We start from the raw sequence: 70,798 nt of genomic DNA on the forward strand, positions 1-70,798 counted from the left end.
AGCCAAATCAACAAAATGAAAAATCAAGTGAAGGCCTAAGATGCACTCACGATGACACTACGAGCTTCAAATGAATTTGACAACTTGGAGCAAAATCTTAAAAAGTATTATGAAACAGTTGAAAAACATTCTAATAAAATTCAAGAAGAGCTGGATGCAGGGTACGCTCCCCAAGAAGACAACGATCAAAAAGCAAATTTTATAATGCTAACAGAAGAGGAGGCCAACGCTGCAAGAACAATTTTGAAAACGAAGCAGATGGAATGGGAAATCATAAAGACGGATGAAGAACTGGATAAAGTGTCCAATAGAGAAGAGCTGAGAGAAGAAGTAAGAGACAAGAGGACCCAATAGATGCTTCCGCAAGTCATAGCCGCAATACTGTGATTAAGTTAATTAAACTAGACTTGATGTAGAGGTTACGGAATCTGTATTGGGACGTTACCGTCGGCCGTCGTAGGCTACAAGAGACTGTGAGAGACTGAATGAGACTAATTGACAAAGGGGGCTTTAGGGCCGAACTAGATTCTGTAAGGGGATGGGAGCTGTGGTGCCAGATGGCGTCATCACAAATACCCGCAGCCGCCACCCGTTTTTTTGTTGAAAATTTAGAGCTCACCGAAGCCAACTATCAAATCGCCATCGACGAGCTGAAAAGGACTTGAAAAAATGGACAGAAAAAAAGAAGTGCCAATCAACACCCATTTTAATAAATTGGATTCACTACAGCCGGTGAAAGATGCGAAGGATGTCGCAACTCTGCAAAACCTTCAACTCACAATCCAGTGATAAATCTGCACAGGAGACTCTCGGCACAGAAAATCAACCTACAGAAGTCCCCTGGGGACGAAGTTAGTGAAGCTGGTCCCAAACTTCAAGAAAAGTGGGCGGAAGTAGAAGCTAACGATCCAACGAACATTGACTGCGTGCTAAAATTCATCCGTGAGCAAACAGAAGCAGCCGAAAGATTCAGCAGATTGAAAGTGACCGAGAAACCAAAAACAACACAATCAAATCTTCAACAAAATCAAACAACGCCTCCGAAGAATTTCATTCCGGGCGGAATGGTGCGCACTGCTTGGAACGGTGTGGCCGTCTCAAAATTTGGCCTGATTATGCACTTGTTCAACTCACGAAAGTCGATCACCAGACGGATGTCGCCATTTTTCTTCAGCGGAACTAAAAAAGGATGCACCCAAGCCGTCGGCTTTATCACTTTTCGGATAATGTTAGCGGATTCAAGATTGTCCAACTCTGCTTTCACTTTTGGTAACGAAGGGACGGACACTGGGCGTGAGCCTCGCATTGCCACTGGTCGCGCGTTCTCCACCAATTCGAAATGACATGGTGGTCCCGACATCTGGTGGCATGTTCCGTCAAAGATCCGCGGGCATTCGTTCATGAGAGTTTTGAGATCGGCCTGTCGTTGAGAGTCGGTAGGTGGCGTGCTCGCCACCATTCCAACGTACGCATGCGGGTAGGCGGCTGGAAGCATTCCCATCATCTGCTGGCTCCTATTGGACAACACTGGCTGCTTTAATTCACGTAACACGTGAATGGCGGTGTTCACTGATCGGGACACTTTGTCACGTGTCGTCCACACAATAACCGCGCTGAAAACACCAATGCTGATGATCGGGCTCCCCACTACTGTAACTGGTTGTACACCTTTCTGCAGCGCCACCTTGCTAAATCTCCGCTTGTAGAGTGATTCTGGGATGGCGTCGAGGTCAGCGCCTGTATCTGGGAGAAAATCGATCACAACAGATGATGTCCATTTTTCCGGATTGACAGCCAGTTCCACTAAATCACTCGCGTTTAAAGCCCCCACTGTCGGAGGGGAGGGGTCAATGTAAATGCCCTGTTGCTTCTTGGCTGCTTTGTTTCGGCAAACTTTGAAGTAATGGTTCAGTAGGCCGCACTTTTTACACTCCTCTCCTTGGGCCGGACAGGCCGTCAAAGGCTTACAGCGTGTCTTCGATCCGCAATTCCAGCAGCCCATGAACTTCGCGCCTGCTGAATTGCTGCCACCTGCTGGCGGCTTGCCGGACTTTTCTTTGAAACGCTTGTAAGTAGAGGTTGCGCCTTGAATTGCCGCAGCGTCACCTGTCTTTAAGTTCTTCGACTGCTTGTGGGATGCCTCTGCAGTTCGAATGATTGTTAGCGCCTGATCCAGCGATAAAGTCGCACCTTGTTCGAGGAGTTTTACGCGCACTTCATCACTCTCAACGCCAAATATAAGCTGGCCTAAAATGCGAGTTTTTTCACAATTAGCACAACAATCCGTAGCGAATTCACATTTCCGGGCTAAGTCCCGCAACTCACACAACCAGTCGTCTGCAGATTGTTGCACGCCTTGTGTCTTTGCCGCAAACTGTTGGCGCAACACGTGGCGGTTGCGGCCGGCATTGCAACGAGTACGGAGGTGGTCGATGATGACCGTGTGGTTGTCAAGCTGCGCGTCGGTTAAGCCCATGGAGAGAACTGCTTGGAGTGTGTCGGTTGACAGGCACGATAGCAGCGTGTGAGCCTTGTATACGGCCCGCTGACCTGCGTCCTGTGCCGAATCAATCGTCGACAGGCTAAGAAAAATCGTCCATTTCTTGTGCCATAGTTCGAAAGAATCCTTGTATTCGTCCAGGTCGAAAGGTGGAGGTTTGCCGTACGGTTTAAACGCCGCCATGTTGATGTGCTTGTTCCAAAGCCAGCCAAAGTCAAGCCCACTTTCGTCACCCTCCAGCTTGGAGAGAGAAAACAAAATGAAAACGGGATGATTGTTGCTGACTACTGACACTGTAACGTGGAGACAAGAACTCAAAATGCACCGCTTAGTGGCCCATAAATCACGATAGCTACCATGACAAGGAACGACTAAAGCATGACGAAAAAAAATGTTCAAACGATGGCTCAATGGCTGATAAATCACGATCGCTATCATGAATAAAGCCAACATGAGCGAAAACTTCACCTCAAACCAAAAGTTAAAGTCGGATGCCTTGGATAAACGTGGATGCAAAAATGTCTTCTTCCGATCAAATCGAAACAATGGCGGGCAAGAATGTTAGGCCACACAATAGTCACTAGTCAACTGGGTAGTGCCGTGCGCAGCCATGCGGTCGTGACGAAAACTGTCGCGACAACACAAAAACTGCAGTTCACACACACTTTGGTCGGGAAATTAACGCCAATGAATTGTCACAATAATTGCACGATAAATGTACCTTTAACTGAAACGACCACCAACTGCGCCATGTGATGAAGTCAGAACAAGAGAGAGAGAGATTGCGGCTCGGATCAGTATATTGGACGACCAATGCTCTGTGAAGAGCAGACAGAGACTGAGAGGACAGGGAAGGTGTCCTCTCCTATATATGGAGCTGACGGGTGCCGTGTTGCCAGATGGTATCATCACACAGCAACAACCTCACAATTAGAAATGGGAGTCGGAATAAATTCGACTTACCCGGTAAAACAAAGTAAAAAACAACAAATAAATTTTTCTCCTTCAATGACAACAGAGAGATAATACAACAGCCATTTAATTTTTGGTAACCTATACTACCTATACCTTAATAAGTGGCATTGGCCTTCAAAATGCCCCAAAAATTTTAAAGAAAGAAAAGCAACCATAGCAGAGCTCCAGAGATGCACCAACTGTTTCGGGGCACATCATGAAAATAGCGATTGCACTTCACCACGAAACTGTAACCGATGCGGGATAGACACCACATGGCACTATGCGACAAAAAAATGACTTGCAGATTTGCAGATCCAGCAGGAGCAGGAACATCCAGCTTCACAGTAACAGGAAGCGCGAAGCGCCGTAACCGTCACCAAAGCATGTGCAAGTATGTTTGGAAACATAATGTCAAAATCAGCGACAAATTTCGTAAACGACCCGGATGGTCAAGAAACAAAAACCATCATATTCTCCGACAAAGGGACCCACAGGTCATGGGTGCTTAAATCTATTTCAAAAGAACTGGTCGAAAATCCCTTAATCAGAGTAATCCAGCAAAAATAAGAGAAGCCACCAGAAATTAAGAACTTGATTGAGTTGAGAGTGCGGGGAACCTTGGAAGCAGCCCCAATAATCAATCTTTTTGCTTTCGAATATTATTTTATCACCAATACAGCTCTGAACATCAATTCAAGATTTGCAGAACAATTCTGGCTGAAAGAATAGAGATTGGCGGACAACAGATTTGACCAGATTCAAACAGAAGAAGAAGAGCCATCCGGAATTCTGGTGGGCATTGATCAAATAAACTTGATTATTAACAGTGGAGCATCAATTCAAGCCCGCGAGGATTAAGAGCCTACACAACACCATTCGGGAAAAATGCTAGGTGGTCCATCGTCAAGAGAAATACCATTTCGAACGTATCAACAAATCATTCAACATCTTATCTCTAATACTAATATCTCATCAGCACAGGTCGTGACATCATTTACAACAACATGTGCCATTTCAACTAAAGTCTAAACAGCCCAGTCGAAAAAAATAATTTTCATTGGAGACAGGAATATCCAGTCTCTTGATCCTAAATGGAAAAAAAAAACATCACCCTCAGATATGTAGCAGATGGACTGGAAGTAAATGACGAAAAGAAAAGTATGGAAAAAGACAAACTAAATACTGTTAAATTAGATATTTCTCTCTTTTGGAAATTAGAAAATTTTGCAACTTGGATGGAAGAGACGCAGTGGAAGCAAACAATTGTTTCGACTCTTTTAAAGAAAAAATTTCAAGAGTTCCAGATGGTCGCTACTGCACCCCGTCAAATGGATTAATACAAAGAAATCTCCAGTTAGCGGCAGGTAGACTCTAAAGTACGCTGGCAAGATTGAGAAACTATCCTCAGGATCTCGTTTGGACCAGGACCTCATTGGTAACCTGTTTGTGGAGAAAGCAGACATGGAATTTGAAGATCATCACATTTATGTGCCACACCATCCAGTCTACAGAAGCGACAAGTACAAGACAAAAATTCGACCAGTTTTTGACGGGGCAGCAAAGTCCAAATATGAACCAAGCATAAATGAAGTGTTGGAGACTGGACCGAACTTTAACCCTGATATCCTTTCAACTAAGATTTGTTTTCGGGTTCATCGCTAAGCCTGGATACCAGACATCGAAAAAACGTTTTTGAACATACCCACATAGCACACTTCAGCCGACGGATATCCGAAAGAGAGCCGCATATCCGACTGACAGCCATGTCCCGTACGGGAAGTTAAATGGATGTTCAATGGCTATAAGTATTGGTTGTCCCTGGGATGAGCAAAAACAACATCCTATTGAAATCCATAATACATCCAAGTATAGATATTTAATCACGTAAAGTAATTTTCTTTGAAGACGTTGAATTTTTACGTGTTTTCACAAAAAATATCAGCCGCAAAGGCGCGAACTTAAAAATTCCTTCAGGTAGAAAAATAGTTTAAAAAATTTTTTTGCCTTTAGACATGATATTTATGAGAAGAAACTTTATTTTTTAAATAGATATGGAATAAAGAAGGAAATATAAAAAGACGTAAGAGGAAGTATACGAGACAGAAAATAAATATTTATTTCTACGGTGTGAAACTTGGATGTCCGTTCTACGTCCGTGGGCGCCGATTTGGGTAGGTCTTCTAACGTTTTTCCGACCTCCGAACGCCCTCCTTTGCGGATGTCTGGCGGTTCAGTGGATGTCCGACGGATGTTTCGAACATCCGAGTGCGACATTTGTCGAACATTCGTAGGACTGCCCTGTGTTATGTGGGTAGCTCTACCACCCTCGGATGCAGAAGCAACAAGGTTTTTATGGCTCCTGGAGCCAAGTGAAATTGGCTCCCTTATGGTGTTTAATTTTTCAATTTTTGTTTAGATTCAATGCCATCTTCTGGTGTGGGTTGATAACTGCAATTTTAAAAAGTATGCCAAAAGCTGAGGTCACTTGAACAACATTTGACCCTCCCACCCTCCAAGAAACCTTAAAAAACGAGTTTTTTTAATTAAAGATTTTGTATCAGCAATCTCAAATTTTATTTTGCTCTTACCCAATTGTATTATTCTTAACCACACTGTTCTTTATCCATCTACCAAGTGTCATTTAAAAAATTTCAAAATTAACCCTCCCACCATAAGAAAATGTGTCAATACCTAGACATTTTAAAATTGATTGTTGTATTTCATCTTTCTGTTATTCATAAGGTTAGCATCTGCATCTGTTATTTGTTCAATACTATTTTGTTTTTGGTTTGGACACGGTTTCTTCGATCACCTGGAATAAATATTGCTGTTCTTTTTCATCTTTTGACATGCCCTTCAAGTCAGTCACTAACTTGACACCTCTTTCTGCACAATCGTTGAAGACTTCCATTGAGATTATCTGTTTTTCAACGTTTTGATACCCAATCATTTTATCCCAATAAATGATTGGGGAACGCATCCAATCAATTTTTTCATCAAGAACTTAAAGCAAATCAAATAATAGCCAACTTCTTTTGCCAATACAGTGCTGGTCCACTTATCAGACCGCCTGCCCATACGGCCAATCCAGGTATACGACCACCCTTTTGCTTGCACCACTTTCTGGCGCGAGATTCCCCTAGTTCAAACTTTTCTGTCGATAAACATGCCGCGACTTGGATTATTTTAATCCATTTCGAGGTATTTTGTTATGAAATCGTCATTGACCTTCATTATTTAAAAAGGGTTGGACTTTTTCGAACAAAGATGAATTTCGTCAGTCGTAACAATTTGTTTTCTTTAAGCAAAGTGTTACTAAGATTCAGTCATCACCTTCTACTTACTACTAATTCATTTGGCCGGTTATGCGACCATCCAATTATACGACCGCTGAACCAAGTGGTCGCATAAGTGGACCGGCACTGTACATGACAGCAACTGTTCCGAGAAGTCAACTTCATTTGATGGATCTATTCGGGGGGGGAAATTGGTTTTTACGGGAGGAATCGCTGTGGTTGGGGCTTCATCGTCGGTAATATAAAAACGTTGAGACATGAGCTGAATTTTTAAAAAGTAAATAGAGTATGCCATAAACCTTGCATGGTGGTGTGCACCTCATTTATAAAGGAATATGTATTTTATAAATTTAGCCAAGTTTCTCATCATTCTGCTAGTATTTACCTGGTTTTCTGAATTAAAATGGGTAAACAGTGCGCCCAAGGAATAAAACGGTCAACTCAAGAAGCTCTCTATAGTCTTCGCGGGGAAATAATTCATTTTCTTTGTGGTTTTCACCCCATATGACAACCTCATTAGTGATTTTTTGCAGTTCAGAACAGAGTGGAGCGTTTTTATACGCCCCTTAAGTAGAAAAGGTAGTAGAGCGCCAGTGGTGTATAGAAACGACACTAATTTTCCTGCCTACGCCAGCTGATAGAGGTTGTAAACCGTAAATGAAGTCTTCTGCAGTCTCTGATTTCAGAAACTCGGGAAATGAATAAATCTGGTAAAATTCGAAAATGATTCGGATCATTATTAAAATCTCACAGTTAGTTTATGAAAGGGTAGTGTATACACGGTTTGAAAATAAAAATTCCTTCTTGAAAATTAAATGTATAAAAATCAATGTGAAAAACAAGTTTGGGCCATAAGATAACACGGTTGGCGTCGGAGTGATCCGATACTTTTGGAGCCACTTTTAGAGGCCTATCCCATGAACGAAAAAATCTGAAAAAAAATTCAGACAAAACAAAAGCGGTAAAATGACATAAATTCCAAGTTTTGTGAATTTATGTCATTTTTTCACATTTTGCCATCCGAAAAACCAACTAGAAAAATACACGCCACCTTATGGAACGGCGCGGGGTGATCCCATACTTATGGAGGTGACTGTATATTAACCAATTGTATTTTCTGTTTTACAATGTGTTAGAAATTTGATCAATATTCGGTCGAATACATTTTTAGATGCCGCTTTTAATCGCAACCTCAGCGGTTCTTCATCGAAAGACGGTATCATGTAAGACGACGCTTCACAAAGAGGCACTTCAATGGTTGAAGGCAGTTTTTCCGTGATGGTTTCGTCATATCCAGCGCACGAGGGAAATTTGAAAGACGAAGACGCTTTGCACCACGACAAACCAGGCATTTTATCATCACAACTCTGTAAGCCCCCAACCAAACTTCTTTTTGAACAAGCTGTGGCCAACCGAAGAATCTCCTATATTGACCGAGCTGTTGGCCAGCGAAGAAACGCCTCTCTTGCATCTCGAAGAATCTAATATCTTGCCTTCGGAAGAATCTTCTGTTTTGCCCGCCGATCAAGCTTTTTCACTGCTGCGTTTCATTCTGCCTAAACTAGAAGTGGTACTTCAGGACGCTAAAGACAAGAAACGATAATTATCGAAGGTGGTTTGCCAGGTGAACTATATCGGCAGCCATTTGTATGAAATATGTCCCAATCCATCCCCTGAGAAGTTCAACGAATTCTGCCACATGATTGTTGAGGATCATCAAGAGGTTGCTGATCGCAGCTATGACGTCAAGATTCCTTCAACGAAATGGGTAAGCTACAATGCAGAAAAAGAGAGGATCTTTTTGAAAAAATAAGTTTTATGTGTTTTTTATATTATAGCATCAATCAGAAGATTCTGAAAAATCTTCAAAACAAGCGTGACTACAAAAAAAACTAAACTGATGGTATCTAGGCCAAAATCTCCCTCATTTGTCTCTAGTTGCATTTGTGTTTCCCTACTACACCACCATCTTCTATGGTTGTATATGTGTCCTTACTTAACCACCATCTAGCGACGCATCAATGGTTTTCGTATTTTGGTAAAGGATACCGTACATCTTCTGCTTTACGGCGGAATCACTTCATTCGCCGTTCCAGTTTCCTTTAAGATGTGACGCACTACATAAATGGCAACGAACGGGGAAAAGCTGGCTCTGAAGGGAAGTCGGTCCATCCGGTAGATAATCGGTTTGTTGTCGTCTTTATCCTGCCATAAGAATTAAAATAATCATTGCTTCGATGGAAAGACGGAACCAGCTGAACATTTTCTCGATATCGGAGGCCCAAACGATGTCTTCTTCTCGAAAGCGGGTAATGTCTGCTGCCGAAGGTGGTTGAAGAACTGGCCCGCGGATGATCGAATCGTTGAGAAATTTTCCTTTACTGGTGGCGGTGGCGTCATAGACTACACACAGCTTTCTTCCTTTATAAACTCCATGGTGAGCTAAAAGTATCTTGCGGCTGGATCGGGAAAAAGGGAAGCGTGGCCTTGGTCAAGATACTTCTGAACGGCTGTTCGATAATACTTTTCAAATTCCTGTGGTCGTTAAAATCGATTAAGCTAGGGAAGGACATCCGGAGATCTTGCAGGTACGGACGGGTGGAATTTACTCGAACATTGACGACTCTTCGCACGACCTATCCAAAAGCGGTTTTGGACGAGATAGGTTCTTTTTCTTCGCCAACTCTCAAATCTCAGACGGCTTACAAGTGGGCATTATCCAGCCCTATCCTGACGTCGACCTTTCCTCCCGTTTCACTTAGCTTCTTGTTCCAGTCAGTCAGTTCAGTTAGTTAGTGTAGGACTGCTTACTGTCTTCATGGTGGATCCTTCTAGAGAGAAGTTATTCTCATCCGCCGCTTCGGCCCGAAACTGGACCTTGACTGATGAATAGTGATTGATTATTCCGCTGGCTCCGTCCACAGCTAGAATCTGACAGGAGCCTAGAAGTTTCACTGCAGTGGCGAACGCACTGCGCATTAAAGTTAAATCACTACCTTCGTCGACGAAAATATTTTCGAACACCCAACTTCCGTCGTCGGCCATTACTGGAAGATCCAACATTCCCAAGGATACCTTTCGAGGTACTCCGGCTCTCCCGGTGGTTGGTCGAGCTCTTCTTTTTCTCAATGTCGACGGCCCTGCGTCTTCGTCTGTCAAATTCGCGGACTGAAGGTTTGGTCGAGAAGAAACTAAACTTAAGACGACATCGCATTCAGAAAATAAGACGCTCCCTGATTGTGTAAGGATCGGGTTAGCTCACCGCTCTGGCAGAGAGTAGTACCCGAACCCAGCCACGGGAGGGCACCCGTAACCAGCAAACAAGCGGCACATCTAAAGCACCAAAAGCCATAAGCGCGCAATTCAAAAAGGCGTATGCGCAAACGAGTCCGTTGAGCAAATAGGATCCGCTCAAGGACACCGTGATGTCGACACACGGGAAGTATCCAGTCCCGACACCGTGATGCTGACTCACGGGATGGATCCATTATCAACACCCTGATGTCGACACACGGATGTATCCAGTCCCAACACCGTGATGTCGACATCAGCCAGAGTATCAATCCCAACACGGCAATAACAGCAATAATGAGATCAATCTCCAACGCTGACTTCCGCCTTGACCAGTATAAAAGCCCCCTTGTTTCCCTTGTATAACCAGTCTTCCCCGAGCAGGCCTTCACGCTGGTAAACTCTCTTTCTCTCTTATTATTCTAACATTGAATAGTCGCATTCGTGTATCTTATGTTCAATCTTGTGTATTTCAATACAAAACGTCATCCTCTTACAAATTGTCACGTTACTAATTTGTACAAGTAAAGTAAGGCTGGGACGAGCCTTACAATTGAGAGCAATTTGAAATCGTCACAATCCGGCAATCTGTGCTCTTTCTCACACTTAAAAAATGGTTTCTGGTGAATCAAAAGAGACGTGTTATGTTCACCTGCGAAGTAGCTTAGAGTGAAAATTGTTTATTTTTCTACTTTTGTGTAAGACATGCAAATAAATTTAGTATTTTAGAGAATATGATAACGAGTACAAAGTAAGTTTTTTCGTCTCTAGACTTTTTTTTTTATAATTGTTTGTTTTATGTAATAAATAAAAAAAATTGTAAATATCAAAATTTGGGTGTATTTATTGAAAAATTCATTGTATAATACAAAGAAATATTCGTTTGACGTCCCGTCCAGTTTTTTTTTGTTTTTGATTTTATAAATCCCGTAACAAAAACGTGAAATTTTTTTGAAATCGGAGGTAACTGTGACAAAAAAAGGATTTATGACAAAAGTACTTGTTGTGAATTGGGAGATTTCTGTGACCTGAAAAAAAAGGTATTGACGAAAGTACTTATAAAAATGTACTTAAGGTAAAGGTACTTATTATAACTGTGGTAATTATGACATATATTACAAAACAAAGGTACATATATGACGAAGGTTCTTAAAAAATAAGGTACTAATGACAATACCCCAAATTTTTAAATGAAATACAGATCTAAATAACTAGAAAAGAGGGACTTGTCCCTGGGCCTTCTAACCCCACTCTCCCCTATAGGCTAAATACAGACTTAAGACTTAAATGAGACAACTATTATTTCAATAGAACATAAGTCATGTAACTGACATTTTTAATACGTATTAAATCTCAATAATACAAAAATCTGCATTTTTCTAATTTGTAACGCTGACAACATTTTCTAATTTCTATTTTAATCTATTTTACTCAAGAAAATGAGTTAAATATTGCTTCCTTCAAAGATTATCAGCTCTGAAAACATTTCTGCTTGAATCATATTTTTTTGGTATTGCAAATGGAGCTCGAACACTACTGTAACGAAAAAGCGCCATACAAATTGTATAAAAAATGCCATAATCTTTACCAAACGTTTTGTGTTATTTCAGAGAAGTGGGTTAAAAAAACCTTGTGAGGAATATTCCCAGCTTTACTTTCATCCCACCCTAGTCTCTTATTTAATCCCCTGTTGTGTGTCAGAAGTTAGATGGGCACAAGGGAATAATGAATGAATTGAGTATTATACCAAAGATGATGAGCGTTCTAATTCGTCTTTCCGACCTATTAGACTATAATTCGTTAGTGGTACCAGCAGAAAATTTAGAAAATAGAATACACTTTTGTCGAGGTTTACACCATCATCTTCTGGTGTCGCACTATCAGCCTCTGGAGTCGCACTACAGCTTGCTAACCACTTTGCTAATTGAACCTCATGTATTTTCATTAGCAAATCGTACGTCGTATTTACTGTTATAATCATGCATAATCATCATAATCATGCATCATGCATATGACCCTCCAACACAGCACCGTTCTCTAGATATCTAAGGGAAATCCATCTGGACCTTGGCGATATAATGTGTGACGTTGCTTGGACGTCCACACTACAACCAATTGACTACCCTTTTTACATCCCAACAACATATCCATAAGACATCTATAATTATTTTCGTTTGATATCTTATGAAAAACATGATTGTACATGGCGCTGAATTTGTCTAATGAGACAAAATAAAAAATTACCGAAAGATTTTTGGGGTAGGCCCCAAAAATTTTAAGCCCTTACTACCAGCCAAAGAGCCGCCAAAATTGGAGAAGTTTTTTTGTTAAAAATTCTGTTTATGCTGTATTTTTTTTAAACTATAGCGATCATTAGTTATTTCTCTTCACACGTTAGCTTATTTGTAATACTAGCTATATGTGTGCAAAATTTGTATTATTCACCAAGGCAGGTATGGTTAAATGTCTCTATTTTGAAATAATTAACCAATATTGATGACTCGATTATATCATTTGAAAACTAACTTACTAATATCACTCATTTTCACCTCCTTGTTCCCTTTCTTTGGATATGGCTAACAATTCTTACAATAGCATTTTGTCAAATAGCTTTTTGGAAAATATCCACCATATTCACCATTCTGCCACCGTAGCAAAACGCTATTAACTTGACGATATGGATGATTACTAAGACTAGCATAAACTAGTTCTCATTAATGAACCAATGCCTTTTGGTTCACATTCCAAGAGATAACAAGGAACGAAAAAATAAAAATTCCAAAAGCTACTTGACAAAAGGATATTTTTCAGTTTTCTTAGCCACATCCAAACAAAGGAACCAAGGATCGTGTTTTATAAGTAGTAAACTAAACGAGTAACAGGTTAAGGTTTGCTTTAGTTTCAGAGGAATTTTTTTTTTATTTTTTGCGTCATATTTAGTGTAGTTAATTATAAATTGAAAACAGATTTATTTTTTCCCGTTGTAGTCCGTTTCTTCGCCCGCACAACTTTGTGTGGGTTGAGATTTTATGTTTCTACTATTCATGTTAGTTCGTAAGATTAGCATTCGGCCAACCTACCCTTACATAGAGAGAAACATGCCCTACTAGTGGGCATCTTTTCTTTTGTATGTATGTATGTATGTATGTCTCAATTTATATAGCGCACTATCGCATGGAACTGAATCCCGATCTAATGACGCTGTTTCGTTTCCAATTTGGAAGATGTGATTGAACACATCACCGTATGTTTAACGTCATATCCTTGAAAGCAATCAAGGATCCGTGTGTTATGCGTGCTGCCTTCCGTCGGCGCGACTGCTACAGGTTTTTGACGGGTTCAGCTGGGTTTCGAAACCAGAGCCTCATTGCCTTTTTTCCAAAGCGTTGACGCTCTAATCCACTACACCACCACATCCCCAAATTTAATTATTAGGTTTTCAAATTGAGTTTAAGGGTAAGTAAAAAGGATTTTTTCCTTGAAATTAAAAATACAGTTTGTGAAGCAAATTTTTGCTTCTTAATTTGTTTTAGGCCAGATATTCAAAAGATTTGATTTGATTTGATTTGATTTGATTTATTTATAACGCGCATTATCCAAATAAAGTTCTAATGACGCGGAAAGTACCGACAGGCTAAGAGTCACAGAAAAAGCATAAGACACATCAATCGAAAAGGTGCTTGAATAAAAGAGAACGAAACTTGGGGAGTGTGGTGGCATTACGAACAGCAAGGGGGAGTCGGTTCCAGATGGAAGGAGCGACCTTTGCAAAAGATCGATCACCAAGATTAACATGGCGAGTGCGAGGAACGCGAAGTAGAGCAGATGAAGATGAGCGTAGGCTGCGTGAGTTTTCAAGAGGAATGATTAGACGAGTCAGGTAAGTAGGTGCGGAGCCATTTAAACAGCGATAGGTCAGGGTGGCAATACGAAAAGTGATTCTGTCGTTGACACAGAGCCAATTAAGGGAGCGCAGATTGGAACGAATGCTGTCTCTCTTCCTCACACGAAGAATGAGACCGAAAAGAAACTCGATGATCTAAATGCTGTGTTCATGGAAAAAATAAATCAGATTTTCTTCGAGAAGTAGCAAATTCATCTCAATTTTATTGCAAAAAACCTTCCTATTTGCGATAAACAACAAATATTTTATTTAAATGTACACATCTCTCCTCACTGGAATCAGCCTATGCAAACACGTAACTACACTCTCAATTGCACAGCATTACAATTCAATTTTTATAGATGTGTTATCTTGTTTATATAATAAATCTGATTTAGAAAAATTGGAACGAAGAAGGACAGAGGCTACATGTTAGTAATTGGTTAAACCAAAGATGTTGATTGTCAAGAAGTACGGTCCTAAACAAGATCCTCCATCTGTGTAATTTCTTCATCCAGGTATTTGAATGATCTACTTAGACGTGATACCTCTTACATTTACTGCATTTGTTTAATAGATTATGACGACGCTTCATGTGGTCAAAATGTAGCCAGAATGGTAGACATTCGCAACAAACGAGCTGCGCCCTACGGTAATGCAGTGGACCCTTTAGTAAAATTTACCTTCTCTAGAAGGAGATTTCTTGTGAGATAATGGTTTCCGGAATCTGGAATAATTACATGTAGCCAGAAATTCATAGATCTAGACTGTCCATTTTATGAATTACCAGACTTTCGTATGTTTTCCAATGGATGAAATGTATTGTTTCTAGTTGTAATCTTAAGCTTCTCAAGTTCTTTTTATTTTCATTTGCTTTTCTTGGAGTTTGAACTTATCACGAAGACATTATGTGAGATTTTCCTATATGTCTTAACTACATCGGCCAAATAATTTATTGGGTAGCCAAAACAAGTGGAAAGAAGAAAGCTAACTCTACCCCTAAAGGATGGATTTTCAGACCTGACCCCAATTCACATACTTTTCATTGGCGGTCAGCTTTTGCACTGTGGCATTAATAGGGTGTTGCTTTGCAAATATTTGATAAATGAAAAGCAAACTGTTAAAAGCCCTAAACTCAGTAAAAAGGAGGGTTATGCTACATGTAAAAAACCTTGCAGCAACGGTTGTAGGGAAGAGTTGGGCTATCATGCCTCCTCTTTTTTTTGTAATACAGTATATATATGCTTTGCAATATTTTAAAATGTCGCTAGGTAAAAAAAAATGCAAAAAATTTTCTTTTTCTATGCGTATTTTTAAATTCTAAAAATGTAAAATTATTCAGCCGATATTTTTATAGAATAAATATCCTTCTACTATAGCCGTAAGTTGGTCCAATGTATTCCTTATGGAAAAACCTATCTATTTCTAGTCATCAAACATTCGAAATAGAAACAAAGAAACTCATTATAAAATAATCAATATGATATAAAGTGTAAAACAAACATGCAAATTAATAAAAAACTAACTAACTAATGAACTATAATTAATAAAAAACTGTCAAGGAGGGAATACACAGTTCTCAATTGTTACAAGAAATGTGACGGCAGATTTTGCAAATAGTTCTATTTTATTACCTATAATAACAAAAATCGAGGTTAAATTAATAGAAAATTGAATAAGGTGAAAATTAACCAAAATTATTTCAAACTTGTAATTCAATTACGAAGGGCAATTTTGAATAGCTCCTTTCAACAGAAGACACATAAATCAAGCAAATAAATTAATAAAAAATTAAAAAAATGAAGACAAAAAACATTAAAAATTGTCACATCAGGGGTTACGGTCCAAGCAAAATTATCTTTCTCGGTGTGTTCCTTGATGAAACGGCTTTGAAGGAGTCTTTTGCATAATTTCTTCGTATTAAACACAGGAATTTTTGAAAATATATTCACGAAAGATTTTGTTTTTAACGGTTTTTAATACGACGGAGAATGTTCGTAGAACCAAATTACCACGTGTTGCCAATTCAACTGCCCCTAAATAGGGAGAGTCTAAAAAATTTAACTTTTTTATTAATTGTAATTGTACAATGATCCAAATTAATTAAACCATAAGAAATAGGAAATTATCATGATTGATTAACTATAGGGGAGAGTTGTACTAGTTGTCGCTTTTTTGTTTTTGAGCTCCCACTTCTTTATTTCTCAATATTTTTTATCCCCGCTAGGCTAAAAAAAAGAGGAACCAATTTGCTATAAAAAGCGTATTTTTAGTTTCTGACAATTTTCTTTGTTTGAAACCAAAAGAGCTTTGAAAATGAAGGAGGGTGGGTCGAGTTGGGGGGCAACATGCTCATGTACACGGGGTTGGATGGCCCATGTTATTCTTACGGGCTAAAAGAACACCTGGCGATGGCGTCATCTACTAAATTTTCCGAAAAATTTTCCCTCCCATCTCTAACCCAGCCACACAAGTTGCCCCAAGAAAAGGTTTCTTTGTTATTATTGCGTTTTCAAGCAATAATATTTTTAATAAAAATAAATATAAATTGGTTTCTGAAAGAAAAAAAGAATTTCCTTTCAGAAACTTATTTTATATAAATTTAAGGTTAACTAGAGAAGTCCACAAAAGAAAAATGAAAACGAAACGGACGACACGATTTAAGGGCCAAAAAATTATTTTAGTTGTTGTTTCCATACTACATGGACTATTTCCATAATTTTTTTAAAGATGCGCATTATCAAAAACTATAACTGGTAATTTTTAAAATCCAATCCCTCGGTCGCAAGAGGACGAAAAACGCTGGGTGCCAAGTTACCCACTACCTTAATTGTCCCGTTCTCCCCTAATCAAATTTTTTCATAATTTTAAATCTATTTGTTAGTCATTAGTTTAATAATGAGAGCAGAGTACAGGCAACACGATTTTAAGGCATGATTGTATTTTTTTTATTCATATTCTATTTAGAGTGTAGGGCTGATTTTTTTGGATATGGGGGTGATAAAAAGGGAGAAGAATTCACTTTGTTCCTAATATCCTGCCCCGCGGCATCCCCTATATGCCGCGGATAGGGACACCCCATGTGAGACCTTTTTTTGCGAAAAAATTATAACAAATTTTCGGTTTCCCTACAGCATACTTACATTTTATAAAATTAAAAATCATAAAGATAAAGAACAGTTATTTATCTCTCTGAGGAAAAATTTTATTTGTAGGGGGAATGTTTGTGTACTAAAAAATTCGCAAAATTAATGGAAAGTCACCGTTTTTCTCAGTTAAAACACAAAAATTTGATGGGGTGATCCAATACTTGTGGTAGTTGATTTATAATTCATATTTTCATTATACGAGATGGGAATAAGTTATCACTAAAAAATAATTGAGATCTATTTTCGTTTGCATTCTTTAGCTTTATGATCTCATTGTTTGCCGTGCAAGTAATGAGATACTAAAAATATAAATAAAAACCACATCATTAGGCGAAATATTCTTTATCATCACTTATACTTCCCACGGTTTCTCTGAATTGTTTGCCAAACAAACGTAGAAAATAGTTCATAAGAAAGCATTTGAATATAATTTTTTCCGCGTGATAGCCGATGCATTCATGTAGATTGTAGAAAAGTTTCCTAAAAATAAAAGTTCCCTTAAGAAAGAGGGAGACACGACTTTAATTCCAAGAGCTAGAAGACAAATTTAAAAATTTTGAGATCATGATTATTATATTTTTTCGGACTCATTTTAGCATTACGCAAGTATATCATTAAGACATAAAATATTTTTTATTAACTACTTGTATATATCATATTTTATACAACTATTGATGCTGCTCTCTCCTACTTAAAATTAAGTACACAGTCGTCAGGTGTAATAGCACAAGGAAAAGCTGGCGAAGTAAAAACCTCTTCTTTTAATCCCCATCACCCTCAAGCAATATGAAGAAAAAAACATTGAATATCAATTGTGACTCTATTCGTGATTATTTTGGTGTTTCGGGGTAGGTATATAAGTTAGAAAACTTTGTGGTAGCATTACAACATTCTCCCACATCCTCAGAAAAAATGCACTTCAAATTCGTTTACGTACTTTTCTTGAGTTTTATCTCCATTCACGCTCAAGTTGAAAATGCAGACGGGAAGCCAGAAGACAATGCTCGGATTTTCTTGAGTACTTTTACTGTGATCCTCTCTACAGCAACTTCGACTATAACAACTACGTCTGTTACCACTTGCACCACTTCTGCTGGCACATTGACAACCTGTTCAGCTGGACGTCGTCGTCGTGGTCTTCTGTATGACGAGGCAGAAAACCACGGCCATGCACGCCGTGGACTTTTCTACGACGATGACAATGATAATCTGAAAGATAGCAGTATATTACACTTTGACAACCCAATTAAAAGGTTTTTTTTTCAAATTTACATTTGCTATTACATAATATTCCAGAACATGACATGACACTATGTTTTCAGATCTGCTGAACCTTCAGAAACATCAATTCCTTCCTCCGAGACATTATCCGACAAAAACAATCTTATCCCCTTGACTGTTCAGTCTGGTTTCAGTCTCCCAGAAGGATTCCCTGCCAGTGCCCCTCGCTTTAAATTGGCATTCGGAACAACTACATTGACAACGACGACAACTTCTCTCTCAACACGTAAGTTGACCGCAACATGTGCCAGCACGACTAACTACTCTACTTGCTCTTAGGGCGAAGAATTGAAATGATCATCAAATTCCTTATTTTATTTTCCAAGAAATCATCGTTTTTTGGATGGTAATTGCAATAAAAAATTCCACTGGTTAAGATATAATTCGCCACTTATAATTTTTATGCATTCAATAAATTCTTTTTCCAAAGTTATTGAAGATTTTTCCAATATTGATTTTCCTTGATTGGTGGGCCGGGAGGGTAATGCATTTTAAAAAAAAATTATGTAAAAAATATGATCACGCTAGAACGCCGAGCCTAGTTCTCTGTCTTAAAGGTCATTTTAGACCTTGTAACAGGCTATAAACAGTTAGCGTTAAGGACGAGTGACTCTACATGACTAGTACCACATTAGTTATTTTTGAAACGTTTTGAGGGGTAAAAAATATATAGATTTAGGCGGGTTGCAAATTTGCCCTGAATGATCAGTATTAAATTTAACAATGGTAAATAATTATTCAGAGTAGGGAAATTTACGCTTGTCTTTTTTTAAACATCCGATCCGGGACTCAAAGCGTCCTTAATACCCGCTTTTTTCCGGAGGAATTTTTCGAGTCGTAATGCAGAAAGGGACTTTGAAAATCAGAAATAGGTTTGTCCTATTCTGAATCGCAAGTCGATTCTAACTGAATAAAGTCCAGATTTTTATTTATTTTTGCTATCCTAAGATACAGTACCTGCAAAACGCTGTTTTTGCAGTCCTCTCAGTACTACAGTTTTTAACCAAATGCTTTCAAATTTTGTGTGTACAGCCAGAGCTAGGGAAACGCGACTTAAAAAAAAATAGACCTGCGTTAGCTTTATTTCAGGTCTGATTTTGATCAGGTCGATTTTTTGAAAAAAGTCGCGTTTCCCTAGCCCTAACCGTTCAACTGGAAAAAAAGGCCAAAGTGGCCTTATTTGCATAAGGTCCTCTCGGCTTTCCAAACACTTTTACATCCGGTCAAAAGTACTTCAGGAAATGTAAAAAAAAATCGATAAAAAATCAGAGGTGTTCCCACTACCTTTAGCTATCTCCACACCAAATTTCAAAGAATTTGGTTAAAAACTGTACTAATTAGAGGACTGCAAAAACAGAGGTTTTGCATAAGGTCCTCTCGGGCTTCCAAAGACTTCGGGTAGCTACTGTATATTTAATTATTGTTTGATTGGCAGGTAATTTTAAGGACTCAAATTTCGGCAACAACAGGTTACAGGTCTTCACGGAGAAGCTTCAAATACTTCAACGGACAGAAACGAAACATTCAAAATTTATCATGTACATTCGTTACGTGTGCTTTATAGTTAATAGGGGAGACCGGGCTAAGTGGGACATTTTCTTTTACGCTGCCATTTTAATAAAAATAAGAATTATGAAAAAATAAAAAGATAGGGGTGATTCCCTGGCATTTATTTACATTTGGTAATTTTTTCATTTTTTCGTTGATTCATTTAATAGTTATGTGATGAAATGCCAACATGAAAAAATGACGAAAAACAAAATATGAAGGGTGAAACGGAACAGAGCCAGGGGTAAAATGGAACATCGTTTTTCTCTGCAACGGCTTAATTATATTTATTAAATAATGCACTGGTGAAAAGGAAATTCATTTCCCTTTCAGAAGTACTGTATTTTTATTTATTTTATAAAGTAGAAGTGTAGATACTATCAAAAAAGTTTTTTCGATCATTTTTCCTTTGTTTTTGTTGCCAGGGGGCGTTTTTCTGGAAATAACGTTGATCTGGAAATACCTGTTTTACCCCGTTTTCCATGTCCCGTTTAACCCGAACCCAAACAACATTAAATAAACTAAATTATTAAATACTTAGGAATCCATTACAAAAACAAAATTTACCACCTTAAACTAGAATAAAATTGCTATCAAATAGCTATCTTGGTTTTACAAAAATATTGATTTTTGTACCAATAAAATAAAAAACTAAACGCCTTAAATATTTTTTCTGATTCCCATTTTTAAAATTTCCCATAGAAAAGAAAAATAAATCACAATTTCAAGAAATAAAGTTTGTATGATAGATAAAACGTAATTTAACATACTCTGTATTTAAACGAATTTTACATGTTTTAATTGCCTTGTACATCATAGCCCCGTGTCCCACATAGCCCCGGTCTCCCCTACTTTTAAACCTTGTCGTATTTTTGCAAAATTGTTCTCAAGATGTTCATAAACCCATGACAATAATTGAATGTGCGATCAAATAAACATATTCAGTCACATTCCCAATGCAAGTCAACCAGTTTCCTATGCACTTTACTTACTTAAGGATTCAGGGAGGTATGCACAATTTTCTTTAGTAATACACTGTCACGTAGTGGTTGGCCAACTTCTCTAAATTTGCTAGCGGTGAAGATAAACTTGTTGATGTTGCCTCTGATCCCTTTGTTTTGTGTAGTATGGAATGGGCAAATTATGAGATACGGTTTTCCACTGAATTGTATCCAAATCTGTACCTGCGTTGTATTTAATGTCGTACATCTTTTGGTAGTAAACGTGCCCCAAATCTCCAGCCCTCGCTGCATATTGGTTGGCCATTTTAACCACATTTCCCTGAGAGTTGGGATGCCATATAAGTTCTGTTTGAGAATCGGATCAGTGCTTGCCATGATGTAATTGCGCACTGTAATGCCCTTCATCTTAAAGGCGATGTCTGCTTGGTCATTCCTTCTTCGTTCTAAGGAAATATAGGCCAGTTTGTATTTAGCGACTGTGGAAAATATTAGATACAGATGAAGTCGATCAAATGAATGCAAATGTGACAATGGCACGCAATAAAAAATTTAATTATAGGAATGAATTTTCAGGGCGAATGTGCATTGAAACAGAAAAAATTAATTTTGTGCATGATTGAAGTTACATGATTACTGAAATCATTGAGCTCGTCTTATGGAATAAAATGATAGTCATTTTGCGACTGAAAATATGTAAAAAAAAGATGAGTACTAAAAATAATCTTCAATTTGCTTAGCACGACTGTCGCTAGGCTTAAAAAAGAGGAAAAATTTCTATCAAAGCGTGTTTTTAGTTATGACAAATCTCTTTGTTTAAAACGAAAAGCGCTTTGAAAATGAAGTGGGGGACGCTTTGAGTCGAGTCGCGGGATAAATTGCTCGTGTAAGTGGGGTAGAATGGCCCAGGTTTTTTTTATGGGCTAAAATAACACCTGGCGATGGCGTCATGAAGTAAATTTTACGAAACTTTTTTCCTCCTATTTCTAACCCAGTAAGACAATTTGTCCCGAAAAAAGAGGAAAGAATTTTTTTTGAAACTTATTTTTTCTAGATTTTAAGTTAATTAGGGAAGTCTACAAAAGAAAATGAAAACGAAATGGACGACAAGATTCAAGGGCAAAAAATTATTTTTTATTTTTTGTTCCCATAAGACATTTCAGTAATTTTTTAACATATGCGCATAAGTAAACAACATAGCAGGTAATTTTTAAAATGCAATCCCTCAGTCGCAAGAGGACTAAAAATGGTGGGTGCCAACTTACACACTACACTACTTTCTCCACCCTCCCCTATATGGATACTGAAATCATTTCGATTGTTGCATGAAATGAGAAGATAAAATCTGAGCATGAAAGGTGGTTCGTGAATACTGACATTTAAATCTCAAGGTGGCTATGTCCGACTAAATTTACATGGATACTCAAATCGTTGCAACTTTGGCTTGGATTTTCAATAATAAAGTCTGATTACGACCGAGGGTATGTGAATACTTAAAAATCTTAAAGTGATTGTGCAGGTGTTACCACAGCACGCAAGTTACGGAACGGAAAACACAAAAAACGGCGAGTTTGTCGATCCAATGTATTCCGAGACGTGCTGCCGGTTGCCAGACAACAGCGATGAACACGATGACAAAACACGGGACAAATCGGTCTTTGGGGGGGGGGGGGACAAATTCGTCACCGGACCACGCGACTGACGAAAAGAGTTGGAAAGTATCCAGTAAGGAGATCCCGCGACGGGCTCTAAAAATTACGGGACGCACACACGAGATACACGCGCACACACACACACACACACACACAGAATTTGAATAAAGACAAAGGTACATATACGTATACAAATGTTTTAATTAAAAAACACGATTTTTTAAAGGTTTTTTGGAGGGTGGGAGGGTCAAATGTTGTTCTAGTGACCTCAGCTTTTGGCATACTTTTTTAAATTGCATTTATCAACCCACTCCAGAAGGGGGCATTGAATATTTTAAAAAATGAAAAATGAATTACCTTAGGCGAGCAGAAATGGAGGAGACTTGAGCGGAGATGTGTGTGGCGTGACGAAAAATTCTCCAATTCCCTTACCCCTTGCATGGCGTTGCCAGATCTAAATTAAATCGGACACTCTTGGCAGGCTCGGGAAATCCAAAAGCAAGAATGTACATGGATACTGAAATCATTGTGATTGTTGTATGAAATGAGAAGATAAATTCTAAGTATGACTGGTGGTACAGTATCTTACACAGTATCTTACACAGTATCTTAAAAATCCGACCACCCTATGTTAAGCGCTGGATTGCTTAAGCTAACACTAGAGGTGGAGTCGGAGTGGTCTCAAACCTGTTTGTTTGTAAAAATTATACGAAGACTCTGAAGTAATTCATACATTCTACGGAAGAATTTTGACGACAGGAAGTAAGTGCCTTCATCGTTTACCATATTGTTATGTTTATTGCTTCGTCGATACATGTTTAAAGGTGACAAGGATCTATTGAGATCCTTCACTGAATCACAATGCTGCCGTCTAAGAGAATTGGCCGTTTAAAAAAAAGAATTGCCAATTCAAGACGAATTCGAGTTACACGTCAGTATATTTTTGCAAAATATACAAAAATATTAGTAAACCAATGCCCTGACCCAGACTGCATTTTTGATCTCATCCATTGCGGTAAACATGTCAGAAATACAATACTGGTTGACACATGGGACAACTCATTCGGCCTTCAATGTTGATTATTCCAGCCAATATTCCACCGAGATCAACGCAAATCAGGCACAAGATGAAGCTAAAGATCGTGTAGTGTCAGGGGTTTTATGTTGGAACTATAGTGAGAATTTGATCCATATCGTATTCTATGACTCTGCATCACAAATTCCTTTATTACTCAAAAATCGGTAGTACAGCGATTATAAGGAGCAAAACTTCTTTATACGTTTTCAATAGCGCCATTCAAACCAAATTCATCGTTCTAAACCGTTTTTAGAATATTTGTCTTCTGAGCCTAGATATAAACCACTGAAATATCTAAAAATGTTGCCCGGGAAAACTCAAATTCCTCAAATTCCAACTGAAAACTGTGATAATCAAATACAAATTACAATTCTTATTTGGAAATCATACTTTTAACAATACTGAAATAACTAATTGGGCATGCATTACTTGTCAGATGAATGATTGATCTCAGATAACAAGAAAGATAATCAGGTGAAAAGATTTCCTAAGCTTACAGAAATTCAGTATTAATAATAATAATAATAATGTATTGCATTTGATATTTGGTAGCGCCTTTTCCAAATGAGTGATCAAGGGCGCTACTAGCTCTGACAAAATAAAAACATGGAGATATCAGTTAACATAGGCCGCATTGAATAAAAAGGTTTTCAGTTTGGATCTGAACTATGAAAGGGAAAATTGAGAAGTGTGGGGATAAAAAGCTAGCAGGCGCAGCTCAACAGGGAGGAAATTCCATATCCGAGGAGCAGCAACAGAAAAGACACAGTCGCCAAAACTCTTCGAACGGCTACGGGGGGAGAAAAGAATAAGCTGGGATGAGGAGAGAGTGTCACGACCAGATTCACGTAGTTTGATTAGGTCAATAAAATACAGGGGAGCCATTCCGATCAAGCAGCGGAACACAAGCGATGCTATCTTGAACACTATTCGCTGGATAACAGAAAGCCAGTGGAGGGAACGAAGAACCGGGGTGATGGATTAACAACGATGAACGCTACAAATTAGTTGAGCTGCAGAATTTTGTACTCGCTGAAGTTTGGTGCGGGTAGACCGACGAGTAAAGCATTGCCATAGTCTAGTTGCGACAGAAAAAAGGCCCAGACCAGCTGAACGACAGTATTCGCAAGAATGTTGGTTAACTAATGTGAAGATTTATATGTTGTGGGTCAATTTCTGAACTTGGCCCTGTGCTGTTTCCGTATTTTCCTTTAATATAATGAATTACATGAGCGAAATTCAATGTTGGCTGAATGTTGGAAATGATGGTAGACTTGTATTTGCATACGTTGATATCTGCTGTTGGCACAAGTCTGCACATAGCTCGTTATTTCATTGATGTATTCATAGTTATAATTCAGTATTCACAGAATGTTGGTTAACCAATGTTAATAATTATAAGTTGTGGGCCAATTTATGAACTTGGCCCTCTGCTAAACTTATCTTGTAATTTAACTATAACACAATTCCCAGTAATATAGTGTTGGTAGAATGTTGACTTTGACTAGTATTTATCTTTTGAATTGACAAGCTTGGCTATATGTTGTACCAACCTCTTCATTTCAGCTTTGTTTAAAGTTCAGAATCTTAGTGTTTGTATAACGTTGGTTTCCCTGTAGAGGAGTTGTGTCATGAACTGCTCGCATATAATCGGAACTCGAGAGCGGGCTAAACACAGTTTACTTTCTGAGCAAAACGTTAGGACAACATACAGAGCTGGACTGCAGATTGCCGTCCGCGTCAAACTCGAATGATTATTTATCCGCCATCCTCGGGATCTTCCACCGCTCTCCACCTTTTCTTATTTCTCCTTTGTTGGTGCCGGGGTTGCCAAATGAACACTTGCGGACGCGAATCTGGTCCTCAACAAGTTGCAATACTTGTGATGAATTTTAAAGCTGATTCCTATTCTAAACCGACATTGGAATTCGTCTGTTAAAAAATGAAGTGTTTGTTGTACGTTGGTTAAACGCGATACATCAACACATCAAATACTCGATATTGCAAAGACATTGGGTTGGTATCGAAGTATTGTTGTGTCTAAATGTGTGTGTAGTACCCAGAAGAGGCTTCCGTACGTATGTGTAGCAGTGTCTCCTATCTTTCGTAAAAGATAAGTTAAGATAAGTTAAGATAAGATATTTTGGGTATCTTTTTGGTATCTTGTATCTTGTGTAAAATTCAGTTACTTTTGAGTATTTTTAACTTTAGGGTATGAAAATTAATGGTAACTTTTGCCCTAAAAGATAAGATAGTTAAGATCCCATCTAGCGGTAGAAAAATGATTTACTTTGAGGGATGAAATTAGAAATTTTTAAGGCCAAGGCCTGATAGCTGAGACTCATCAGGACGTAGCAGACTACTTTCAGTTTCAGCCATGCTTTCAGCGAATTAGTCGTACTTTTTTCTTCTGACTCTGAGTCTCTCTGTACTCTCTAAGATTTAAATTTTCTGATAGCGTAAATATACTTAAATTTCCGTGTGATCTGTGATCTAATTCATCCCAAGAAATCCAATAAGTATTACCAACTTTTTTGTTGTGCCTTTCCCCTGAATTAATCATTTCTTTCGCTTACAGGTAATTTTGAAATTATTGCTATTCGTTGCATGCTGTATAATCTATACAGCAACATTTGTTATCTCCCTGTTGCTGAATTGCTGTTGATATAGCGAATAATCAGTCTTCATCAGGCTAGTCAGGTATGAGAATTGAGAAGTGTAATGTTTAACCAATGCCAAATGTGGTCTGAGATTGTTTGCGATTCATAGAGAGTTGGAGACCATAACTACTATACTATAACTCGTAGCTATGGAAGTTCTAGTGAATCCAATGGATCCTGACAGTGACCTTTGCGTCACTAAGCCCCTCGAGTATTGGAAATCCAATCAGTGCCGTTTTCCAATACTAAGCGAAATCGGCAGAGATGTTGTTAGCGTTGCAGCATCATCAGGATCTGTTGAACGGGCTTTTAGTGTGGCTTCGGATATTTTAACAGCAAAACGCTCCCCCATGAAACCAGATCTCTTCGTTAACTTGATGCTTATCAAGTGCAACGCAGCGCTTAAAGTTGGTTTACGTGATCCTGATTCCTGTGTAAACTAAAAGTAAGGCTTGTCGTGCAATACAATGCAGAAATTCGACAGTGTAAACTAAAAGTAAGGCTTGTCGTGCAATTGCAATACAATGCAGAAATTCAACAATTTATCGACTCAAATTTTTCCTTTTTTTGGGCTAAAAAATAACTTATATCTTATCTTAACTTATCTTATCTTGAGCCCAACCAAAAATTCGGAAATATCTAATTTTTATCTTATCTTGAATGTTTTTTCTAGATACTATCTTGTATCGGAGCATTTTTTTCCGGTATTTCGGATGCTGTTAACTTAACTTTTTTTTTTTAGGTAGTTACTTTGAGTATCGTAACTTTTGGGTAAAAAAAAAAGATAGGAGACACTGGTGTGTAGTATCCAGAAGAGGCTTCGCCCTCGTCCCATGTTCCCCTGAGAAAGGCTGAGCCTCTCAACTCAGTCTCGTTTACGCTTCTCTGTAGTTTGGACTTCGGTCCCATCGAGTCTCAATACACGCTAGTAATAGCATGCATAACAAGTATTACATTGGTTAAGCTTAAACTTTCCAAACGTCGTCTAGATTGTATACTAACCAGGTATTTGTAAGAAAAAATTCCATTTGTTTTTCTAGTCATGGTTCAATTTTAATTTATTTACATAGATTAACCAATGCAAATCGACCCAAAACGAATATAGGCTTCTTATTGGCCTATATTTTTTGTTGCCCGGGCATGATTAAGAGTAAGCTACCTTTTTAAAAGGACCCATTTTCCGAAATCGTGATAGCCTTATGCTAATAGTACTATTGTCACGAATAGGGGAGACTTGGCATAGTTGACAAAATTTTTTTTAGGGGGGTGGGCTGCGGAATCCCTATTTTCCAATATTAATTACCAGCCGATGGTCTTCAAATTAAGAAAAAAAGATTAGCTTTCTAACTTTTAATTTTAATGTAAAGAAAAAATCCTGTATCAAACCTTAAATTCAATTTGAAAACCTAAAAATTAAAAGACGAGATGCCCCAATGGTGGGTCATATTGCTCCCTGTGTGAGGGTATGTTTGACAATGCTCATCTTATGGCTCAACAAGACCAGTGAAAATATTACATTTAACAAAAGAATTAAATAAAAATACAAATAATATACTATAAATTACTACTTTTTCTTTCTTCTCACCTTTCGGTTTCTTCCTCGCCCCACAAATTTTGCCTTATAGCCAAAAACAGTTCCCTGCAATATGGATAGAGGGCTTTTTGAAAAAAAATTGTGTTCGGATTTTTTTTTTTGATACTGTACATTCGCCCCTGCTTGTTTCCAAGAAAGGTAGTACAGACCGTATGAGCTCAATGTAACAGTATGTCAACTGATCTTAACGTGACAGATCTCCCCTCGTGATGGCGGTCGCCCCGACCGCCTGATAGAAGAAGTCAGACCCGATTAACAGTAAATCAAAAGCAAAGAAGCAAAAAAGCAAAACCCAAACACTCTAAAATAGAATAATAAAAACCCTGACAACACGAATTTCCCCCAAACATATTTTTTATGGGCCCTCATATACGGCCTCTCAGTCAAACAGTTTGTTAACTAAGATAAGTCATTGCGATCAACAGTACTAATATTATAATGAGAAGTTCAAAAGGATATCTTGACTCCGTTAGCTAAAATTCTTCGGTCATCTTCTTGATTAAATCTGGAATCTGGAATCCTGTCAAAGACACATGAGCTCACTCGTTTCGGCGCAGTAGGTCGCTGATGAAGTTAATGGATGTGGAATTCACCTTCGGGAGCTCAATGACGGCGACAGATTTGGACGTTGTCACATTAAATCCCACTGCGGCCATTAATGGTGCCACCAGAGGATCCAACGAGGCCTCCAATCGCCCGCCAAGACTTGCGGGGAAGAACCAGTCTTCCGTTCTAGCTTTACATCAAGGAGGGACATACAAAAATCAAACGGAAGCAGCAAAAGTGATTGTGGTGGCCCTTGGCTGCTACCGATCAGGCAGGAGAACACCACCACATGAGCTGTAATAGCTGAGAATGCCCAGCGATTTTGTCCAAGATAATTCACTTTGGATCCTTTCCACTCCTTAAATTAATGCCTGCATTGCGTTAGCTTTCGGTTGGCGTCATTGGTAAATAACGAAATAACACAGAATTTTCGTGATCCCCGTTTTCCAAAACCTGTATGAAAATTACAAATTAGTCGTTCCAGTTTCTTACAACCCCGAATGTCGTCTGTTGAAAAATCAATAAAAGTATCCAATTCTGTGGAACCAACCAGAAAATTGAGTAGGTGCCCGATCACAACTGTGCCATTGTCTGTTGCTCGTAGTAAACTGAAAATTGAAAAAAGGTTATACTGTTGTGCGTGATCGTAGATCGGACATTCATAAAGAGACGTAAACGTCCCTCCACCGCCGCCACCGTCATAATGGCTTCACAGTAGGTTACCCATAATTTTTCACTCCATACTTCCCAACCCAAGGGTAGTTGTCGATTATCTGCTTTCAACACCAAAGCCATTTGAGCAGAAGGAAATATCTGAGGCTTTATATCCGGCCGTTTGCCGAGTGGGCCAAACTTTTTGTCATTAGCATTTACCAAGTCTCGAAGCCACTGCAGGCTAGGTTCCACCGACTCAAACGCCATGTCTAGATTGATGAAAAAAACGAAATACTCGATTATGTAAGCTTGACGCTCTGCCATTCGTCCAAGCAAATTGTTGTAATTCTTTGTGAGTTCCGTCGTCTGCCCTTCCAATTCCTGGATAAACTTGGTATTTGCCCGGATCTCCCAAAGTGATCCGTTCACTACAGTCACCTACTGATCCATCAAATGGACTATTTCATTTTCCCAGCGGATAAGGCCGGTGATCTTCTTATTCAATCCAGTTAGATCAGCCTGAGTGGCTACTCCGAACAGCCACTTTAACGCTGATCCTTCGCCTTCGATCACGGCTCGAAATTGTTTGGATGTGAACCCGATGGCATCCCGAAAAGAAGCTAGTCGGTGTTCGGATTGATTTAATTCTCGTTCAAACCAACGACACTTAACCTCCATTTTTTTGGCATCCGATGCATTATCTTGATTTTCTTGTTTTACGGCATTTAACGGCCATCTTGGAGTACTCTTTCAGCCTCACTTTCAATGTCTGGACCACTGCCTCTGCCGGTCGTATATCGAGATCTGTTATCCCTTTATCGACCGCCACAAAACTGATGGTCGGATTCGATTGAATGCTCGATAGAAATATCATTGAGTGGTCCTAAGACCACTCATTAAAAAAAATTCGGAATATCCGATTTTTTCCGGCCTAACCGCGTTTTGGCCACCGTTGTCCCGACAGGAATGTCCCTTCAGGCGGACATCGTCTCTAAAAAGAGACACTTTTTTCGACTCGAGCCTTCTAGCGGGACAAAAAATTTGTCCCGATAGTTGCATGCAACTACCACTTGTTCAAATTTGTGTCCCGACAGACGGCTCGAGTTTTTTTCGTCATATTTGTCCCGAGAGACTTTTGCCGTTTATTGTGCCTCTTGTGTCCCGTCAGGCGGGCTTAACTCTCATTCACCTGGCAGAATAAAAGGCGCCCCGCCTGACGTTGAGGTCTTTACCATCGACCAGGGGTCTTTCCAGTCGACGGCTCCTTATGAAAAGGAATAGGATCTCTAATTAGAAAAGTCAGTCAGATCCTTCGTCGGTCACCACTCTGGCAAGTAGCCGCACTTTCGAGTAAAAATGCACAAGGACGTACGAACAAAACACAAATTTATTCTTGGAATTCATTATATTCATCAATTACAAAGCCATCACGGTGATCTATATCCTCTAGCTCGTCGGAATCAGCGGATGAAGAAGAACACTCCTCCTTGGTCAGCTCATGGTCAGAAGCTTGGCCGTCTGATTCCTCCGAAGCAGAATAGACAGCTTCCACCTCGTCCAGCGGAGCCTCCTCAAATAAGTCATTCTCATCGTGATATTCGACGAAGCAATTTCTCTTCTTCCCGAGACACAAAAACGCATTACATTGTTTGCACTTTGAAAATGGTCTTGATTCCAATTTTTTGGGTGTCGTTGCCTGGCACCACTCGCACCTGAATCTCGCATCCCCAAAGATGGGTAGATGGAGGCCCACACCAGTGAACCGAATGTCGTCCCTTACACTCAGTCGACTTTTCCGCCGCTTCGCTCCTGGTTCAGCGGAAGGGTGAATGGTTGGCATCATTCGCCCGGCTCGACCAGCTTGGTTTTTATTTTCATTCAGGGCGTGGGACAAAAGACCCATCGTGACGTTCCGTTTGAACTCGAGAAACGGCATCTGAACTTCGAAATTCTCCAGATATTTTGCCTCGACCTAAGTCAAGAAAAAAAAACGGAAATTATTGTGTGTTTAAAGTTTTAATTTCCGCCATCTGCGATCTCACCATATCATTGAAGCATATCCAGCTGTTCACCAGACATGTCTCCAAGAGAGAGTATAAGAGACGGTGCCACCATTTTTTGGCTTTACGGTATCTCTCGTAGTAAGAACGCAGCTGGTTCGCCGTGTCTACACCGCCCATGTTATTGACATAATCGTCAATAGTTTTTGGACAAGACTTTGATCGGAACGAACCATCACGCTGCTTTCTCCTGACCTTGACAATATCTGAGCCGTGATAGTTGGAAGCGACCCGAAACGCCTTAGTGTCTCTACATACGAAGATTCCCTTTCGGCATGTTCCGGGCTTACCACCGAACTTGGCTGCAAATTCGTCCAGCCGCAGGTTCGACTCATTCTTCGTCATGATGGGCTGGTTGACCCGAATTGGAAGAATCGTTCCAACGGCGATGACACCGTCCTCGCGGAGCTTGTCCAGGAGGGCAATGCTCGTAAAGAACCAGTCAAAGGCCACTACGAAACCTTGATTTGTCAGGGGTTGACAAAGATCAACGACAACTCTCTCCACCGCCTCGTTATTACGAGATCTTCTTTGCTTTTCCCCAAAGCGAGCTCCTTGATAGATCTCAAACTTATAGGTATACCCACGATGGCAACAGCGGCTCCAAAATTTGAAACCAGACTTGATCGGTTTGTTCTTCATCGTCTGCCTCAGCATTGAGCGGCCTTTGTATTTGACCATAGACTCGTCGATGCTCTGACCCCTAGGAGGCTTTCTACACACATGATAGCGTTCATTGAGTCTTTTGACCAGAGGACGGATCTTACGGATAGGATCCGGTCGCTCTGGCTCCTGATCCGGGTCGTCAGAATTAGGGTCAACATCACCCCATGGGCTTGCGCAAGCTATGTGTTTAGAAATGAATTTGAATCGCTCGTGAGTCATGGCCTGTTGAATTATTCCGAGCCCGAGACCAGCGTCTGGTTGCTGCTCCCAGAACATCGACAGCTCGGGCAGACGGTGATATCCAATCAAGAACTGTATGCCAAGGAAGGCTACAAGTTCGTGGTCTGTGACAAAACCCCCAGCAGACAACCGCGGGCCGATTAACCTGCCTTCAGGCTTGCCACCCACTTTTCGAGACGGTGGCGTCTTCCTTGAATTCCAGAATTCAGCGATGTAGTCATTTGTTGCCTCCCGAAGAAGGTACAAAGTGTCCTCACCACCAAGCATCGACTTGAAAACTCCGAGGGGATTCGAAAATGGATTGAATTGACTCAACACGGGGCCTGGTTCTTCTAGGGGTGCAAACTGAATTGCCCTTTCCTGGAACTGAGGCTTCGGTGAACCATCATCACCCCGTGATCGTCTCCCAACGTCGTCCCAGACTTTCCATTCTTTCCAATTCCGGTTGACGTCTTTATGGTGGGCGACTTTTTTGGCATCGGCCTTCTTTTGCATGTTCAGCTTGGCCGAATCTGAGTTCGTTTTTTTGGCCAGCCGGAACGGATGAGCTGTAAGCACGCGAGGCCCACGACACCTCAAAGTCGCGTTCGTGAGAACGACCTTTTTCCCTGTGTAGTACCGTGTCACTTCACCATCGGGATCAGCCGTTTCAGAAGAAGACCCTGCTCTAGTTGGTCTTCGGGTCTGACTTCTGGTTCGTTTCGGTGGGGAGGAGCCACTCTCTGAACTGTCTTCACGTTCCTTTCTTTTTTTCGCTTTTTGAACTCTTTTGAGTCTTTGAAGCGTCGCCGGTGATGAACCAATCGTTCAAGTTGAAATCTAAGGTCTTTCGGGGTTAATGGCTCTACCACCGGCTCCTCTTCTTCTGTCCCAGCTTTTTGTTCTTCATCCTTTGAGGCAGATGGTTCGTCCTCTATTTCCGGATCCTGATCAAGCTCCGGCCGCTGGGAAGCAACCAAATCCTGACCAGGCTCCTCAACCGGCTCCTCAACCGGCTCCTCGACCGGCTCCTCGACGGCAACCGCCTCCTCCTCCTGATCTTGAGCCTCCGGTACAGTATCAAAATCGATTACCGGCTCTTAATCTCCAGCTAAACGTTCTTTTTTCTTCTTTCTGTTGCCTCCTCTTTAATGCAGAGGCTTCAGCGGCTTTTTTGGCAGAATCTTTAAGCGCTTTGGACCTCCTAGTTCTTGGGTCTTTCTTCTTTCTATCGTTTCTGGCCATTTTTAATCAATCTGAAAATACAGAATCGAAAAAAAAAGCAAGATTAGTCTTTGTTAATTCGCCAAAAGGATAACGAATTGCCTTACGTCCTAAGTCTTATTCGACGGTCTTATTCTATCATGCAAGGGGAAAGCATGCACATGCAGGAGTTACCGGGGCTGATTCTTATCTAGCGCCTTTCACCGCCTTTCGGAGTTTCCTCACGAGACAGCAGTAATCAACGCACGGATAAGAAAGTACAAAAGGCTTTGTGTAAAATTTAATTACACGGGCACTAAAAGCGCCCCGAAGACTTCAAAATCAATTCAAAAGAACCGTTGGACGGAAAGAAGCTTTGCTACGGAGGAAATGAAACTACAACTAACGCCGAACCGGACAACTTCCAATTCTGCGTCTTTGTTCCATTCCCCAAAGCTCCCCGTCGATACCAAAGTTTTTGCGTCGAAGCTACTAAAGAAATTTTGCGCTTTCTCTTCGCCTCTTTCGCCTTCCCTTCGATATCTATCCAACCACCAGCTTCAAATTCACTTGAACCTTTTTTTTATTTGTGTTTGAGGCATCGCGGACACTTAAGTCGCGCGGCACCCAGATCCCTAATTCCCTGGGGAATTCATTACAATTACGCCTTCGATTTTCTTTCATCCGTGTGGCCCAATATATTTCTGACATCTCTGATCTTTGTTTTTTTTAAATGAGGAACACGAATAAAACCTCACGATTTCTGACAACTCTAACCAGGCTGGGCTTTTGATAAATTGCAGCCGCCTGGAGGGACATATCTGGCGGAGACTTATATGTCCCGACGGTCCGGATCGAAGGTTCTCGTGTAGACTTCGATCAGAGCCGCCTGACGTGCCAGAAATGTCCCGTAACCGAAAACTCGGTAAAACACAAGAAATACTCGTTTTTATTTCTCCTCCTTTTTATCATCGAAAGACGGTAGGTCAATTAATTTTTCGTTGTAAGGCTATTTTAATTCTGTAGGATGGATTTCGAGATATCAGCTTTGATAGGAATGAATTTAGCCGATTTGAAATCTCTCGTGTCTGTGGGCGAGGTCCCACCAGACCCTACTGAAAGCCGTTGAAAAAAAAAGTCCCGTCAGTCGAAAAAGGGTTATGACTGTCCAGAACGAATCTCTAAAAGCGACACCCGGCTTTTCATTGAAGATCACAGTGTCTCGGACAAGCAAAGCATCTACCTTGACTGACCTGAGGAAGGCCAATACACAAATTGTGTAAGGCAGTAACAAAGCGAGGTAACGATTCGGTCGACCAGCTTGACGAGCCGGCTTTATCCTTGTAGGGAGGTGGGCCGTCCTGCTTGCTGTCTTTGGCTGACGAACTCCCCCAGGGGAAGGTACTGGACGGACGCTGCTGTTTGGTATACTGCAGTCTCCTCGCCGTGGTTTCCACTATCCGTACCCGTCTCCCGATGAATCTCCATAGGTGGTGGAGAGACGTTGGGTAGAGGTGTATCACGTACCACGTCCGTGGATTCCGTGATCAAATTCGGACCTCGTTTGACCAGGTCGTGGAAAAGCTTCATCTTTATGACGTGCACAATTTCTGATTTTCTTGATCCGGAACTCAACTTCACCTCGTAGTTCACAGGAGTTGTCTGTCGTATCACTTTGAACGGTCCTTAACGGCGATAAAGCAGTTTTTCTGCTCTTTTCACTTTTTGAAAGGGTTTGTACACCGGGACTTCGCTCTCTGTGGCGCCTGTCGTACTCGCGTTTCTGGTTGTCCTGGGCGACTTCTTATCGCGTGTCCACCAATGTTCGAGCATTTGCCAATTCGGTCACAACCTGGGTTTAATAATCTGGAGCCGTTCCCGACGTAACCAGCCGAAGGTTGGCATCAGCACCTAATTCCAAATCATTAGGAAACATTGGTTCACGCCCGTAAAGCAAAAAAAAAATGGCGAATATCCCTTAGATTCCTGCCGCGCCTTTTGTATCCGAAACACACGTAAGGTAATGCCTCGTCCCAATCTTTATGGTCCGCTCGGACATACATTGACAGCATGGGCGCCAAGGTATGATTCATCCGCTCTTTATTCTTCATTTTTTATTTTTATTCTTTATTCTTATTCTTTATTCGACCCAATTTTCATTTTATTCCTATTCATATTCAAATAAATTTTTACCTTATTTGGCAGAACACTGCAATCCGTTTGCCTGCAGATGGTAACTTGGCGTTGTCTTGTGGTTGGTTCCGAGATTCTTCATGACTTCTTGGGTAATCGCAGCTATAAAACATGTCCCTTGATCTGAAATGATGAACTCCGGCGCTCCGTGACGCAGCACAATTTGCTCGACAAAAAATGTTGCCACTATATCCGCCTTTCCGTTGGGGTTCGTTAAGTAGTCTACAGCAACGATTATCATCTTATTTCTTGTGTTGAACATGGGAAAAGTACCTAAGAGCTAAGAGGTCGATTCCCACCTTTTGAAATGGGCGTGCCACCTGAAAACACTGCAGGAAATCGGATGGCCGTTTGTTCACGCCTTTTTTACCCTGGCAACTTGGACATGATTGCACATAATCGTAACATAAATCGCCAAACGCTCCCAAAAGAATTGATTATAAATTTTTGTTAGGGTACGTTGAACTCCAATATGCCCTGACATCAAATCATCATGATATGCCTTACAACGCGTTCCCCAAAGGAACGCCGGACGCACAGGTGACGATACTTTTTACCGTTTTTAATGGTCTGTAAGCATAGTCGCCCATTGAATAGACAAAAGTTTTTTAGCGTTGGGCGACCTACTTCCAACTGGTCCATAAACCGACGCCACCGCCACCGCGGGACCCGACGGTCCTCCGCAAGGAATTGTTCTTCCGGTACCGGGCGCATAGTTGGAGGCAAAGGGTGTAAACGTCTGCTCGGATCCTTTGGACAACTAGACCAACGTTGATTCGATGACTTTCTCATTTACCTCCGGCAAAAAAATCATTAATTACTTGCTGCATTAAAATACCTCAAAATCTTGTCGCCATAATAAACGGTTAACCTGAGAGAAAGCTAATCCAGAAATTCTCGCGGATGCGAGATAGAATGAATTCTATCCCGGTGTGACGATAACCGTGATGGAATGCGTCGACGATCTTGTCGGTGAGTGGATGATTTCCCGGTAAGATGATTTGATGCAGATTTTCATATGGTAACGGTGCTCTCCCGATTCGGCCACCCAGTCGCAATAATCCGTTTTTTCCGATAAACGGTGTGAGGGAAAGAAGGCTTGACGATGAATGGAGCTCTTTTGATTTCTTCACTCTTTGTAGCCTTTCAAACGATTCTTCTTGGCACCGATGTTATATCTCGATGTGTTGTGGTTTCCCTTTGATAACATTTTGTAAGTCGTTTGGACCGAACTGTAGAGATAACCAGTCCATTTGCGGGCGGACTTCAACTTCGGCAAGGAAGGTCCGGGCTGATTTTATTTCTTCCACGACGGACATCCAGGGCAAATCGATGGGCACTCCTCTTAGAGTTGATACAGGAACTCTGGACCGTTAAACCAAAGGTCAGGAATGGTTTCAATTGATGAACGGGTGGCTAGATCGCTACAATTTATTATACGGCCGGGTACGAATCTCCACTCAGAAGACTCTGTCAGTACATGTATCTGCCCCAGTCGATGAGAGACGAATGATTTGTGGTACGCTGCTGTCGACCTAATCAAATTTCTTACACAGAAACTGTCTGTCCCGGTCTGGTCAGAGAGTTGGTTACATAGTCAGCTAATCTTGCACCCATTAAAGCGACTTGTAACTCCAGCTTCGGGATGGACAGAACCTTCTTTGGAGCCCATTTGGTTTTGGCTATCACTAAATGAATGATGACTTGGCCGGATAAGTAGGTATGTCTCAGGTACACTGCTGACGCGAACGCTTCCTCTGATGCGTCGTTGAAGACGTGTAGCTCGGAACTCGTAATCAATTCTTCATCCGGGAATAAACACCGTGGGATCACCGTTTCCCTTTATCATGTTGAGCGACGTAATCCATTCTCTCCATCAGGCCTGGTCATCATCCACGTTGATTTCTTCCCAGGTGACACCTCTAGTACTGAGCTCCCTGGACTTGATCTTTGCCTTGACGATCCATGGTGAGGCGAATCCAAGAGGATCGAATATGCTGGAGAAAAAACTTGAAATGCCGAATCGATTAAAAATAACATGGTCTGCTCCACCTATAGCAAGAGAGAGATGATCAAGCTTGGTGTTCCATCTTATTCTGAGAACCTTTATTTCTTGGTAGCCTTTCGTAATCGTTGATTCGGAATTGAGTATTGCTCAAAATGCCGCAACATTTGAAATCCATTCTTGGAAATGAAAGTCTCCCTTGGCTAGGATCTGCTTCACATCTCTTGCGGGTTTAACGGCTTCGTCTAAGTCTCTCGCACTGTCCAGATAGTCGTCCCTTTATATATTTTCCTTGATCGCCTTTACTGCTTTCGGTTTCTCTGCGCCATGATCATCTGCTACTCTTCGGATGGTGGCGATCGCGACGAATGGTGAACATTTGTCGCCAAATGACAATAGATTCATCTGATAGGTGGTAAGTTCTTCTGATCCTTCTTACTTGCAGAGGAAGCGGTGATAGGCTGCATCTTCTGGGCGGAGACGAATCCTGCTAAATATAGCTTCAATGTCGGCTGCAAAGGCTATTCTTCCTTCTCTGAGACGGATTAAAACTGGTAGAAGCTGAACTTGCCAGGCCGGACCGCTAAGAAGCGCATCATTAAGGCAACGGTTTTGATAAACAGCTGCGGAATCAAACCCCATTCTCAGCTTTCTTAAACCTATCTTCCATGATGTGAGAGGAAATACTGTTTAGGGGTGTTGAGTTCTAGCACTGGAACCTAAGCGGCAGATCCCATTTCAAAATACTTCTTCAAAGCCTTAGCATGATCTTCTTTGTAGACGGGATCCTTCTCGAACTTCTAGAATAAGCTATTGGCTCTAAATACGGTCAGTTGGCGGTTGACGGGTAGGCCAGTTTAGGCGAATTTTCATGGCAACGCCACTTCGTAACCTACTTCCAGTTGTCGCGTTCCTCAGGTGAAAATGTCGATGGCTGCTAGATCTTCTGGGGTCATCCGATCCTTCTTGTATTCTGTCCCAAACGATTCCGTGTCAGCAAATTTACGAATGGCCGTATCTAAATCAGATATGTTACGGGATGAAATCACGTTGATCCGGGCGGATTGCTTCGGATCGGCTTCTCCCAGTACTCCTCTTACAATCCATCCTAATTTGGATTTAAACGCGTAGGGTTCATTGTCTGCTCCACTGCGAACGTCCAAAGGAATGACTAGATGCCTGTGGTCAAGTCCCAGTAGAATGTCAATACGATCTCCACTCTCTTCCAAGGGTAGATCTTCTAAATGAGCCAAGTTGTGCTTCTTGTCAGCCCAGTTGGTCAATGGTTTCAGATCGCAGACGATGGGAAGGGATGCGACGTTCACACAAGCAGTTCCTCCATATGAAAGTTCAATATATAGAGGAATTTGTTCTGACTTACAATGACTTATCTCCGCACGGACCCCGGAAATCTCGAATAGGATTGGTTTGCCTTTGAATCCTAGTCGGCGTAAGAACCCTTCTCTCACCAGTGACGTGTCGCTGCCTTCATCATAAAATAAATTGGCTGTTTTCAATCTGCCCGATTGATCCCGATCGTTGACTCGAAGAACTCCAAAGACGACTCGATGATTTGAAGCAATTTGGGTGCAGGCAGTATTGCCCGTATACGTCTCCACAGAAGTCGGGTTGATCGGCTCTTCTTGATGAATGAGAGAATGATGTCTACGTTTACAGTTGTTAACACCACTTATCTTGGAACTGCGACAAACTTTCGCTGAATGGAAGGGACCAAGGCATCCGTAACATAGGTGGTGCAGTTTGACGAAATTAATTCTTTCTTTAATGGAGAGGGATTTGAAGGACTCACATACATCGATGCGATGACCTTGCTGACATTTGTAGCACTTGTAAGGAGGTCGGTTGGTGGCGACATGGTTCGTTTGAGCCATCTGCCTACCGGACTCTCGCTGTAGTTGTTGTTGTTGATCTGAAGCGACGTCGTATGGAGTCCTGTAGGCAGTTGCTCTGAAACAGAGCCATTCACCAAACTGCTCCAAGGTTCTAGTTTCTTCTCTGGATCGCTTCGAATCGTTCCATGCGAGTCGGTCATGTACGGAGAGTTTGCTGCAAATCTTCTCTATGATATCCATTGAGTTGCTGCCACCAATTCTTCTTAAGTCGAACAGATGCGTTCTGATTCTCTCAGCATACCTTTTGGGTAGAGCTCCTCTTCCGGCTTCCAATTTCTCTACTGCTTGCATATGGGCAGCTCTCATGACGTCTCGTCTGCCACAATCTTGTTTGAGGTGATGTAAGACTTCCTTATAAGCGGGCTCTCCTCCTCCTAATCCGTAAACGAAATCTTGACAGTCCCCCTGAAGATTTCTTCTTAAAATGGCCAGCTTCTCTCCCGATGAGCAGTTCGAATCGTGCAAAAGTGATTTGAACAGGTGGATCCAGGCGAACCATTCAAGTGCTGAACCTTAGTATGGACCGAGATCAGTTTTGACAGTTGTTTTCCTTCCCGCATCTCTCGTGATTGCTCGCCCGCACGTCGGCCTGCCTTGTAGTCATCTATCCAGTCATCAGGGGCTGGTTCTACACATTGAACTTCAGAAAACTGACTTCCTTCTTCTTCAAACACCGACAGCTGGTAATCTGGGAATCTGGCATTATGAGAATGTTCACTGCTTACGTGAGTTGAAGGTGCTCGAGATGGAGTGACGACTTGCTGATGGATCTGGTTACTGATGACTGATGGAGCTTCTTCCATTCTTTCTCTGAGATACTCATCCACTATCTCTTTTGTGTCGGCGAGACTCTTGACGTAGTTGAGCTGCCTCTGGAACTGTTTCTCGTAGTCGTCGTTTAGGGCGTTGGAGGCCTTCATAACCGACGATGCTTGATCTAAAAGTGTTGTGACATCTGTTCTCGACCCTCGTTGCTGGACGGTCTCATTGATGACTTTGAAGAAGGTATTTAGCTGCGTTCTCATTTTTGTCATTGATTTCTACTTCTGCTTTAGTTCGATTACAGTTGCGTCAGGTTCAGTAGGGTTGGACTGGTGATGAAGTAGGTGGTGAAGGTGAAACTTTCTTTTCGGACGGCCTCTCCCCATCCAATCTTACTTGAGAGAAACGTGTTTCCCAGATTGAAACGACGTGCGTGAAGTACAACCAAATGATAAGCTCCGGTTCGAAGGACCAATGTTTCGTAGCTCTAATAATTATGACTCTTCACGCGCATATCTTAATGGATATCTATTTGGCTGATACAAAGCACAAAGACAACTTCAGTATACATATAATAATGCAATCAAATGAAAGCAGGACATACCCCATACAAAGCACAAAGACAACAAGTTTGATCACTGACGTTCAGCCATAAGTAAAATCAGCTGATACGTCTGTCTTTGTGTCTGAATCAGGTGGTATAGGAATTTTGGGTTAAGCAATCATTGAGGGTTAAGCAACAACAAAAAATGTCTGTGCCGTCACTCCAGCCTCCTATTCATATATCGGGAAACTGTGTTTGGCTTTTGTCTGAAATTTAGAGGGCTAGGAACAAAGCGAAATGTGGGAAGAAAGTAATTACTGGAAAAGCCTTAGACTCATTGTCAATTTTTGGACAAGTGACGAGGAAACCTAAAAGCTAACCATATAAAGCGGGAAAAATTCTAAGGAACCGCCTTAAGTCACTTGTCAAAAAGTCGGCAATGAGCTTAAGGCGGTTATTCATTTTTTCGCGCCATGAAAATTCCAGACAGCCTGTCTGGTTTTGTTCATATTTTTTGAGGGGATGATGGGGAAACATGACCACGAGCTTATTGGGCCTATTCCTATTTTTTCTTTCTTCCCAGTTCCCACCATTCGCTTTGTTCATTGCCTCCCGAATTTGTGTCTAAAGCCAAACAGTTTACCGATCTATGGATAGGTAGCCCAAAACAAAAAAATCGCTGTTCGGTTTTTTTTTGCAGGATACTTTACTTGTACAGTCGAGTCCATTGACATGCGCGGGGGGTCCCTTACCCTACGCGGGAAAAAATTTAGGGTTGCATTGAGTGTACGTGGCGCGAAAGGTATTTTCCTACCGTTCTTGGGTTGGGTAAGAAAATAGAAACCAAAGAACGGTAGGAAAATACAAAATACCTTTATATAAGATATGAGGGGACTTTTTTAAAAATATATATTTCTTTTAGCGAATTACTGTCAATCACATTAACAGTTGTAGCACATTTTTTATTTACGAACAAAGTAGCGTGTTTCCTAATAATATATAAACTCAAAAATCAAATGAATGAAAAGACGTCCTTTCAAATACTTCCAGTAGATATCTATAAGACAACAGTACATAGACTTCTTATAAGCGCAGTGCAAAATAATATAAAACCGAAAATATTTTATGCCGTGTGTACATGTTTATAAACATAACTTATTTCTATGTGTAAGATATCTCGAAATAGGGTAGAGTTGGGCTACTGGCTCAATTTTTTTTTCTTAGCTCCCTTTTCCTTTTTTCCAACATATTTAGATCCACAAAATCATAAAAAGGAGGATAACTCCTGCTTTAAATTTAAATTTTTTCAATCTGATCTAACTAAATTAAGACTAGGTTATTGCCGTTTATAAAAAAAAGGGAGCAAACCAACCCCCCCCCCCCCAGATACGGGGTCTGTTGCTCAAACCAACGGAGTTTCTTTTCCCTTGTATCCCCTATGAGAAAACCATTTTACATTTTAACAGGCTAAGACAGCTAAGATAATCGATGAAAAAATGTAATGGATTTAAACTTTCTCAACATTGTAGTTGTTGAAGAATTTATTAACATTGTGCGTATTGAAACTATAGTGGTCCTGCTCAATGAAGTTGCTTGAAGTTGACGGCTGGAAAGTCGTCCATGTCTTTTCATGAAAACATGATGCCAATCCAAACTGATCATTTTCTTGATTTTCCAAGATTCTGTATTTAGATGATCAGCGCCCATGTTTACCTATTTCTAAACAGCGCTTCTCTGAGAGTGGGGTTTAGTGTGGGTAACATTTTTTGCTGTGTAATGAGAGTTAAAAGAAGAAGAAAGCCAGGCTCTCCACTCTCCCCTATACTTACCATGAATTAAGCATTATTAAAGATAAATAAGTAAAGTTTATTTAAATACGTAAATTCCAATAAGCCCCCCCCCAAAAAAAACATAATGATTAACTAGGTTACCACCACTGTGTAGACACAGTGTCTACAAAATTTTCTAGATAGCTGTAGTCTATATATTTTTCTAGACATTATTTAGGGTACAGTACAATTTGAAGGAGCTAGAAATTTGAATTCACATAGTGCTTGTAATGCTCAACAACCTGCTTATCGTGTAAAGTAATCTTTAAGTACTTAACAGGGGCAAATTAAGTATTCTATTGCTGCTGTGCATGGTTGGGCAGTGGGAACTATTGACGGGTATGGGAAAAACGTCTGTGGGTCGTGTCTGGATTCGTATAGTCATACCATAATTGTTTAACGAGAGAATAAATTGCAATTAAAATCTTTTTCATTTATAAGCAAATAGTTTTATTCTTAAAATCATTACCGAATCATAAAAATTAGTAGGTTAATGAAAAAATGAACAAACATGTAAACGAAATTTAAAAAAAAAATTTTAATACAACATCGTTGGTGCACAACATCAATTGCTTATTAATGTCATGAAGTCATGAATTTCTCACACTAGCAATTAGTTATTTTTTTAAAGAAAACAGTGCTTATCTGAAGTTTTTGTGTATGAAGGTTTAGAAATACTGTGTTGAATCTGATTCACACTTCCCTGCTTCTGCCATCCACCATTTTTTTATATCGGGGTAAACTTGTCTTGGAAGACTGCTGTCATGAATCATGCGACATAATTCGCACCATCCAAACATGTCCGGAACTGAAACATAGTAATCTTTTTTCCATGAAAAGTAACTGGCATAAAGTGAATCCGATTTATCTAGTAGCATAAGATATTCAGCTAATTGTTTTGGAGAGGCAAAGTCCCGAGCGTTTATGTAAGAGTTAGGTGGGGCATATTTACTGTAATCTGCACCTCCAAGAAAAATAGGTATGGCTTCATACAAATAAGGCCGGATGAACTTTTCTGTTACGTAGTCAGGACACCAAGAGTTTTCAAATGCCAAGTAGAATTTGTATTGAGTACGCAACATCTCATCACAGTGAGACGGACATTTTTCTGTGCAGTTGCCATAAACGTCTATAGGAACATATTGACTAAGTTTATGAACATATTCCTCTCGTCGAATTGGCGTGGAACAGTGACCCACAAACCATGTTATCATTTTTGTTTTACCTCTGATAACTTTTTCAAAATCTTCTTCAACATAAACTTCTTCAAAGCCTTAGCATGATCTTCTTTGTAGACGGGATCCTTCTCGAACTTCTAGAATAAGCTATTGGCTCTAAATACGGTCAGTTGGCGGTTGACGGGTAGGCCAGTTGAGGCGAATTTTCATGGCAACGCCACTTCGTAACCTACTTCCAGTTGTCGCGTTCCTCAGGTGAAAATGTCGATGGCTGCTAGATCTTCTGGGGTCATCCGATCCTTCTTGTATTCTGTCCCAAACGATTCCGTGTCAGCAAATTTACGAATGGCCGTATCTAAATCAGTTATGTTACGGGATGAAATCACGTTGATCCGGGCGGATTGCTTCGGATCGGCTTCTCCCAGTACTCCTCTTACAATCCATCCTAATTTGGATTTAAACGCGTAGGGTTCATTGTCTGCTCCACTGCGAACGTCCAAAGGAATGACTAGATGCCTGTGGTCAAGTCCCAGTAGAATGTCAATACGACCTCCACTCTCTTCCAAGGGTAGATCTTCTAAATGAGCCAAGTTGTGCTTCTTGTCAGCCCAGTTGGTCAATGGTTTCAGATCGCAGACGATGGGAAGGGATGCGACGTTCACACAAGCAGTTCCTCCATATGAAAGTTCAATATATAGAGGAATTTGTTCTGACTTACAATGACTTATCTCCGCACGGACCCCGGAAATCTCGAATAGGATTGGTTTGCCTTTGAATCCTAGTCGGCGTAAGAACCCTTCTCTCACCAGTGACGTGTCGCTGCCTTCATCATAAAATAAATTGGCTGTTTTCAATCTGCCCGATTGATCCCGATCGTTGACTCGAAGAACTCCAAAGACGACTCGATGATTTGAAGCAATTTGGGTGCAGGCAGTATTGCCCGTATACGTCTCCACAGAAGTCGGGTTGATCGGCTCTTCTTGATGAATGAGAGAATGATGTCTACGTTTACAGTTGTTAACACCACTTATCTTGGAACTGCGACAAACTTTCGCTGAATGGAAGGGACCAAGGCATCCGTAACATAGGTGGTGCAGTTTGACGAAATTAATTCTTTCTTTAATGGAGAGGGATTTGAAGGACTCACATACATCGATGCGATGACCTTGCTGACATTTGTAGCACTTGTAAGGAGGTCGGTTGGTGGCGACATGGTTCGTTTGAGCCATCTGCCTACCGGACTCTCGCTGTAGTTGTTGTTGTTGATCTGAAGCGACGTCGTATGGAGTCCTGTAGGCAGTTGCTATGAAACAGAGCCATTCACCAAACTGCTCCAAGGTTCTAGTTTCTTCTCTGGATCGCTTCGAATCGTTCCATGCGAGTCGGTCATGTACGGAGAGTTTGCTGCAAATCTTCTCTATGATATCCATTGAGTTGCTGCCACCAATTCTTCTTAAGTCGAACAGATGCGTTCTGATTCTCTCAGCATACCTTTTGGGTAGAGCTCCTCTTCCGGCTTCCAATTTCTCTACTGCTTGCATATGGGCAGCTCTCATGACGTCTCGTCTGCCACAATCTTGTTTGAGGTGATGTAAGACTTCCTTATAAGCGGGCTCTCCTCCTCCTAATCCGTAAACGAAATCTTGACAGTCCCCCTGAAGATTTCTTCTTAAAATGGCCAGCTTCTCTCCCGATGAGCAGTTCGAATCGTGCAAAAGTGATTTGAACAGGTGGATCCAGGCGATCCATTCAAGTGCTGAACCTTAGTATGGACCGAGATCAGTTTTGACAGTTGTTTTCCTTCCCGCATCTCTCGTGATTGCTCGCCCGCACGTCGGCCTGCCTTGTAGTCATCTATCCAGTCATCAGGGGCTGGTTCTACACATTGAACTTCAGAAAACTGACTTCCTTCTTCTTCAAACACCGACAGCTGGTAATCTGGGAATCTGGCATTATGAGAATGTTCACTGCTTACGTGAGTTGAAGGTGCTCGAGATGGAGTGACGACTTGCTGATGGATCTGGTTACTGATGACTGATGGAGCTTCTTACATTCTTTCTCTGAGATACTCATCCACTATCTCTTTTGTGTCGGCGAGACTCTTGACGTAGTTGAGCTGCCTCTGGAACTGTTTCTCGTAGTCGTCGTTTAGGGCGTTGGAGGCCTTCATAACCGACGATGCTTGATCTAAAAGTGTTGTGACATCTGTTCTCGACCCTCGTTGCTGGACGGTCTCATTGATGACTTTGAAGAAGGTATTTAGCTGCGTTCTCATTTTTGTCATTGATTTCTACTTCTGCTTTAGTTCGATTACAGTTGCGTCAGGTTCAGTAGGGTTGGACTGGTGATGAAGTAGGTGGTGAAGGTGAAACTTTCTTTTCGGACGGCCTCTCCCCATCCAATCTTACTTGAGAGAAACGTGTTTCCCAGATTGAAACGACGTGCGTGAAGTACAACCAAATGATAAGCTCCGGTTCGAAGGACCAATGTTTCGTAGCTCTAATAATTATGACTCTTCACGCGCATATCTTAATGGATATCTATTTGGCTGATACAAAGCACAAAGACAACTTCAGTATACATATAATAATGCAATCAAATGAAAGCAGGACATACCCCATACAAAGCACAAAGACAACAAGTTTGATCACTGACGTTCAGCCATAAGTAAAATCAGCTGATACGTCTGTCTTTGTGTCTGAATCAGGTGGTATAGGAATTTTGGGTTAAGCAATCATTGAGGGTTAAGCAACAACAAAAAATGTCTGTGCCGTCACTCCAGCCTCCTATTCATATATCGGGAAACTGTGTTTGGCTTTTGTCTGAAATTTAGAGGGCTAGGAACAAAGCGAAATGTGGGAAGAAAGTAATTACTGGAAAAGCCTTAGACTCATTGTCAATTTTTGGACAAGTGACGAGGAAACCTAAAAGCTAACCATATAAAGCGGGAAAAATTCTAAGGAACCGCCTTAAGTCACTTGTCAAAAAGTCGGCAATGAGCTTAAGGCGGTTATTCATTTTTTCGCGCCATGAAAATTCCAGACAGCCTGTCTGGTTTTGTTCATATTTTTTGAGGGGATGATGGGGAAACATGACCACGAGCTTATTGGGCCTATTCCTATTTTTTCTTTCTTCCCAGTTCCCACCATTCGCTTTGTTCATTGCCTCCCGAATTTGTGTCTAAAGCCAAACAGTTTACCGATCTATGGATAGGTAGCCCAAAACAAAAAAATCGCTGTTCGGTTTTTTTTTGCAGGATACTTTACTTGTACAGTCGAGTCCATTGACATGCGCGGGGGGTCCCTTACCCTACGCGGGAAAAAATTTAGGGTTGCATTGAGTGTACGTGGCGCGAAAGGTATTTTCCTACCGTTCTTGGGTTGGGTAAGAAAATAGAAACCAAAGAACGGTAGGAAAATACAAAATACCTTTATATAAGATATGAGGGGACTTTTTTAAAAATATATATTTCTTTTAGCGAATTACTGTCAATCACATTAACAGTTGTAGCACATTTTTTATTTACGAACAAAGTAGCGTGTTTCCTAATAATATATAAACTCAAAAATCAAATGAATGAAAAGACGTCCTTTCAAATACTTCCAGTAGATATCTATAAGACAACAGTACATAGACTTCTTATAAGCGCAGTGCAAAATAATATAAAACCGAAAATATTTTATGCCGTGTGTACATGTTTATAAACATAACTTATTTCTATGTGTAAGATATCTCGAAATAGGGTAGAGTTGGGCTACTGGCTCAATTTTTTTTTCTTAGCTCCCTTTTCCTTTTTTCCAACATATTTAGATCCACAAAATCATAAAAAGGAGGATAACTCCTGCTTTAAATTTAAATTTTTTCAATCTGATCTAACTAAATTAAGACTAGGTTATTGCCGTTTATAAAAAAAAGGGAGCAAACCAACCCCCCCCCCCAGATACGGGGTCTGTTGCTCAAACCAACGGAGTTTCTTTTCCCTTGTATCCCCTATGAGAAAACCATTTTACATTTTAACAGGCTAAGACAGCTAAGATAATCGATGAAAAAATCTAATGGATTTAAACTTTCTCAACATTGTAGTTGTTGAAGAATTTATTAACATTGTGCGTATTGAAACTATAGTGGTCCTGCTCAATGAAGTTGCTTGAAGTTGACGGCTGGAAAGTCGTCCATGTCTTTTCATGAAAACATGATGCCAATCCAAACTGATCATTTTCTTGATTTTCCAAGATTCTGTATTTAGATGATCAGCGCCCATGTTTACCTATTTCTAAACAGCGCTTCTCTGAGAGTGGGGTTTAGTGTGGGTAACATTTTTTGCTGTGTAATGAGAGTTAAAAGAAGAAGAAAGCCAGGCTCTCCACTCTCCCCTATACTTACCATGAATTAAGCATTATTAAAGATAAATAAGTAAAGTTTATTTAAATACGTAAATTCCAATAAGCCCCCCCCCCAAAAAAACATAATGATTAACTAGGTTACCACCACTGTGTAGACACAGTGTCTACAAAATTTTCTAGATAGCTGTAGTCTATAGATTTTTCTAGACATTATTTAGGGTACAGTACAATTTGAAGGAGCTAGAAATTTGAATTCACATAGTGCTTGTAATGCTCAACAACCTGCTTATCGTGTAAAGTAATCTTTAAGTACTTAACAGGGGCAAATTAAGTATTCTATTGCTGCTGTGCATGGTTGGGCAGTGGGAACTATTGACGGGTATGGGAAAAACGTCTGTGGGTCGTGTCTGGATTCGTATAGTCATACCATAATTGTTTAACGAGAGAATAAATTGCAATTAAAATCTTTTTCATTTATAAGCAAATAGTTTTATTCTTAAAATCATTACCGAATCATAAAAATTAGTAGGTTAATGAAAAAATGAACAAACATGTAAACGAAATTAAAAAAAAAAATTTTAATACAACATCGTTGGTGCACAACATCAATTGCTTATTAATGTCATGAAGTCATGAATTTCTCACACTAGCAATTAGTTATTTTTTTAAAGAAAACAGTGCTTATCTGAAGTTTTTGTGTATGAAGGTTTAGAAATACTGTGTTGAATCTGATTCACACTTCCCTGCTTCTGCCATCCACCATTTTTTTATATCGGGGTAAACTTGTCTTGGAAGACTGCTGTCATGAATCATGCGACATAATTCGCACCATCCAAACATGTCCGGAACTGAAACATAGTAATCTTTTTTCCATGAAAAGTAACTGGCATAAAGTGAATCCGATTTATCTAGTAGCATAAGATATTCAGCTAATTGTTTTGGAGAGGCAAAGTCCCGAGCGTTTATGTAAGAGTTAGGTGGGGCATATTTACTGTAATCTGCACCTCCAAGAAAAATAGGTATGGCTTCATACAAATAAGGCCGGATGAACTTTTCTGTTACGTAGTCAGGACACCAAGAGTTTTCAAATGCCAAGTAGAATTTGTATTGAGTACGCAACATCTCATCACAGTGAGACGGACATTTTTCTGTGCAGTTGCCATAAACGTCTATAGGAACATATTGACTAAGTTTATGAACATATTCCTCTCGTCGAATTGGCGTGGAACAGTGACCCCCAAACCATGTTATCATTTTTGTTTTACCTCTGATAACTTTTTCAAAATCAAGCGGTATAGTTATTTCTGTTCCTGACACATGAGCTTTAATATCTATTTGATTAACATATGACTTGTCATTGATATGTTTAACATAGTTATACCTTGCACCACGGGTATTGTTGTCAATAGAAGTTTTTGCAACGAGTGAACCATAATAGTCGCGAAGAAATATATCCGAGTCCCTCCGATAGGTCATTGTCCAATTGAAGTAACCATAACGGAATCGTGGATCATTCATTATGTGAGATGCCGTATTATCGGGTGACTCAAAATGATAGAATACATAACGCTGGTGCGATTGGCGATTTAATGGGAAATCTTCTAGGGTATCAAAGTGAAGCACAATTGCATCACTTTGATTGATCAGTGACATATCAGTTGTGAATACGCAGTTTCGGATTGGACATTGCGCCTTGACTAATGGTTCATCAGCCATTCTCAAGTTCCAAGCATTCCACATAAGAATAATCTTAAGTGAAGTATTTGAGAGAGTTGGTTCGTCTGCCGGTATCGTATATTGTTTCTCGAAATTTGATTTTAACGTGTTGTTATAAGTGTAAAAAGATGAAAATAAAATCTGGTTGTTATATCCATTGTAATGTTGTGGATCCTGTCAAAAATAAAAATAGTCTCAGAAAAGCGAGTTGTTATAAAGAATACACTTTAAAAAATGGTAACAAATTTCAGGAGGTTTGCCATGCAAAAGAAGAGTGAATCATCCCATTTATTAGAGTATATAAAAAGTGGGAATGTATAAATCGTATGTGGTACTATATAGGGGAAACTGGGGCAAGTAGAGGTTTGGGTCAGTTGGCATCCCCCGTTTTACATTATCTTGCGATAGAGAAATTACATTTTAAAAATTACCAGTTATGGTATGTGCATCCAACAAAAATATTAGATTACAAATCATTGTCGGAGATGTAAGGGGATAGATTTGTAAGAAATGAGAAAATCTAGCACCTAAGGTATCTCAACCTCTACCATAGGTTAATACCATCGGTATAGCATAGGTACAGCGGTCATAGCGGGTATTTGAGCTACAGGTATAGAAACTTGCATTTTATGACTGTACAAGGAGATGCGTATGAAAAATGGAAGAGACATGCCAATGACATTCTATCGCAAATGTAGGGCACCACGTTCGTACCACAGAAGAGGAGTATGGGGCATGAGTAAGTTGGAATCCACCTTTTTTCGACCTCTTGCGACTAAGAGATTGCATTTCAAAAATTACCTTTTATAGTCCTTACTAATGCGCATCTACTGAAATAGTCCAAGTAGTATGGAAACAACAAATAAAATAGTTTTTTACCATTAAATCGTGTCGTCAACTTTGTTTTCTTTTTTCTTTTGTGGAATTCCCTAGTTAACTTAAAATTTGTTAAAAATAAGTTTCTAAGGTTAGAGATAGGAGGGAAAATTTAGTTGATGACGCCTTCACCAGGTGTTTTTTTAGCCCATAAGAATAACATGGGTCGTTCTAACCTGTTTACATGAGCATGTTGCCCCCGCGACTCGACCAACCCCCTTCATTTCAAAGCTTTTTGGTTTAAAAAAAAATTGTCACAAACTAAAAATTCGCTTTTGATAGCTAGTTTTTTCCTCTTTTTTTAAGCCTAGCGGGGATAAAAAATATTGAGAAATAAAAAAGTGGGGGCTAAAAAACTAAAAAAGTGTCAACTAGTACAACTCTCCCCTATGCGAAACAACTATGGTTGACTAAACTCTAAATTTCTCGACCCATACTACGTATTATAGTTGGCGCTTACGAAGGCGCTTATTACCACCTTCGTATGGGAGTAAAACCAAATTTCGTATCCCTACATACAAAGCTACGCGTATGGGAGACCGGGGCTAATTAGCCTAGGGGTAGGTTGCTTTATTCTGATTTATTTTAATAAAATTAAAATTGAGCTAATTTCAGGATAGCCATATTGTGTAATTTTTTTAATAAGCTTGTTTTAACCTACGTACTGATTGTCTGCTGTAAAAACAATGATTCAAATGGGGGATAACTGATTTTTGAATAAATTAACTTTTTTCAACGCTTATAACTTTTCTCATTTTTTATGATCTTTTTCAGACAGAAAGCTTATTATCTTGGCTAAACTTTGTGTATTTTGTTTTTTTATTTAAAGGCTTATAACAATTTTTTTAAGAAAAACGAAGCCGAATACCTAACATGGGTTCGTTCGGCCAATAGAGAAGTTGGACTGCGTTGCGCATTCTCCGCAAATGCGAAAATCTCTTTTGTGTCCAATCTGGTGTAATTTGCCTAAAGCGTCTTATGGGAAAACAAACCTTTTCACTTATAAAGATTGTTTTCTTCTCTATGACTCTGATTCCTCCCCCCTTTTCTTCCTAACAGTGAATACTTTATTCATTTCTTTATTACCTAATTGTTATTTATATCCCCGATTCAATCTGGTTAATTTTTAATTATTTTTTGTTTGTGACTGTTTTTTTTGTTGTCTCCTGTAGCAGAAGAATTTCGTTCATAGCATGGGTGATTCTGTCTAGAAATGTCTGGTACCGTCTAGAAACGGCTGCTGTTTACTAGAAGATTATTTTAATCTATCGTTATTTATAAATTAAATTTATTTATATGTGAAATTTGATGTAGTGGTTTATCGGCTGTCTAATCTTTCTAAAGTATTGACGTTCGAGTCTCGACTCATACAATCTTTAGTACCCTCTTAGTGTCATTCACCAAAACACTACTAGAAAAGGGATCTTGGTAGCACCTTAGTATGCCTCACAAAAATTGAGTGTAATACTTTTACTTGAAATAACATCTATAGATGTTATTCAAATGCTTTTCATTTGTCTTGACTCACAGCGTATGCAAAAATGACCGCACGTCAAATATCAAGCCTAACAAAATTTTTGTTCTGCTATTGACCGCAGTGGTGCACATTGGCGAAAACTGTGAACCACTTTTAGTTTATCTGCTACTTTTTGGTTGGAATAACATCTATACTAATCAACATTAAATCATGGCCTAGTTTATAAAACTGGTCATTTACTATGAAAAAAATTGTTTTAGAATTAATCTCCCATCTTTAGCTTAAAAATTTCCAGCGAAATTTAAGTCATATTTTTTTATTTATCCCAGAATTTAGATATATCAAAGCCAAACGTTGGCATTTTTGGAAGTGTTTTAAAGCATTTAATTTAAATTCCATAAATACCTTACGTGGATAGGCCGACCCACGAAAAAACCTATTTATTGGAATAAATTGTTGTTGCCCAATGTTATGGCAACAATAATGGAAGAAAAAAATCCAGGAAACCAAAAGCACAAAAAAACCAATGCACAATGTCACTCGTGTCTTCATTGCCTTCGCGATTGTTCACAGTTTATGAAAACTACTTGAGTGAATTACGTCGTTTTTTATTAACACCTCAGTACGTATTCCCTGTAATATCTTATCCATACGCCGATCCTAATAGGTATTTCAACGTACTGGATACATGTCGTTACTTTTATGAAGACGGGTGTCCCTTATAGGCACAGTGGCAACAAGGTAGTTCCATGTTCAATAGTTTAGGGTATTGTGGGAGTACTTAATTTCAGTAGTTGAGATTTTATCACTGAAAACGGGCCGATTCTGAGTAGGGAAGAATGAGGCAGCTGGATTTTTTTTAATTTCAATTCTCATACTCTCATTTTTAACGCGTTAAGTTCTTCTGATAAATATGGCTACCCATTTGACTACACTAGCCGAGGGTGTACCCGGTGAAGTGTAGTTTCGTCGGGAATTGGACATGGTGTGCCTACACATCACTTATAAGTGTGTGTGGCATACTCGTCAAGTCTTTATGAAAATTTCCGTGCTTGTCCGCAGGCACTTTTTTATTATATAGAAAGTTAGTGGGCTTTGGCTTTTTGTAAATTAGTGGGCAACCCCCACTGATGACTAAACCAAAAAAGTCATGGACAGACAGAAGCAGACCAATCTTGGGTGAAAACTCCCAAGGGATTATGCGACGAGAGGATAAAACGCACCGGAAACAGAATTTTGCAATTTACAAAAAATGTTTGTCAAGTCTCAACTGAAAATGAAAAAAGCGCTTATGAGTAAAATATTTATGCTTTCCAGTCTTGTATATCAGTTTTAACCAATAACTAGTACAGGTGCATCCACTCATCGAACCGTCCGATTATTGAACCAACCCGGTCGGCATACTGAATCAACAAATTTAAATTTTTGCGGTGGGAATTCAGATCTTAACCACAAATAAGACAGAAAGGTTCGTCAGTTGGGACTCTCGGTTAAAGTCTTAGACGCAGGGTGGTTAATAGAGAAATGTTGGGACTCATTAAAAGAATACGAGTTAATGGCCTGTTTAATTCACACTCGTTGCTCAAGAGGGGCACTGGTGCGACGGACTATCTTTAAGTACTTAACAGGGGCAAATTAAGTATTCTATTGCTGCTGTGCATGGTTGGGCAGTGGGAACTATTGACGGGTATGGGAAAAACGTCTGTGGGTCGTGTCTGGATTCGTATAGTCATACCATAATTGTTTAACGAGAGAATAAATTGCAATTAAAATCTTTTTCATTTATAAGCAAATAGTTTTATTCTTAAAATCATTACCGAATCATAAAAATTAGTAGGTTAATGAAAAAATGAACAAACATGTAAACGAAATTTTAAAAAAAAATTTTAATACAACATCGTTGGTGCACAACATCAATTGCTTATTAATGTCATGAAGTCATGAATTTCTCACACTAGCAATTAGTTATTTTTTTAAAGAAAACAGTGCTTATCTGAAGTTTTTGTGTATGAAGGTTTAGAAATACTGTGTTGAATCTGATTCACACTTCCCTGCTTCTGACATCCACCATTTTTTTATATCGGGGTAAACTTGTCTTGGAAGACTGCTGTCATGAATCATGCGACATAATTCGCACCATCCAAACATGTCCGGAACTGAAACATAGTAATCTTTTTTCCATGAAAAGTAACTGGCATAAAGTGAATCCGATTTATCTAGTAGCATAAGATATTCAGCTAATTGTTTTGGAGAGGCAAAGTCCCGAGCGTTTATGTAAGAGTTAGGTGGGGCATATTTACTGTAATCTGCACCTCCAAGAAAAATAGGTATGGCTTCATACAAATAAGGCCGGATGAACTTTTCTGTTACGTAGTCAGGACACCAAGAGTTTTCAAATGCCAAGTAGAATTTGTATTGAGTACGCAACATCTCATCACAGTGAGACGGACATTTTTCTGTGCAGTTGCCATAAACGTCTATAGGAACATATTGACTAAGTTTATGAACATATTCCTCTCGTCGAATTGGCGTGGAACAGTGACCCACAAACCATGTTATCATTTTTGTTTTACCTCTGATAACTTTTTCAAAATCAAGCGGTATAGTTATTTCTGTTCCTGACACATGAGCTTTAATATCTATTTGATTAACATATGACTTGTCATTGATATGTTTAACATAGTTATACCTTGCACCACGGGTATTGTTGTCAATAGAAGTTTTTGCAACGAGTGAACCATAATAGTCGCGAAGAAATATATCCGAGTCCCTCCGATAGGTCATTGTCCAATTGAAGTAACCATAACGGAATCGTGGATCATTCATTATGTGAGATGCCGTATTATCGGGTGACTCAAAATGATAGAATACATAACGCTGGTGCGATTGGCGATTTAATGGGAAATCTTCTAGGGTATCAAAGTGAAGCACAATTGCATCACTTTGATTGATCAGTGACATATCAGTTGTGAATACGCAGTTTCGGATTGGACATTGCGCCTTGACTAATGGTTCATCAGCCATTCTCAAGTTCCAAGCATTCCACATAAGAATAATCTTAAGTGAAGTATTTGAGAGAGTTGGTTCGTCTGCCGGTATCGTATATTGTTTCTCGAAATTTGATTTTAACGTGTTGTTATAAGTGTAAAAAGATGAAAATAAAATCTGGTTGTTATATCCATTGTAATGTTGTGGATCCTGTCAAAAATAAAAATAGTCTCAGAAAAGCGAGTTGTTATAAAGAATACACTTTAAAAAATGGTAACAAATTTCAGGAGGTTTGCCATGCAAAAGAAGAGTGAATCATCCCATTTATTAGAGTATATAAAAAGTGGGAATGTATAAATCGTATGTGGTACTATATAGGGGAAACTGGGGCAAGTAGAGGTTTGGGTCAGTTGGCATCCCCCGTTTTACATTATCTTGCGATAGAGAAATTACATTTTAAAAATTACCAGTTATGGTATGTGCATCCAACAAAAATATTAGATTACAAATCATTGTCGGAGATGTAAGGGGATAGATTTGTAAGAAATGAGAAAATCTAGCACCTAAGGTATCTCAACCTCTACCATAGGTTAATACCATCGGTATAGCATAGGTACAGCGGTCATAGCGGGTATTTGAGCTACAGGTATAGAAACTTGCATTTTATGACTGTACAAGGAGATGCGTATGAAAAATGGAAGAGACATGCCAATGACATTCTATCGCAAATGTAGGGCACCACGTTCGTACCACAGAAGAGGAGTATGGGGCATGAGTAAGTTGGAATCCACCTTTTTTCGACCTCTTGCGACTAAGAGATTGCATTTCAAAAATTACCTTTTATAGTCCTTACTAATGCGCATCTACTGAAATAGTCCAAGTAGTATGGAAACAACAAATAAAATAGTTTTTTACCATTAAATCGTGTCGTCAACTTTGTTTTCTTTTTTCTTTTGTGGAATTCCCTAGTTAACTTAAAATTTGTTAAAAATAAGTTTCTAAGGTTAGAGATAGGAGGGAAAATTTAGTTGATGACGCCTTCACCAGGTGTTTTTTTAGCCCATAAGAATAACATGGGTCGTTCTAACCTGTTTACATGAGCATGTTGCCCCCGCGACTCGACCAACCCCCTTCATTTCAAAGCTTTTTGGTTTAAAAAAAAATTGTCACAAACTAAAAATTCGCTTTTGATAGCTAGTTTTTTCCTCTTTTTTTAAGCCTAGCGGGGATAAAAAATATTGAGAAATAAAAAAGTGGGGGCTAAAAAACTAAAAAAGTGTCAACTAGTACAACTCTCCCCTATGCGAAACAACTATGGTTGACTAAACTCTAAATTTCTCGACCCATACTACGTATTATAGTTGGCGCTTACGAAGGCGCTTATTACCACCTTCGTATGGGAGTAAAACCAAATTTCGTATCCCTACATACAAAGCTACGCGTATGGGAGACCGGGGCTAATTAGCCTAGGGGTAGGTTGCTTTATTCTGATTTATTTTAATAAAATTAAAATTGAGCTAATTTCAGGATAGCCATATTGTGTAATTTTTTTAATAAGCTTGTTTTAACCTACGTACTGATTGTCTGCTGTAAAAACAATGATTCAAATGGGGGATAACTGATTTTTGAATAAATTAACTTTTTTCAACGCTTATAACTTTTCTCATTTTTTATGATCTTTTTCAGACAGAAAGCTTATTATCTTGGCTAAACTTTGTGTATTTTGTTTTTTTATTTAAAGGCTTATAACAATTTTTTTAAGAAAAACGAAGCCGAATACCTAACATGGGTTCGTTCGGCCAATAGAGAAGTTGGACTGCGTTGCGCATTCTCCGCAAATGCGAAAATCTCTTTTGTGTCCAATCTGGTGTAATTTGCCTAAAGCGTCTTATGGGAAAACAAACCTTTTCACTTATAAAGATTGTTTTCTTCTCTATGACTCTGATTCCTCCCCCCTTTTCTTCCTAACAGTGAATACTTTATTCATTTCTTTATTACCTAATTGTTATTTATATCCCCGATTCAATCTGGTTAATTTTTAATTATTTTTTGTTGTCTCCTGTAGCAGAAGAATTTCGTTCATAGCATGGGTGATTCTGTCTAGAAATGTCTGGTACCGTCTAGAAACGGCTGCTGTTTACTAGAAGATTATTTTAATCTATCGTTATTTATAAATTAAATTTATTTATATGTGAAATTTGATGTAGTGGTTTATCGGCTGTCTAATCTTTCTAAAGTATTGACGTTCGAGTCTCGACTCATACAATCTTTAGTACCCTCTTAGTGTCATTCACCAAAACACTACTAGAAAAGGGATCTTGGTAGCACCTTAGTATGCCTCACAAAAATTGAGTGTAATACTTTTACTTGAAATAACATCTATAGATGTTATTCAAATGCTTTTCATTTGTCTTGACTCACAGCGTATGCAAAAATGACCGCACGTCAAATATCAAGCCTAACAAAATTTTTGTTCTGCTATTGACCGCAGTGGTGCACATTGGCGAAAACTGTGAACCACTTTTAGTTTATCTGCTACTTTTTGGTTGGAATAACATCTATACTAATCAACATTAAATCATGGCCTAGTTTATAAAACTGGTCATTTACTATGAAAAAAATTGTTTTAGAATTAATCTCCCATCTTTAGCTTAAAAATTTCCAGCGAAATTTAAGTCATATTTTTTTATTTATCCCAGAATTTAGATATATCAAAGCCAAACGTTGGCATTTTTGGAAGTGTTTTAAAGCATTTAATTTAAATTCCATAAATACCTTACGTGGATAGGCCGACCCACGAAAAAACCTATTTATTGGAATAAATTGTTGTTGCCCAATGTTATGGCAACAATAATGGAAGAAAAAAATCCAGGAAACCAAAAGCACAAAAAAACCAATGCACAATGTCACTCGTGTCTTCATTGCCTTCGCGATTGTTCACAGTTTATGAAAACTACTTGAGTGAATTACGTCGTTTTTTATTAACACCTCAGTACGTATTCCCTGTAATATCTTATCCATACGCCGATCCTAATAGGTATTTCAACGTACTGGATACATGTTGTTACTTTTATGAAGACGGGTGTCCCTTATAGGCACAGTGGCAACAAGGTAGTTCCATGTTCAATAGTTTAGGGTATTGTGGGAGTACTTAATTTCAGTAGTTGAGATTTTATCACTGAAAACGGGCCGATTCTGAGTAGGGAAGAATGAGGCAGCTGGATTTTTTTTAATTTCAATTCTCATACTCTCATTTTTAACGCGTTAAGTTCTTCTGATAAATATGGCTACCCATTTGACTACACTAGCCGAGGGTGTACCCGGTGAAGTGTAGTTTCGTCGGGAATTGGACATGGTGTGCCTACACATCACTTATAAGTGTGTGTGGCATACTCGTCAAGTCTTTATGAAAATTTCCGTGCTTGTCCGCAGGCACTTTTTTATTATATAGAAAGTTAGTGGGCTTTGGCTTTTTGTAAATTAGTGGGCAACCCCCACTGATGACTAAACCAAAAAAGTCATGGACAGACAGAAGCAGACCAATCTTGGGTGAAAACTCCCAAGGGATTATGCGACGAGAGGATAAAACGCACCGGAAACAGAATTTTGCAATTTACAAAAAATGTTTGTCAAGTCTCAACTGAAAATGAAAAAAGCGCTTATGAGTAAAATATTTATGCTTTCCAGTCTTGTATATCAGTTTTAACCAATAACTAGTACAGGTGCATCCACTCATCGAACCGTCCGATTATTGAACCAACCCGGTCGGCATACTGAATCAACAAATTTAAATTTTTGCGGTGGGAATTCAGATCTTAACCACAAATAAGACAGAAAGGTTCGTCAGTTGGGACTCTCGGTTAAAGTCTTAGACGCAGGGTGGTTAATAGAGAAATGTTGGGACTCATTAAAAGAATACGAGTTAATGGCCTGTTTAATTCACACTCGTTGCTCAAGAGGGGCACTGGTGCGCTCGGTATCTGATAACAAAAACGCGAAGAACTTAAATGCGGGATTTCAATATAAATAAATTGTCGCAGTCCTGCAATTGATTTCTTTTAAATGCTGTTATCTGATACCGAGCGCACCAGTGCCCCTAGTGGCACAAGGAGAAGTTACGATTTTCGCCCCTTATTTTTGGAGAGAGTAAACACTAGGGCGTTTCATTCCCGACGAATTTTTTTTTGTTCACAACGGCGTTTGTGGATCAGGGTTCTTTGAAATGTGAAAACTCCATGTATTTTTTATTTCGAGGGGGAAAAAAATTTTAGGGGTCGCGCCGCGGGAAAAAGCGTGAAAACCCATACTTTTTATTGGTTTTAAGCCCGTAGCACGTCAAACGTATGCATGAAAATTACGGCGTTTTGGGAGATGAAAGATGATGTTATAAGCTAGCTTTCCTTCAAATATCACCCATTTAAAATAAAATTTAGGGGTCGCGCGTTAATCAAATATATGCTAATTTTCAGAAAAATCGGAAAAATATTCATAAACGGCTTATTTATAGCCGAACCATGAGTTCTACTGCATTGATTTTTTAACTGCAAGTAAATATTTATATCAGTAACATTCACCCCAAAAATTGAAGAAATAAAATCAAAATTAGTTGTCCCGCGGTCAGAATTTATAAATCATAATACTTAAAAATGCACAGTCATTAACAACTTGCAAGTAAACGCAGAAACTTCTTGCAAAACGGTAATCAAACATTAGATCCCAATATTTTGGTGGAAATTTCCAAAAAGTTTTAGGGTTCTATAGGTAATTTCATCGTTTTGAAATATTGGTTCACCCAAAAATTTATCGCATGGCCTGTCCCTACCCGCGGCATGGCCTTAGGAAATGGTGGGATAGGAAAGTGTTTTCAAATTTTTTTCATAAATGAATTAATGATTCCATAAAAAAAATGACGGCAAATCTTTTGGCATAAAGAAAAGTATTTTAGCGTCATTCTAAGTATTTTTTTTTTATTTTAGAAAAAGCCGGTTTTAACACGGCGCTTACGGGGGTAAAAGAAGTAAACGAGGGTGTAGAGACGTGGGGGTACATCCTACGAAAATATCAAGTGTGTATGATTTGTTGATCGTCTTTTCTTCTGCTCGGGAAAAAAGAAAAAAATTCTATCTCTTGCCGTTCAACAGTTATTTGAGTTGAAATGAGACACGTAGCGCCATAAGAAAGCACACAAAACGAGTGGAGGTGTTCTTAATAGCTTGGTGGGTACTGTACTCCTGGGCCAACTAGCCCCGGTCTCCCTTACTTAATATACCACCTTTTAAGTACTTTGAGATTACTTAACACGCTAAGCAGATTGGTCATCAAATTACTAAACATACTGAAAAAAAAATTTCATGATTCTTCGATGTGTTACGTACTTAAAATAAATTAAGTATTTATAAACAAGTACTTTTAACATACTTATCATATATTTAACGTTCATTCCCATTCTTATGGTGGTAGAGGACACCGGGGCTAGTAGGCCCTTTTTTTACAAACCCGCTTCTGTGAATCATAATTTTCATCGAAATGATGAAGAATTTTTAGCTTTGATGAAACCATATTATCTTATATAAAAAGCAGCGTCAAAAAAGATTAAATAACGGTAAAATTCTTCCCTAAAAAACTGTTATATTGGGACTACTTATTCGGGCAACTTTTCCGTGGGCGGGGCAAGTTGGCCAAAGAGTTGGGGCAAGTTGGTTTTAATTTTTACACAGCACTTAGGAAACCTACTATTACACACACATATCAATGTTTCTCTTCTCACCAATCGAATCACAAACTCATACCCCTATTTTAAATGTATATACCAAATTAAATCTTCTCGAATTTTCTTTTGTGAAACAACACAGAACTCCACATCCTGAGTAAAATCTCTCGAGTCAATCAGTTAGCTAAAGATATCTCAATCAAGGTCGGAGATAATTTGGGATTCAATTTGGTAGCAAGTTGAAAGGCTAGCTGGCTTACTTGACACATACTAACATATGTCATCTTCTTCTCAATGGAGTCATTGAACTATCTTGGCCTTTCCCTCATCTGGAAAACTTGCTCGACAAAATGTTAACACTGATTAGCTCAATTAAGTAGGCCATCAAACTGCAATTAATTTCATTGTTATCTGGCATAAATCAATTCTCTTGTGTTATTTAAATAAGACACTCAAACTTCTGGGTAAAATCTTTTTCGTCAACTGGCAGTTTGGCCTAGCTAAAGATTTGTCGTTATTGGTTGATGGCAATAAGGGATTCATTTTGGGCGTATACTGAAAGCTTTCTTACGTCCACTGGAGACAGGTTAACATAAATATCTGCTGATTGATGGAGATAAGGAACTAGCAGAGCCCTTTCTTCTAATATGACAACCTGCCAGACAAAATTATCGCACTTCTTAGCCAATTTGTATATTCTAAAGACTGCATTTAATTTATTTGTTACCTGAGATATAACCTTGAGCAACGACATTTAAGTTTGCAGGCACTTTTGCTAGACATCTGTTCCCATAATTGAAAAAATTTCCTTCTTCCTCTGTCAATGTAGCTTTAATGACTTACTCTTGGAATTTCAAATTGAATTCACACATTGATAACTCTTCTACCTTCTTTAAAAACCGTTTCAATTGCTCTTTCAATTGTATCATTTAAAGTCTTTTCTCTTTCAGCTTTTCTAACAGGGTTTTCCTTAATAAAAAAAAAGTAAGGAGGTTTTAACAGAGGTTCAGGACTAAAAAAAACACGCAAACTTGCCTCCGAAAAACGGCCAACCTACCCTATGGGTGGGATTCAGTGTTTCAATTAAAATAACTTACTTCAAATCAAATTAAATAAACATAAATAAATGATTGGCAGCTAGCTAAAAGAATAACCTATCTAACGAATAAAATATCACAAATATACACTCAATAACTAATTGACAAAAAGGAAATCAGTCCGAGAAAAAAAAGACGAAAGTTTTTGGGCTTTAAAACGTCGGGATTTTAGTGCAAACGAATAAAAATTTGGAATACACCACCTATCGATAAAACTACACTCTTTGGCTATTCTTAAAAATTTGTCGAAACTTCTAATGCCTATGGGGGCGACAGTGCAAGTGTGTAGTAAAAAGTACAAATTTTGAGGTGGAAAACTTTGAGGTATAGGGAAGGGTTCTCTGAGTTGATTTTATTGTAAATCATTCTTTATATTCGTATAGAGTGAAGAATTGTGCTTCTTTTGGCACAAAGAAAAAAATTTTAGCTTTACTTTTAGTATTTTTTGTAAATTTTTGAAAACGCCGTATTTAACACGGCGCATATGGGGGAAAACGGGTGTACCTAATAAACTGAACGATACCGTAGCGCCGTGGGGGTTAATCCTACGACAACTTCATGTGTAGAAAAAATGTAGATTATCATTAGATCTACTCAGGGCCAAAAGGAAAAAAATCTAGCCCAAGCGGTTCAAGAGTTATTGCATTTTTTCTAGGACACGTAGTGCCATAAGAATGCACTGAAAATAGGGGGGTGTACCTAATAGTTTGGTGGGTACTGTATTAAGATAAAAAACTGTTTCTTTGAGGTTTTAAGCATATATTTTCCTGCTATGACTATTGAAATTTTTTGACCGATATTTCACTTTTTCAGAATTCAGTATTACTGAGGTTTTATGCCTAAAAACATGTCAATAACATGACTGATGTTGCATATTAGGTTTAAACTTATTACTTTTAAATTTAAAGGGCAGATAAAACCTGAAATGACTATTTAAGATTTTTTTTTATTGCTGTCACTTTTTTCATATCTCTGGGAAATCATTGTTTCAAGAAACATTCAAAAGTAGAAGGTTTAATAACAAGAGAGAACGGAATCATCTTGAACAAAAAATTTTTTTTCGATTATTTCTCTTTGTATTAACTTTTCATTAAATATGTTTTACATGTATTGTAAAACATCCTCTTGTCTACCTTCCATATTTTTTATTTATTTTTCCGTTTGAAAATAAAGGAGTTGTAACGTTTTTTGCGTGAAGTGATTCATGGCAACACTACGATGCCTTTGAATTTTTCCCCCTTCTTGGTGCAGGATTTGGACAGCTTTTTCGTTTTATTTTTACTTGTCAAAGGATTGACAACTCAAAAAAATACCAGTGGCTAAATGAGCCTATTACTCCTTTTTCTTTCTTCCCACCTTTTGCTTTGTTCCTAGCCCCCTAAAAAAGGGCTAAAAGTTAAACATAGTTTCCCGCATTGCGGGTAGGTGGCTTTCAAAAATAAAATCGCTGTTCGGATGTTTTTGGACCATACTGCAGTACATTCTCGATCAAAAGTGGGCTACCTAGCGCTACTTGTAAGATGCGAAACGGAAAGCGAAACTTATAAGTTGAGGAAAGCTTCTTACATAGTAACCTTCACAACCACCAATCACTGGACTGGTAGATGGGAAACTAAATATATTTTATTCAATAATGAAAATTATCTTTGGCTGGAGTAGAACCTTATCTATTGAGATCTGAAGCTCTGTACGCTATCCCGCACAAAACTCATTACATATTCAATCAGCTACGCTCTCCCTTGTATCTCTCTTCGGATCCCAATCCTTCTTACTTCTCGATCTGATAGCTCCATGCAGCTCCCGCCCGCGGTAAAGTTCTCTCCTTCCTCGACCATCACCTTCCCCGCCGTGCCCCACACTGCCTTCTTTCTCTACTTTTCTCTTATCATGGGTTTGATCGTTCCATAAACTTCAGATGCACCTTATGCCGTCTTTGTAAAATATTTACAGCATCGAATTTAAAGCCTTATTTATGAATTTTGATGAAAATTATACCTTGTTGTATTTTACAGAATTCTAACTTCAAATGCTTTCTGTGTTGTCTTTCCAGACACAACTATTTTATTGTGATTCTTCGACCTTTTCTCAGTTTACACATTCGTTTGGGTCGTTTCATCATACATGAAAAACTAGCATGCACAATATTTTCGAAACACAAATCCACGTTAGAATAATTGTGTCTAGTGTAATAGATCGAGGCATGCATGTCCGATATATAGGCTAATTTGATGAAAGCGCACGCTATTATGATTGTGGTAATTTCACTATAATGGTATAGTAGTGAAATGCTACTTTCAGCAAAAAATAGTTCAATACGAGCAGTGTACTACTATAAAGGTGATCCTCTACCTAATACGTAGAGGACACTACTCTTTAGGTTGCGAAAAAAATGCTACTTAGTGCTATTCAACTGAGTGCTAACAGAAAAGTAAGCCCCATTGGAACGAGAGTGTGGCTCTACCACCTGGTAGATACATTTTAACTATTTATTATTTATATATTAAGTATTTCCTACCGATTTCCTACCTTTTTCCTACTTTTTTGTGCGACAATTTGAAGAAGACAAAGAGAAGGAAATGAATGGCAAACCAGCTTCGAAACCACTGAGCTAATTGAATCTCGTGGAAGTATTTATTACGTATTAAGGGAAATTAAGCACAAGCATGTTCCCAAAATACTTATTAAGCATTACAAATAATTATTGAGCATTAAAATACATTTCTCATAATTTGCGTACGTTTAATGCGTTTTATTTATGATAAGTATGTGGCTAAAGGTACTTGTTTTGTAAACGTACCTAATTTCATTTTATCAGCATAAATATTATATTATATTTCCATTACGTTTGTCGTAAGCAATAGTTGAAACATTGGGAAAAAGGCAAGATAGTCTACTTTTAACTGAATATACAAAAGTAGAATGAAGAAAAAATTTCCTACTTTGTAAAAGTAGAAGGAATTTCCCCACCTTTTCCTAACTTAAAAGTGTAAAGTCCTTTCTTCCTCATTAACTACCTTTAGGACATAAAAGTGAATGTTGCTTACTAGTAAATTTAAGCTTGACTGTACCAAATGCATGTGCAATCTCAACACTCAATATATATTTTTTTTAAGTATACTTAAAGTCAAACGGAAAAGTAGGATAAGATAGACAAATATGAGATACTCTACTTTTCTACGCGACTTTTTCTAAATTTAGATGTTACGTCCATCAGGTTGTTACGTCCACACTGTTAAAATTCCTTCGGAATTTCGGTGATTTATCTCCCCTAAAAACGGCAATTTCACCTAAAAACGGTGATTTTCGCTTGCTTCACGGAATGAGGTGATTTTTCACCCTTAAAAAATATCTAGGGGTTAACTACCGGAAAAAAGGGATTTCACACCAGAAAACGGTGTAGCCGCAACTGAAATTGGCACTTAATTCACCAAAAACTATTGACAACGGCCACAAAATGGTTTTGAACGCAAGTCATCGTATGAGCTAATAAACTTAGAATTAAAACAATATAATATAATTTGGTTATCTAAGTACAGTTTTAGTCATGTAATTGCCATGTTTATTTGGCATAAAAATTCATTCATTTACTGTAATGACCTTTATCATTATGTAGGAAAGCTTTCAATTTTGTACGTTTTTCTATGTCACATACTTTAATCAATATGAAGTTTTTAAAAATTGATTGTCTACACTATTCTACCATTCAATCCAGCAACAGGAGTAAAGCATTAAAAAAATTAAGATTATAGTAGACTTTCTACAGCATCATTTAAATTGAATAAAATGCTACGTGCAATGAGAATAAACACAATTTTCTTAGTCCAAAAACACTTCCGCTGAATACTGGATACCTAATTTTACCAAGTAAAGAATAGCCGAGTAAGTAAAGACTAGCCGAGTGGATAGTGTGATTGATGGAAACAACAAAAGTCTGTGGTTCAAACTCCGGAATCTTCTTTTATTTTTGCCTGAAATTGAAGGTTAAATTCTTCACCGATTTTAGGGGCCCTTCACCTAAAATTTTTTTTCGGTAAAAATAACACCTACGTGGCAGAGTCCCTCTTAGGTGCAAATTTCATAAATTGGTTCTTTTTTTAACAGTGAATGACTACTAAAAGGTACTATGTTTATTTGGCTACCGAAAAAGTAGAGCAAAAGTAGGGACAAAAGACTGAGTGTAATCTCAAAAAATCTTTTAATTCACATTTAAAACATTCGGGGAATAGCTTAAACTAAATGTCCAAACTATCGATGAAAAGCCAGTTGATTATTGGGTTTTATCTGTACCTAGAAAGCAGATGAATATAATGACTGATGCTTTATAGGTGAGATCTTTGTTTGTTATGGTTTTCTATTTGCCAACACCAATATTTGGATGATGTTCAAAAATTCTTAGCTTCAGGGTTTAGATCAACATTAGTTAACCCCCTGAATGAAACTAAACACAAATACATCATAAGTTAACCAAATCACTACATCTGAAAATTAATCGCCACATATTAACAAAGTTCAATTTGAGGTACTTAAAAGTGAGGGGAGGGGTATTCTTTCCTGATGAGTCCAGTTAAGTCGAAGTATCTTTCATTTGTCAGGATGATACCTGAAAGTTGCCTTAGAATATTTATGTATGGTAGCTCAATTCGTCTCCGCGTTCATCTCAAGATGTATGGTACATTGTCCAATCAACCAGAAAATAAAAAATATATTTAGTGATCGCATTATGTCTTGATTGTGTCTCAGCCTTACAATCAGCATTCCCAAAATACAAAGTTCTGAGACTAACATCTGTGGTTTTAAGGAACCCATCATAAAGATGCTGGTGTAGAATAATTGCCCTATACCCCGAAATCTGATCGTCGAATACCTGGGGTATTCCAATTTAATCACGGTACCCGAGTTCGAGTAGGCTTGTTCTAAGGGTATTCGTTTAATTCCGAATAGGGTTTGCCTATTCCAGACCTATTCTAAGCAATGGTATTTCAACTTACAATATTCGTCGAAGAGGGTTAGAATATACCCTGAAAACTAAGTGAACTAAAATTTTTATAAATGTTTCTTATGTTTGATAAGTAGGTATTTGCAATGCTTAATAAATTTATTCTTTTTAATTTTATATTTGAGGTCAGATTAGCAAAGCGGTTTGCAAGCTGGAGTGAGACTCCAAAGGACAATTATTTAAACCTCAACAAACCAAACTTATTTTCTTAAATTTACTTAATGATGACAAAGTACTTTTAGCATAGATTAAGAATTATAGAAAGTTAATTAAGTAAACAAGTTTCTTTAAGTACGTAAATTCAGAGTACGTTACCACCACTGCGTACGTTTTTCACATTCGAATAATGATGAATACAATTCTATTAATAAAAGATATCTAGCTACGGTATTTAGGTCAATTTCCCTTCCCCCGCCCACAATTGTATATCTGTTTTTTAGGATACACTGGACAATTTTCTTAATTTTTAATAAAAAAATATAAAACTCTTGATAATTTTTCTCGACTTCGTGAAAACACCTCTCTAAAAATTCCGTATATCAAATGGAGCCAGACATCTTTCTGTTTACACATTTCTACAGTTAAGGTAGATAAATTGTAGAAATGTGGAAACATAAAGTAAACTTATGTCCCTCTGGCATGATTTCTATTCGCACACATACGGGTAGCCAGCTTCTAGGCCGTAGGCAATGCTGCCGAGTCTTCAAAATTTCAAGTTCAATACAGTAAAGTTAAACATTTTTCTTTCGCTAGATGGGATCAAAAGTATCTTAACTTTTTGGAAAAAGTAACCAGTAATTTTCATACCCTAAAGAAAGCGATACTAAATTTTAACTGAATTTGACACAAGATACAAGATAGAGAAAAGATACCAAAAGTATCTTATCTTATATTATCTTAACTGATCTTTTACGAAAGATAGGATTCACTGATCCCAACGCACAAATTTGTTTCAGGGTAATTGTTACCAGAGGTTAATCATGTGAAAATGTTTTTTTCCCGTTGGTTTGAGGTGTGGTCGTAGTTTTTACAAAAATATAAATTAAACACATTTTATCAAATATTTACGAAATAAATAAAGATAAATCTTAATGGCTTTTTAAAAAAGGTCTTTCCTTTGCCTTAAAAAACTATAGTGTAACCAAGGCTTAAACATGAACTACACTAAAAATAAACAAAACAAGATTCCTTCGGTAATGTCCTTCGGTCATTTTTTGAAAAGTTAAAGAGACAGAAAGTCTAGTTTTAATAGTAAATTAATACATACTAATTTATTCTTTATAACTAATTGACTAATAATATTTCAATATTATGAGTGGTGCGACTTAGTTGTGGCGGAGGCTTCGCCCCGCCAACCCACGTCGCATTTCATGTTTAGATTAAGTAATAGCAACATTTATTACTATAGTAACATGGAATTAGAAAAATTATTAGTTACTTATAAACTATAAAGTAATGGATGTGGTCTTTTAGCAGTTAGATCAAACCACAGCAAAAAATCTTTATTACGGCATTTACCCAAAGTTTTTTTTTACGACCGGTTCCGAAATCGATACCGATATTAGCGTCGCTAGCGATATTACCAAAGCTTTAATTCGTCTTTCGTTACACTGTTTTGAGTACAGCACTCTATGTATCGCTAGCAGCGATACTATCGGTATCGATTCCGTTATCGGTATTAACAAACCTGAGCCCCGCCACAACTAAGTCGCATTTCATGTTGAGATTAAGTAATAGCAACATTTATTACTATAGTAACATGGAATTAGAAAAATTATTAGTTACTTATAAACTATAAAGTAATGGATGTGGTCTTTTAGCAGTTAGATCAAACCACAGCAAAAAATCTTTATTACGGCATTTACCCAAAGTTTTTTTTACGACCGGTTCCGAAATCGATACCGATATTAGCGTCGCTAGCGATATTACCAAAGCTTTAATTCGTCTTTCGTTACACTGTTTTGAGTACAGCACTCTATGTATCGCTAGCAGCGATACTATCGGTATCGATTCCGTTATCGGTATTAACAAACCTGAGCCCCGCCACAACTAAGTCGCATTTCATGTTGAGATTAAGTAATAGCAACATTTATTACTATAGTAACATGGAATTAGAAAAATTATTAGTTACTTATAAACTATAAAGTAATGGATGTGGTCTTTTAGCAGTTAGATCAAACCACAGCAAAAAATCTTTATTACGGCATTTACCCAAAGTTTTTTTTACGACCGGTTCCGAAATCGATACCGATATTAGCGTCGCTAGCGATATTACCAAAGCTTTAATTCGTCTGTCGTTACAGTGTTTGGAGTACACCACTCTATGTATCGCTAGCAGCGATACTATCGGTATCGATTCCGTTATCGGTATTAACAAACCTGACAATCATGCAAAAACTTATGACAATTAAAAACTTTATCATTAAGATTATTTTAGCTAAAGATATATCACATTAACAATAGAAATACAAGTATAATGTCAGCCTACCCTAACTTTTCTAACAAAGTTTAATCTTTAATAATATGATTGAAACTATTTCAATCAATTAGCAATAAGATACTAGTAAATACGTCATGCAACACTGCATCATTGAGCACTGACAGCACTGACAGTTGCAAGATTTTCGTCCATTTGCAACCGAGGGATTGCATTTTAAAAATTAATTTTTTATGGTCTTCACTAATACGCATCTTTTAAAAAAATTACTGAAATAGTCTTAGTAGTATGGGAAAAACAAAAAAAAAAATTTTTTGGCCCATTAATCGTGGCGTTAGGTTAAAGTCTATTTTAACAACCCACTTTTTACTATACTTTGTAATTTTATTTTACTTAATTCCGCATTTTTCTCTATAGAAACTGGTAGTTTTACTTCAATACACCTTTTATTGTATTATACTACTTTATTATACTTTATACTTTACTTAATGGCACAACACCGCGGATGAGCACACACGCATAAAGGTTAGTATTGTACTGGTTGAAAACAAATTTTATGAACGTTGCCAGATTAATGCAACATTGCCATTTAGTACAATAATGATTTGGTGATATATAGACAAAGAATGCTGGCTTTAAATATCATTTCGTAGCTCAATGGTATAGTTCTGGGTTAGTGATCTAGAGGGTCGTTGTTCGGGACTGGTTCAAACTTATTATGTGATTATATGTAAATAAAATGATTAAAATTATTTAGTAAAGTATCTTTTCATTTAATTAGTACATTATGATAATGTACAGAATATTTACAATAGCAAGTGCCGATTAAAACGAGTGATTATTTTAATTTACTGTACTAAATAGTTAGGTTAGGTTAGTTTACTTTGCTATATAGTTTACTAAGATTCATATTATAATTGAAGTAAGTTAAGTAAAGGAAGTTAACTTGGTGATGGGTTGATATTATTTATTTGGTTAGTTACAACTTTGTCATTGTTCGTGAAAGATGTCGTCTAATGGTTCATGGCAATTTTTCCCTTCAACTAGTGTAATTATAAACAATTATAGAGTTGGGCTTAATGGATTCTATACAAAGTGTAAAAAAAAACCGTCACAAATCAAATCAATCATTCCATTTTAATTAATTCGATGGACTTCATTTCAACTTGTTATGATATGTGCTTCATTATCTCCCATGGATTTATATAAATAATTGGTGGAAATTGGATTTATAGATAATACCTATGCATCTATTTGTAAGAATTGCAAAGGACAGCTTAGTATAGTAAGTAAATTATTATTGTTACAAAGATCAGACATTAATACTTTGTTGATAGATTTCGTTTACCAATGCCATTGACGGTATTATATTCAAATGTAATCACACGCTTTTTGCTAATGGTAGTAAAATCAAAAGGAAAAAATGTGACAAAAAATATGTTGGGGTAGAGCTAGATATTTTATAGAATAATATTTATTAGTTCATGTTTAATAAAATTTTATGACTTATGACTTTTACATCTCTCTCGTTAACAATG

General features: G+C 38.6%; 8 protein-coding genes across 9 annotated transcripts in view; 1 reads left to right on the forward strand and 7 right to left on the reverse strand.

Annotated features, from left to right (window-relative positions):
* Positions 1-1,027: 1,027 nt before the first annotated feature.
* LOC124200511 lies at positions 1,028-2,683 on the reverse strand. The gene has a single exon (XM_046596782.1). It carries the CDS (start codon positions 2,681-2,683, stop codon positions 1,028-1,030), a length of 1,656 nt encoding a protein of 551 aa, XP_046452738.1.
* A 15,267-nt stretch (positions 2,684-17,950) lies between these two features.
* Positions 17,951-18,790, forward strand: LOC124199522. Its single transcript, XM_046595352.1, has 2 exons — positions 17,951-18,329; positions 18,399-18,790. The coding sequence occupies exons 1-2, from the start codon at positions 17,989-17,991 to the stop codon at positions 18,634-18,636; spliced, it is 579 nt and encodes a 192-aa protein (XP_046451308.1). The 5' UTR covers positions 17,951-17,988; the 3' UTR covers positions 18,637-18,790.
* Positions 18,791-38,308: 19,518 nt separating this feature from the next.
* LOC124200512 lies at positions 38,309-40,332 on the reverse strand. The gene is made up of 2 exons (XM_046596783.1): positions 39,891-40,332; positions 38,309-39,819 (listed from the first exon to the last, which is right to left on the reverse strand). Exons 1-2 carry the CDS (start codon positions 40,330-40,332, stop codon positions 38,309-38,311), a joined length of 1,953 nt encoding a protein of 650 aa, XP_046452739.1.
* A 2,778-nt stretch (positions 40,333-43,110) lies between these two features.
* Positions 43,111-43,656, reverse strand: LOC124200514 (alpha-(1,3)-fucosyltransferase C-like). The gene has a single exon (XM_046596784.1). It carries the CDS (start codon positions 43,654-43,656, stop codon positions 43,111-43,113), a length of 546 nt encoding a protein of 181 aa, XP_046452740.1.
* A 215-nt stretch (positions 43,657-43,871) lies between these two features.
* Positions 43,872-45,895, reverse strand: LOC124200515. The gene is made up of 3 exons (XM_046596785.1): positions 45,672-45,895; positions 45,454-45,566; positions 43,872-45,382 (listed from the first exon to the last, which is right to left on the reverse strand). The coding sequence occupies exons 1-3, from the start codon at positions 45,893-45,895 to the stop codon at positions 43,872-43,874; spliced, it is 1,848 nt and encodes a 615-aa protein (XP_046452741.1).
* A 2,776-nt stretch (positions 45,896-48,671) lies between these two features.
* Positions 48,672-52,687, reverse strand: LOC124200516 (alpha-(1,3)-fucosyltransferase C-like). The gene is made up of 2 exons (XM_046596786.1): positions 52,438-52,687; positions 48,672-49,853 (listed from the first exon to the last, which is right to left on the reverse strand). Exons 1-2 carry the CDS (start codon positions 52,582-52,584, stop codon positions 48,672-48,674), a joined length of 1,329 nt encoding a protein of 442 aa, XP_046452742.1. The 5' UTR covers positions 52,585-52,687.
* A 1,254-nt stretch (positions 52,688-53,941) lies between these two features.
* Positions 53,942-58,045, reverse strand: LOC124200044 (alpha-(1,3)-fucosyltransferase C-like). Its single transcript, XM_046596128.1, has 2 exons — positions 57,796-58,045; positions 53,942-55,230 (listed from the first exon to the last, which is right to left on the reverse strand). Exons 1-2 carry the CDS (start codon positions 57,940-57,942, stop codon positions 54,049-54,051), a joined length of 1,329 nt encoding a protein of 442 aa, XP_046452084.1. The 5' UTR covers positions 57,943-58,045; the 3' UTR covers positions 53,942-54,048.
* Positions 58,046-70,705: 12,660 nt separating this feature from the next.
* LOC124199506 (suppressor protein SRP40-like) overlaps positions 70,706-70,798 on the reverse strand; it is a 1,127-nt gene continuing 1,034 nt past the window's right edge. For both annotated transcript variants that reach the window (XM_046595325.1, XM_046595324.1), the window contains one exon: positions 70,706-70,798. This exon is cut by the window's right edge and continues 194 nt beyond it. In XM_046595325.1, coding sequence (XP_046451281.1) covers positions 70,738-70,798 — 61 coding nt within the window. In that variant the 3' untranslated portion in view covers positions 70,706-70,737.

Source organism: Daphnia pulex, chromosome 8, assembly GCF_021134715.1.
Source record: "Daphnia pulex isolate KAP4 chromosome 8, ASM2113471v1".
NCBI lineage: Eukaryota > Metazoa > Arthropoda > Branchiopoda > Diplostraca > Daphniidae > Daphnia > Daphnia pulex.

What these genes read in the sequence shown, in the direction of transcription:
- LOC124200511 (XM_046596782.1), bottom strand. Translation starts at nt 2,683, where the DNA reads ATGGCGGCGTTTAAACCGTACGGCAAACCTCCACCTTTCGACCTGGAC.
- LOC124199522 (XM_046595352.1), top strand. Translation starts at nt 17,989, where the DNA reads ATGCACTTCAAATTCGTTTACGTACTTTTCTTGAGTTTTATCTCCATT. An exon ending in TTTGACAACCCAATTAAAAG is followed by an intron (nt 18,330 to 18,398) that starts GTTTTTTTTTCA and finishes CTATGTTTTCAG; the next exon opens with ATCTGCTGAACCTTCAGAAA.
- LOC124200512 (XM_046596783.1), bottom strand. Translation starts at nt 40,332, where the DNA reads ATGAGAACGCAGCTAAATACCTTCTTCAAAGTCATCAATGAGACCGTC. An exon ending in TGACTACAAGGCAGGCCGAC is followed by an intron (nt 39,820 to 39,890) that starts GTGCGGGCGAGC and finishes GTCCATACTAAG; the next exon opens with GTTCAGCACTTGAATGGTTC.
- LOC124200514 (XM_046596784.1), bottom strand. Translation starts at nt 43,656, where the DNA reads ATGATAACATGGTTTGTGGGTCACTGTTCCACGCCAATTCGACGAGAG.
- LOC124200515 (XM_046596785.1), bottom strand. Translation starts at nt 45,895, where the DNA reads ATGAGAACGCAGCTAAATACCTTCTTCAAAGTCATCAATGAGACCGTC. An exon ending in GAGTATCTCAGAGAAAGAAT is followed by an intron (nt 45,567 to 45,671) that starts GTAAGAAGCTCC and finishes TCATAATGCCAG; the next exon opens with ATTCCCAGATTACCAGCTGT. An exon ending in TGACTACAAGGCAGGCCGAC is followed by an intron (nt 45,383 to 45,453) that starts GTGCGGGCGAGC and finishes GTCCATACTAAG; the next exon opens with GTTCAGCACTTGAATGGATC.
- LOC124200516 (XM_046596786.1), bottom strand. Translation starts at nt 52,584, where the DNA reads ATGAAGACACGAGTGACATTGTGCATTGGTTTTTTTGTGCTTTTGGTT. An exon ending in GGTCGGCCTATCCACGTAAG is followed by an intron (nt 49,854 to 52,437) that starts GTATTTATGGAA and finishes TATTTTTGACAG; the next exon opens with GATCCACAACATTACAATGG.
- LOC124200044 (XM_046596128.1), bottom strand. Translation starts at nt 57,942, where the DNA reads ATGAAGACACGAGTGACATTGTGCATTGGTTTTTTTGTGCTTTTGGTT. An exon ending in GGTCGGCCTATCCACGTAAG is followed by an intron (nt 55,231 to 57,795) that starts GTATTTATGGAA and finishes TATTTTTGACAG; the next exon opens with GATCCACAACATTACAATGG.